Source organism: Bacillus rossius, chromosome 11, assembly GCF_032445375.1.
Source record: "Bacillus rossius redtenbacheri isolate Brsri chromosome 11, Brsri_v3, whole genome shotgun sequence".
Lineage (NCBI taxonomy): Eukaryota > Metazoa > Arthropoda > Insecta > Phasmatodea > Bacillidae > Bacillus > Bacillus rossius.
The window spans coordinates 34,329,919-34,402,007 of record NC_086338.1 but is presented as its reverse complement, the minus strand read 5'-3'; positions in this window follow the sequence as shown (position 1 = coordinate 34,402,007).

The following is a 72,089-nucleotide window of genomic DNA, read 5'->3' as shown; positions in this document are numbered from 1 at the left end:
GCACCCACCGCTGAAATTTTCTGTTGGTGCATCGGGCATGTGTCGTTTTTCCTAAAGGCGTTTTGCCTAATTTTAGGCAAAACGCCGTTAGGAAAAACGCCGTTAGGCATATCGCGGTTAGGCAAATCGCCGTTAGGAAAATCGCCGTCAGGAAAATCGCCGTTAGGCAAAACTCTGTTGGCCAAATAGGAGTTAGGCAAAACTCCGTTAGACAAAACGCTTTTAGGCAAAACACCGTTAGGCAAAACGCCGTTAGGTTAGGTTAGTTTTGGTTAGGTTAGGTTAGGTTAGGCAAAACGCCGTTAGGAAATTCGCCGTTTGGCAATTCGCCGTTAGGCAAAACGCCGTTAGGCAAATCGCCTTTAGGCAAATCGCCTTTAGGAAAATAGCCGTTAGGCAATTCGACGTTAGGCAAAACGCCTTTAGGCGAAATGACTTTAGGCAAATCGCCGTAACGAATTCATGTTTAGGCAAACCACCTTTAGGCAAATCGCCTGTTACTCTGTGCATCTACGTTGACTATTGAATCATTTGGTTAGCATACAGAAATTTCTAACTATGTAATGAAACGTCTCCGATAAAAGCAAAAATGGCTTGTAAAAATACTTAACCCCGGCTTTGGACATGATTTTCAACAAGTAATGTTTTTAAGATACTGCCCGTATTGTTAAAATTCCTTAAATAGTTAACATTATAAAGTCTACCTTTGTCTTTCTGAATTTTGTATCGCGCCATCCACCACAGATGGCAGCACAGTGATTGTTACACATTACCGTTCGATGAAACTTCCGTTACATTCACGAAATTACGTCCATGAGATACCGTATACCGAGAGCTAGGATGTTACACATCAACAACTCAAAAGAATGATTTTGGTATGCAAACATAACCTTAAAGAATCTTGCCAACTCCACCGCAAACAACATTATTCTTTATACTACGTGCTTGTTTACCTTGTTTTCAACGAAACACACAATTTAGAAGTAGAAATACGGCGTAGCTTTCACGTTGGTGTAGTTATCTCAAACTACAGAGAATCATTCGTTTATACAAAGTGATTTGTTCGTTTAGGAGTACGTAGGACTACATTTACTGTAATTTTCAGCAGTTTTGGATCTAAAAGATCATCCTGAGGCTGAATCGCTTTGGCCATATCCGTTTTACATTAAAAGAGAGGGGGAAAAAAACCTTAGTAAACAGTTTTCAATGTTCACAATTCTTAAAATATCTAATCCACAATTGACTTAACACTGTAAATACTAATTATTGGTTATTTTAAAACTGCATTTATATCACATCTGTCTCAATATACACATATTTAAGTGCATGCTAACATGAAACGTGTTTTCATTGTCACTCATCACCATATTTAAAAAAATTCGAGTGCACAGAAAAAATTTTTTTTTGTAATTTTACAAACGATTCGTTTGGAAGCCAATTGCCAAGAAATAGTTTGTAATACTACCACAAAGATATTATAACTTCGTACAAAACATGACTATGGTTATTTTTACATATATGAAATACATTTTTTTTCTCGAAATAATACTGAGAAAATTCTTACGATAATTGGCTCATGATTTTATATTTTAAATGATTTTTCATTAAGCATAATGTTCATTCATTCAAAAAATAATAAAATATTAAAAAATTTGACAATATAATTTTTTTAAGCATATTAATGGGCGCAAGATTTCTAGCCCAGTCAAAATACACAAAAAATTCGCTCTTACCCAAATTTGGCCCGATTATTTTTTTGTTACATTTTGCACATATTTATTTGTGCCCAGGAAAATTAATATCAAAAGATGGAGTGGCAGTGAGCTAGAGTCAGAAGCTAGAAAGAACTACAAAACTATGCATCTTGTTTTTGTGTTTTTTTTTAATATCTCGAAAACTGCCAACTCTAGGAAAGAAAGTTCTTTTCACAAAATAAAAATTAAAAAATTAAAAAAATACTATGAAGAGTTTTCTTTTTACTATTTTCATATCGCTAATAGTTTTGTTTAGATAATCTCACTTGAAAAGCTGCATATTTTTCCCGGTTCATTACCATCAAATTTTTCCCTCAAACCAAACGGTCTTATATTCGAGCAGCATGCCTCTCTTGCCCACAATACTGTCACCTGTATTTACCGGACATATTTCAGCTAGAGTTCATGATGACCGCAAGGGAATTGACGAAATTCTTGCGTTTTAGATTTCAGCGTGACAGCTAAATGGCTTTCTTTTCTAAAAGGTTTTTCACTAACGCACTTGTTGGCGTTGTTTTGTAAGGAGCTATTGAATCAATGTCCTTACAAAAAAACCGTCTCAGGTATTTAAGTACACAATGGACGACGCAGGGGCGAAATTATTATTTTTTTTTTTTTTTCGTCTCGGAAGTGTTTGCTCGATGTTATTCAGATACAGACGTTAACGCCGCCCTCGGTTTAACAGGATTGGCCGGACAGGCAAAACAAACGCCCGTTCAATCTCCCGCGCTCCGTCGTAACCGCAGAGTCATTCGCCCGTCGTTAACGCGCGCTGAACTCTCGTAGTAATCTGTTGAACCTTTTCCGCCCGTCGCGGCGTGATTGGAAACAAGGAGATATATCAACGGCCGTTAATTAGTGGGGGGGCGCGCGAGGTGGCGCGTTTAAAGCCGGCGGAAGCAAGCACGGGAGAAAATTAAATGATGCCCCATTCCTAGAAATGAAACTTTCATGGCGCTTCTGACAGGGTTATGAGCACCTCGAGATGCAAGCATGCTTACGTACCGGTTGATATTATTCAGAAGCGCAAGTTTTTTTTTTTTAGGAGTAAAACTTTTTTTTGACGTGACAACGTCTAATAATTCGATGAACGCCGGCTGCACGCACGGAAAAGTGTTCCGTTACGCGCATTGTCCCATTTCGCTGTGTCCCGTTACGCTCATTTTATATCGCTCTTTGCTAACCGGAACCTCCTATCATTGCGACCGAGTCCGTGGCGTAATTCTGTTTTCACGCATTTCAATGTAACATTTTCACTGCTCTTTGCTAACCCGTTCCTCCTAGCATTTCTGCAGAGTCCGTGGCGCAAATATATTATTTTTGACTCCATCTTGGTGTTGGGTAAGCTATTTTCCTTCACATCATCCTTGAAACACTCCCATTCGTTTCCTACTTTTCCTATCATCTTCCTATCCTTAACAGAATAACACAAATTGGAAGAAGTTAAATAGCAAACATGTATAAAAGTTATAGTTAAAATAATCTCTTCGTTAAAGTAATAAACATATGTGAATTAATGAATGCAAATAAAAGTAAATTTATCAATTAAATTGTAGATTTCATTTCACTCCTTCATTGTATCCATACAAAATAGTGATAATTCAATAAAAATGATTCAATTTTATTCATAAAAGTATGCAATAATTTCATCAATGTATTGTTATGACGTTGTCACGTTAAACTGTCGTCCGTAAACCGACTTTACAGATAACCAATTTTTTTTGACAGCCTGGAGAGTAACATCAGATACACATAATAAACTTACAGAAAAAAAAATTGTATGTACTTTTACAAAATATTCCTATGGAATCCCAGCTGCCAAAAAAAAAAAAATATTGTAACTTTGTACAACACATGTATGTATAACGTTATTTTGTGCATATATGAGATACGTTGTACGAAATAATTCTGATAATTTCTTAAGAAAATTGACTCATCATTTTGTATTTTATTTGCAGTTTTATTCAATCACGATTATTTTAAACCATAGAGTGGGTAATCAAAAATTCAATAATTGGGCCTTATTTTGTTTCACCGTGCTTATTAACGTTTGCAGTCGATACTAGAAAGCAATTCAGGGAACGGTTTACAAATTACTTTTACTATTTGGAGAAACTGGGACAACACAAAGCAAACATGCTCTGGTACGAATCCAAAACCAGTATTAGAGCAAACACTAGTTTGTAGTGATACAGCTGTTTTCATGGAAACGTAAAAATAATTTTCAAATGTATGTAACTCGATATGAATATTTCTGTTTCATTTACAAAACAAACAAAAAAGCAGCGCGGAAGTGAATTGGCAAAGGAGTTAATGTGTGTAACGTAAGTAAAGAATATTTCTCGATTGCGCGGGGTTTGAAAATATGGTTGTATACGGCATTAAAAAGGGGGGAGTGGGAAGGAAGCATGCACGGAGAAGGATAAAGACGAATGAAGTAGAGAGTAAGACCAATGTACAACTCTGCAGAATGTCCGACTCCATGTTGTTACAAATTTGAACCTTATAAATATACTTTATTAATTTCATCGTTCAAGTGATTTATTAAATATTTTAAAACAATTTTTTTTCATCGCTGGTAACGCAGAGGTTTTCCGTCGCGTTCGTTACAACTTATGAACCTCTATTGTGTACTTACTTTTGTTAATTTTTATCGTTCAAGTGAAGTATGTGATGGTTTTAAGAACCTCTTATTTACAGCCATAAACACAGATGTCTTGATGAAATTTGTATATATGGCAAATACTATTCCTAAATGGCTCTCCCGCGTGCCCAGTTAAATCGTGTGAACTGTAGGTAAAAATTTGGTTGTCTGTAAAGTCGGTTTACGGACGATAGTTTAACGTGACAACGTCATAACAAAACATTGATGAAATGATTGCATATTTTTATGAATAAAATAGAATCATTTTTATTGAATTATCACTATTTTGTATGGATACAAATGAGTGAAATTAAATCTACAATTTAATTGATCAATTTACTTTTATTTGCACTCCTTAATTCAAATATGTTTATTACTTTAACGAAGAGATTATTTTAACTATAACTTTTATACATGTTTGCTATTTAACTTCTTCCAATCTGTGTTATTCTGTTAAGGATAGGACAATGATAGGAAAAGTAGGAAACGAAAGAGAGTGTTTCACGTTTAATGTGCCTCGAAAAAGTAAAATCGATGGTTGTTCCAATCGAGTGGAAGAGAGATAGATGCGGCGCAAGCGTACAATGAGTGTAACGGGACACAGCGTAACGGGACAATGTGGGTAACGAGACAATGTGGGTAACGGGACAATGTGCGTAACGGGACACTTTTTCGTGCGTGCAGCCGGCTTTCATCGATTTATTAGACGTTGTAACGTCACAATTGTAAAATGTTGTGAGCGCATGATTAGGTTCGGTTAGGTTAGGTAAACATAATTATAAATACTGATACGAAAGTGAGGGGCAACGACAATGAAGTCACGCGTGCATCCTTCGGGGATTATTGTGGCCTGACCACCGCGCTCACCTTCCTCGGCGCTGTTATCTATCCCTTGACGGCCTGGGAATTCCGCGTGGAAAGGCGTGAATAAGTGTCTTTATTCTTGGTGCTTCGAGCGTCGGGTCGGCCCGGGATGACGCGACACGTCACAACCATTCCAGTCGGTTCCAGAATGACTGCCAAGGGTATAAAAGTGGAGACAACGGCCACCAGTGTTGAAATAAAAAATTTCGGAATTTCCTTACCATCAAATTCGTTCTAATTTATTTCATAACATTTCAATATTATATTAAACTTAGGTACGAAGCCTTTTGTTTATAATACCATGTATAGTAGTTATTCAATGCAGGATGCTTTGAATTAAAAACTTTTTGAAACATTTTCGCTGCATGGAATACGAGGAAACGTTTTATCAATGTTTTTAGGCATATTGGAGAAGTTATAGGATGAAATAATGTTCTTTAGTTGTTTCAGCTGTCCATAGAAGTTTCCAGAACATTTCCCGACTTAAAGGGGTCATCTTTAAAGGCCTTTTGAAATGTTTAGGGGGAGGAGGGGAGGGAAATGGTTGTCAAATATTCTCGCGGCGGCGAGAGGCAGTGTCTGGGGCGGGGGTTTCTGACCTGTTGGAGAGATTGGTTCGAAGAACGAGTTCTTTTTTTTTTTTTTTTAGTTAGAAGGTTGGTAGCGGGGGTGTGGGGCTGGACAGCTGCCGGCTGTGACCGTCACGCAACTCCAAAACCCGGCCACGGAAACTTCCTCTCTTATTATTTTATTTAAGCCATCCCGAAAAAATTCTCTCCCATACGCCCTTAACCTCCCACCCCCCTTCCCCCCCCGCCTCCACAAAGTCCCGGCATGAACCTCCAGCGCGCGTCGATAAAGCAGCAGCACCCCACAAACAACGCCGCCAGGTTTATTTTCCAGCCGATCACGGAGATCTCTTTACGCATGCATTATTAATGAGGATATAGGACGGCATCGCATCGGCCAGGGAGATTTCATGTAGGGGGGGGATGAGGTGGAAAGGGGGAGGGGGTATATGTAAACGGAGCGTCAGCCGTCAGAAGCGAAGCCGCTTTTATTACCGCCACTGTAAGGAAGATTTGAAGGAAGACTACAAATTCTAGTCGTTACTGTGGTCCGACTCCGGATAATTCTCTTCATAGTTTTTTTTTCATTTAATGGTCCTTTGACCCCAAAATTTTCTTCAACTATTATATACATAATGAAGTCACTATTCGCGTCTGGCCGTTTGGTCGCTTACATCTTCTGAACTACACAATGGAATTGGATGCGATTTGCACCATTATTTAGATAATTTCTTCCGGAAGGTTCACGTGTATAATGCATTCATGTTAAGTTTCTAGATAGTAGATAAATCACGATGTTTTGTGACCAAGTAGTAAAGAGACGCTTTCAGGGTGTTTACGTGGCTTGCATTGGCTTATACATGACCGATGAATAGAATTAATGATGAGCGTTGTGTGTTTTCAAACGTGGACAGATGTATGGAGCCCTTCTGGGTGTGACTTATAAACAAAATCTGTCTGCTTGTGTGTCTCATGGGGGAAAGAAAAATGCTGACAACATTGTTTACCAAAAATTATTTAGTTAATATCTATCTAATGTTATATGTATATAATTTTTAAGAACACCGGACATTTTTGAGAACTTGGTCTTAATATGTACTTACTTATTAAACCTAATGAACGTCACATTAGTAGATCGCATCCGTGCGAAGCCGAGGCGAGTCGCTAGTGTATCTATATCACTATTCTATGAACCTTAAACTGCTATAATTTTCCACAAATAACTTCCATATTATTACTTATTGTGGTTTGGAAGCTACAATGACATTAATGGAAACACTTCTTGTTAACATATCCTATTGTTATAATAAATTCTGTCGTAATATTAGTGACTTTAAAATTTTTGACATAGTGCATTTTATTTTCTACTGATACTCCGGGCACGAACAATTTCTTTGATTAATTTATTTGATGCTTAAAAACAGCAGTAGTTTTATAAAAAAAATAGCCTTAATTCATTTTATCTGCTATTTAGAAGTTGCTTGAAGTAAATGAAATATTTTTTAATATAGGGGAACTCGGGCAAATGTGAACATATTAAGGAACAAACCGAAAAAAAACTTTATTTTAAAGTCGTTAAAGAATAAAATTAATACACCAAATAATACTTAAAATTGTTAACTTTCTTTCACCAAAAGTATTTTGGACATACACATTCCACGTGGAAGTAGCAACATAAATTTTACAAATATAACAACCTGCTCATATTACCCAGTTGTAGGGGTAATATGAGCAAGTAGATAGGCAAATATGAGCAGTCATATTTAACTTGAAAGAGACCTATATGACACAAGGCATTATTAAGTTAATACTTTCAGTAATATCATAACCAAGTACTAAAAATATATAACTTGTTCTTTTTAATTATATTGTAACAGAATAATAAAAAAACTGAAGGTTGAAGCCAATTAGTGGTGTGTGGTGGCAAGCAAAGCATACAAAGACCATTTTCCACAGCAAAGTCAAAAGGTTCAGGGTTAGAACAATGCGAATCATGCCCATCCAAAATCAAAATGGTTGGCGATTCCTTGCTTATACGGAAATAATGTACGAACTTCTTAATTACAACAAAGAAAATTGGAGCATTAATGTATGCAGACTTTACATTGAGAAAAACTTCGCTTCCAGGAGACAAATTTTCCTTCACACCAACCACTGTACGCTTTCCTTTCATGCATTGAAGCAGGCTACCAAAGTTGTAGTTTCACCTTTCTCTTTCGGAGAAATTGCGTGAACGACTCTACATCCTTTGGGTGCTACAACAGTAGTTGGTCTAGTGTTAAGTTGGAACCCACTCTCATCAATGTTGAATACCTACTCTGTCAGTTCCATGTATCAAGTTCAACTCTTGCATCTTTTCCTCGAGAAGGTCAAAGAATACTCCAACTTCCGATTTTGTCATGGATAAAGCACGATTAATTGAAAGATTTTCTTCTTTCCGTATTGAAAGATCTGGATGACGCTTGAGAAAGCTCCACAGACAGTCCCAACCTGCCATACCTGCTTCCGTATTAAACCTATGCTGTAGTTGAAATTTTTCTGCTAAATTAAAAGCTAGTGCGCGTAACTGTATTCGGTTAAAGGAAAACCCATGTTCAGACAGGTATTTTACATGCTCAGTAAGGACTTCTTCAACTCGCTCCCCTAATTCAGGCTTGCGACCCAGTTTTCTTGGTTGAAGTCCCCAAGTTTCATCAGTAACGGAATTCAAATACCTGCGTAATGTTTGGCGTGGAACATCGTAAACAGCAGCAGCACGATTCTCAGATATATTTCCGGTTCTAACAGCATTAACAACTTTTTCCATATATTCTGCCGACCACTTCTGGTGGGAAGCACATTTCTTTTGAGGTCATAAGCCATTTGAAAGTAAAAAGAAATTAGGATTAATTAATTTAAGGCACATTTATTTTCAACAATGTTGTGATTTATAGGCTACTATGTGAATTTGCAGTAACACTTTGATGGTGTCGTGTTCTAAACGATTCCAGGTGTACATTCAAATTTAAGGAACATTTTATACAATGCAGCAATGTAGTAAAACATAAGTTTTAGTTTTTAAGTTCATCTGCATAGGCTTCCCTGAAAAAACACAATTTTTCAAAAAAAAAATTTTCTTCTCAAAATTTTCCTAGACTGGCGCCGACATGGTGTCGAATGGATGAAGCTGGCTAACGGTTTCTTTCTTGTCTCTCTACTATTAATTTACCATCGCTGCGCTATCTCTACATTTCAATGTTAACTAATTATTGTCACAGAACAAGACAATATTTTAACGTATTTTATAAGTCGTCATTGTTTCTTATTATGACTAGAAATTACAACATAAAGTATTAAAGGATAGTTTTACTGTTAGAAAGTTATGATTGACACATCAATACGTTTGGTATTTAGTATTTACCATGATTTCATTAGCTTGGCCATATTACCCATAGTGAAAAAAAGCTGACCATATTACCCTGATTAGGCCTGCTCATATTACACTTTTGACAGCTTATTCTTTTATTAGACCTCAGCAGACAACCGACAAAATAAACTACAAATCACATACGTGAAAAGAGAGAGCAAATACCATGGTTTCACGGACGTACCCTAGAATATTGTTGTGTTTAAGAGTAAGAAATATTTTTAACATTACTTTACACTTCATTTAACTACATAAGCCAAAAATAATCAAGTAACAAAACATACATACCTTTGAATGACAATAAAACTCATTTGAAGAATAGCTGGAGCCTTAAATGTTACTTACAAAGCTAAAGCATACTACAAAGCAGTTTTACCACCAGTCATTGATAGTAAAAAAAATCTCTTGCGATGTCGTGGCAAAAGAGGTTAAAGTTGCTCATATTACCCGACTGCTCATATTTGCCCGAGTTCCCCTATATTTTTTTAATATCTCGGAAAATCTTGACAAGCACGAGTGAATATCCGACTAACTGACCTGCTTTGAGTGTTTGTATTTTTGAGAGCAGCACAATCAGGGATAGGGGATGGCCTTCAATTCACGGGAATTAAATCTACAACCACAACAAGTACAGTTTCGAAGTTAACCGAAATGTAATAAATAATAGTGTTTTATTTTTTTCGGGAGGGTAGGTTAGGTTTGAAAACCATAACTAAAATTATAAGTTGTTTAGGTTAGCTTCATTTAAAATACTGACTTGATGTAAGCTTTTGGAAATACGCCATTGCTAAGCACATGCATGTCTGTAGAAGAAAACTATAAAAAACCCAAAAGATAAAAACACAAATTAAGCAAAAAAAATGCTGTTGTCAACATGATATAAACACCACATAATATTCCATAACAGGTATATGGTTAACAAACAAAGAAAAATGGACTAAGAGAACGAAAAAAAAAAAAAAAAACACAAATGATGACAGCACAAAAATATTGAACCCAAAAAAAATTCAGCACAACAGTTGAAACGAGACAAAAACACGACAAAACGTAAAGACGAAACTAACACAATAGTTTTCCAAAACAGAAACAAGCGACGTTTCGGGAACTGCTATCTGCTCCCGTCCTCAGGCAGAGACGCACATGGTACGAAAACACAGGTGCGACTGAGTAGGGGCTGGAAAAATGAGGGTATTTATCAGAGTCAATTCTCTGACATTTCTTCTACAGACATACATGTGCTTAGCAATGGCGTATGTCCAAAAGCTTACATCAAGTCATGCACTCCCATTGCACAAATCTTTCAAAGATAATATTTAAAATATTGTATGACCGTAAAATATATAAATCATTGCAATATGGAGATTATTTCCTTCACGAGCGATCGGCAAACTTCGGAGAACTTCGGAACTGTTCGAGCGTGGCTCTCATCCCTGTGAACTGTAGGCTTCCCGGCGCTCCAGTGGAGGAGCGAACACGGGAAGCCTAATTTTCACAGACGAGAGAGCCAAAACCCGAAGTTTCCCGAAGTTCATGCTTTTTTTCCGTATCTTTTATGTAGCTATCCTAACCAAATCAACCGTTCACAATGTTTTAAAGTATTTATAATGTATGACTAATGACCATTAGTATCCTTTTATCAACACCGCCATATTTATTTACAAGGAACCAAAAAAAACCGAAGATGAACGATCGGGCGTTTGGCTCTCTCGTCTGTGAAAAGAAGGATTCCCAGCGAACACGGCAGGCAAGCCCGCGCACAGGGGCTTGTGCGGAAGTCCACAGGGTCTCGGGATCAGCAACGACAGAAGCATCGTCTGGTGGGATGTAGAAGATTGATTTCCCTCGGTGGCAGCCATTTTGTAAGTGGGGGGAATGTGCTAAAAGTCCAATCAGAGCGACAGTTCGCTGAGACCGACATCGACGTCGCTTCTGTGTCGTCTGGCATGATAGCGAATTGGTATACTTTGGTAGCGGCCATTTTGTAAACGGAGAAACTTCTTTGGAAGGATTATTGTAATCCTTATCGGGCTACAATAATGTGTTTCCTCCCCATTTATAGCAAAACTTGCCTCGAACAACGAAACGACAGGAATTATTTTTCCAAGTAATTTTAATATTACTGTAAGCAGGTCATTCATACAAATTTGGCACACATACGTTTCCCGTAGTTAATAACATTAGTAAATATGTCTTTATGACTTGTTTTAACAAAATAATCAAGCAATTGCCAATATAAAATGTTCATTTTTTTTCTCAAGCAAAAACATATTTTAATTTCTATGTGCAATCGTTGGAGATCTAAATGTCTACCATTCCCTGTGATTTAAGTGTGACATTCCATTTCCTTTTAAAATTTTATTTGAAAGAAATATCACTTAATAAAAAAATTATAATAGTTATATTGGACCCTTTCCTTCACAAAATCCTGGCTACAGCCCTGCAATTGGCCTAGCACCGTCGCGACTCGGAAGAACAGCAAAGGTGAGAGACTAACTAAGTAGGTGTGATAGGAAGGCAGTCAGGTATTTAATTGTCAAATTGGGTGACGACTAACGATAGTTAGTGTGATGGATTGTAGACATTATTTGCTGAACCTGACTGGAATTCGCCAGTAACTGGCGCATGCGTCACTGGTATACCAATCTAGACGCGCGCAAACACCAATGCGGGCCGAAAAGGCCCAAGCTCCCGACTCCAGCATGATTGGAACTCTCTGCCCCTGACCAACTCTTCTTCCTGGACCATACTTCTTGTCCTGTACTGAACCTACCTGCTTAATGCTTGCAAACTGTTTTACCTCGCTAGAATGAGCCCAGGGTATTCCCTGTGTCCATGCAGGTTTTACCTGGGTCCCAACTTAACTAGTTATAGTCTAGAGTTTAAGGTAGGGGAGCTGGTCACGGCACCAATTGCTGCCATGGCTGGTCAATCCCCGAACAAAGCACGTGATGCATGCTACCCTCTCTGCATGGCTGAAACCCAGCATGATTAGGCGTAAAGGCTTCGGTCTGGGACGCACTAGAGTCTTCCCTAACCCAGAGACCTCCCGAACAAAAACAAAAATTATGTCAGGTTAGGAAAACATTAAAAAGTATTTCTGACAATGAAAGGTAATTAATTGGCTGTTTGAACAGTTCCCGGCCCTTTGATTCTTCCTAATACTCCCGGAAGGCGAAGGAATTGACAAAATGCTGTTCACTGAAGGTCAGCCCAAGGCAAACTTGTGAAGAAAACATAACTATAACATTGATCCAGGACATGCCTAGTTGGCCTACGAGAAATTCCTTATTGTAATGACATCTTTATGAAGAAATGTAGCTTATATAATTACCAAAAAAAATTTGTTTCGGAAACTAAAAACTCTTTAATAGTCGGGCGAGAATAGAGAAAAGAATGGAGCCAGATGTTTGACTGGAAGAATGTACTGCGGCGAAAGGATGTGAATAGGAGAAAAAAATGAGTGAAAGAGAGTTTCGCTGAAGGGGATTGATGCAAATGAAATAAAGGGGTAAAGGTAATAACAGACCAGCGAATAAACAGATATGTCGCCCGTGGCGTCAGTACACTCTGTTCCAGATAGGATGTCCCTTTCACCAACAGTGAAAATTCAGACTTCAACTACTGACTATTCTTAATGAAACAAACTTAATAATTATCAAGACATGATTAGCTGGTCTGGTGAAAACATGAATCTGTAGTTTGTTTTCTTTATTGTGTCAAAATATTCAGCTGGATATTTCAAAACGTTCGCTGAAACATCTTTAGAAAAAAGTACAACTTACCTGGAAGAGAGTGTACCTCATTTTGACACTTCGCTAGCACGCCAGAACACATCCATCGTGATCTTGGAAGTAACTAGAGGTAATCCAATGAGATTTATGATTCAATTCCTCCATTATGTTATTCTTTACGTCTGTAACTGGAATAGTAGTAATTACCAGACAACTAATACCGAGAACTACGGGGAAAAATATAGTTTTGTCAAAAATAATTTTTTTTTTCAGTTTCATTCTGTGAAAAATATTTGACAAGGTAAAGTGAAAATAATATTTTTAAAAAAATTTGTTTTGAATCTGGAAATCCTGAAAAACTTCACACGTTATCCGTAAAGGCAGAGAATACATTTCAGCTTTAGTTTTTCCCAAATTTTAAATTAATACTATACATCGATGACTTCATAGAATAAACTATTGATAGAACCAGTCATTATCTTCGGCCATTCAATCAAATTATAAATTAAGCTTTAAAGAAACATATTTTGTATCCTGAACACTAGAAAATATTTATGGCTAAAAACAGTTGAAACAAAATAGTGCCTTTGGGTTACTAAGTATCCCCCTAAACTAATATATATATATATATATATATATATATATATATATATAACAAGTTTACTATGTTACACAATAAAAAAAGTGCTTATATTTTGGCTTTAATCAGTGCATTATTGGGTAAAAAGCCAAAGGGAACGGTAAATCCTTCACGGAAAAAAAAGTTAATTGGCTGCCAAAATACATTTTGCAATAAAAAAATTTGTACTGACCAAGTTATTTTATTGTGTCCTCACAGCAGTTTATTAGTGACAGCAAATTATGCAGTCACTTGTAAATTAAACAGTTTCTTTAAGGGGCTCGCAAAAAAACACATGTTTAGTGGTAAGGCGTAAAGAAATGGTGGAAGGATTTTTAATATAGGCATACTTTCTATAAGTGGACGCATTTATGCAATAATAAACCAACTGTTATTTCTTAAATTTCAGATAATCGTTAAAAAATTAATACTGCCTAATTATTATGAAAAGGAGACAAATTGAACATAATGATGCCAGATTAGGCCAATGTTGTGTAAGTGTAAAATATTATTCCAAATGATTCCTGAAAATGGCTGTAGACCAAGAAAAATGTTTTTGTATTTATTTTATGATTGCATAATAGCGTTTAAACATCCACACTATAACATGGTAGTATTCTACATAATTTTGCTTCTATCATTTTGCTTTCATAAACACGAAATATTTAATGTTTTAATCAATTAATGTGTTTATTGAATGGTTTTTTGTATCTCAAAGGCGAAATTATTTTTCAATCCTAGCATGAATTGAGAGCATGGAGTCGCTTAGCACACAGTTTTACAATAACCGTTTCTATAAAGCCGTAGTCGTAAAAATAATTTTTTTCGTCTATAAATGATATCCTTGAAATAAAAATTTGAATGAAAGAAAACTACAAACAAATGTTTAATTATAAAAAATGCGTACCCCGCCACTATAAGGTTACAGTTCAAGCTAGTTTCAAAATATATATATTTTTTAATTATTGTCAATAAACATAATAAATATATCTTATACAATGTAATCGTTTATAATTTATTTACAATCATTTATTATTGATGTATTATAAAATCATGGACAAAACACAAAATTCAAAAAGCAATATTATATAGGATAGTACCTCCTTACTAACTCAATAATTCGTGTTTGTTTTTTTGTCAGCGCTCCAAGTGAATAAACAAATGAATCTGGAAGGGTACTGAACATACACCAATTCCCCTAGGTCAGACAGCAGCTTGACCCCTTCACAATGTCCACCAAGGGGTCGGAGGAGGGGGTGGTCCGTCCTTGTTTGAAGATGTCGGGGTCCCTGGGTTCATAGGCCCCGCAAAGACTGTTTAGGGGGGAATATGGCCCTTACGACCCCACTGCAGGAAAACACTATCGGGTTACCAGAAGAGCTCCAATTAGCCAGGGGTTTGGATGACAAGTCTTTTAGGCCACTTTATACGTCGAGGAACTTTTTTTTTTCTTCATTTCTTTATTACACTGTGAGAAAAAAAATCTGTACTATATATTTACGAAGTGCCTACGCCGGTTAGGCCCGTTCTACAATGACACAGAAACGCTTTAAGGGGTAAAAAAAGGGGATTTGGGAAGTTTTTTTCCTTATGCAGTTAATGATATTCCTCTGGTATTAACGGACATTTAGGCCAAAATTTTATCAAGTTCAGAATAAAATTTTAGATTTGTATGAAAACCAAACAAACATGCAAACTAATTTGCACTATTCTTTATATATATATATATATATATATATATATCCACATATTACCAGTCAATCAATTAATTGTGTATGTAAGATTAATTTTATATTAAGAAAAAATAAATAAACATTATATTGACAGCTATGTACATATTTAATGTTTTTATAACAATTGGTTAAAATAATAATAATTAATGATATAATTTTCTTTACTTAATCTTTATAAGCCAATAGGAAGTTTATGAAAAAGTAAAAATAAAACTTCCATTGATAGCATTTGATTTTATAGCGTTCAAAACAAATTATAAAGAGTATTAGAATTGGAATTTTAGGATTATAAAGAATATTATAAGGTAAAATAATTTGTTAAAAACATCTCCCCGGCGGGGAATCGAACCCCGGTCTCCCGCGTGACAGGCGGGGATACTGACTACTATACTACCGAGGAATGTGTTCAGATGATTAATAAATTTAAGGATTATCCTATACCAAAATTGTGGGTTATTAGTTCTAATTCTAGGATCATAACATGTTTATAAATTTGCTATTATTCTCTGTTAGTATTAATTAAAGTTAATAAAATGTACTCCAAGGTAGTTCTACTATCACAAGTTTGGTACGTTCCGCAGTGTTCACGCAAGCGAATATATACAGGCTAAAAGACGCCACACGTGACCGGCCTTCCGAACGACTTCGGCAGGAACTCGCATGCGCTTTAGCTCCTTTGGCTTTGCGAACTTTTGCTTTGGCAGCCACCGTGGTTACACATTTCCGTCCCATGCGATTTCAATTCCCATTCCGAAAATCACTTCCACCGCATGCCGCACACCGAGAGGTAACGTGCTATTTGGTGTTGGAAAGCCCTTCGAGGCTGGAGGGGTGTTACCCCGCGGCTGGAAGGATGAGGCTGGATGGGGTCTTTACCACAACGCCGAAATACCACAACGCCGAACGTACAATAACGCCGAATGCCAAATTGATTGCAACGCCGACGGCTAGAAAACTGCTGTGTACCACAACGCCGAAATACAGTAACGCCGAAAAATGTTGCTGCGGGGAGGAAAATAAAAAAAAACTGAATGAATTTGTGTGTTTCTTAAATGTATCTTAACGCCGAAATACCACAACCTAACCTAACCTAGGCTAGCCTAACCTAACCTAACCTAACCTAACCTAGCCTAACCTAACCTAACCTTTGTGGCAGTCCTGCAATGACATTTTTCGGCGTTACTGTATTTCGGCGTTGTGGTAGGTACACAGCAGTTTTCTAGCTGTCGGCGTTCTAGTCAATTTGGCATTCGGCGTTATTGTACGTTAGGCGTTGTGGTATTTCGGCGTTGTGGTGCGTCCCCCGCTGGATGCGGAGTGTCTGGAAAGTTCTCGATCAGCGGGCGGACCCGAGCACTAAGCGCGGTTGCGCGGGTGTCGGCGGCGAGCGCAAACAAGCGCCGCGGTCAAACACGAGGCCGGAGTGTTTGCGGACGAGACGAAGACGCGCGGCGACCGTCGTACGTCAGGAGTAGGAAGAGGCACTTAGCTGGGTACACACGGCGCGCGACCCGCCGTAATTGGTTAATGAGCAGGCTTGGGAGGGGCGAAGTGTGTTGTGTTGATCCGGTGTACTGCTACCCGCGGATCATGTTCTCTCTCTGGGGGCAGAGCGCACCTGCCCCCAGAGTCCTCGAGCAGGAAATTCCTCCCCCCCCCCTTCCCGATTATCAACCACCCCCCTTCAGGGGTGTACCGAGACCCCGAAAACACTCTACGCGAACACCTGCGCGGTCATGATTTCTTCGCGTACCATTTTTTTATGGCACGTGTACCACAATCGTGGCACGTTCACCAATAAAATGGCACGTGTACCAATATTATGGTACAAGTGCCATGTGTCTATTATAGAACTTCGTGCGCTACGTACCATGTTGAAGATGCTGCGTTACGCAAACTTGCTATCATTACTGTAGTTAATTAAACTGTTTCGAAAGATAATATATTCACCATTTGAACAAAAAAAACTGTTCTAAATAATAATGTTTTGGGTTAATTTTCGTTAAGCTTGTAGCTATTAAGTAATAAGTCTAACATGGTCATGACGCATAAAAGAAGTAATACTCGTATTTTTATTAACTTTATTTGTTTGCGATACCAATAATATAACATTTTAAAGTTCATGTAGTAATTAATGCATTATAAAAGAAAAAATTCAGATTTTTATGAAAAGCGACATCCTTTTGTACCAAGGTAACATTTTTTTTAATTTGTCGTGCCGTGATAAGACATCTACGAGTTGTCATCCCTGTTGTAGGCGAACGATGTCAGAGTGGTTTAGGTTGTAACTCTACTGTTCATTTATGCGAAGGCCAGCTCTGGCCAGCCAAGATTAGCTCAGACTAGTCCACACCAGTTCAGACCGTCTCAGACTAGCTGAGTTTAGCTCAGACCAGCTCATATCAGCCCATACCAGCCCAGACAATCTCTGACCAGCTCTGGCCATCTCTGAAGAGCTCAGACATGCTAATACTAGCTAAGACCAGCTAAGATCAGCCCATACCAGCTCAGACTAGCTCATATCAGCACAGACCAGTCCAGAACAACTCAACTACGGTAGTAGGTAATTTCATCAAAAATGGTTTCAGTCAAAGGTTTTACATAATTTTAGAATTTAACAATAAATTATACCAGATTTCATAGTTAACCTACTAAACAAGTTATGATTTTTTTTTCAGTCATTATTTACACCCCTTGCAGTAATGGTTGGTTACATTTAAAATTTACTCAAGACAAATATTGTAGAAAATATTTCAACAGTTTTAAATAAACACGAACGGATTAGCTAGTGTACATGGCATGGAAGTTTTATTTATTTATTACAAATTATTTTTTCAACCCCTTGTAGTAATGGTTTGTCGTATCAAAAATTGTTTCAGACTGAAGTTTCAGATAATTATTAGAATATTCTAAAATATTTGTTACAAATTTTACTGGTTACCTAAATAGGGAGTGACGTTTATTTTGTCCTTTAACCCCTATTTGTATCAATCATAGCAGTAATGATTGGTTATATCAAAAACTGTTTCAGACAAACGTTTTAGACAATATTTATAATATGTACAAACAATCTGAACGGATTTTCTAGTGTATTTACTAAGGGCAGACAGTTTTCAGGGTTCAAAGACGGCCTGGGCGCCAACGTCCGGAGAATTCTGGGATCGTCGCCTCGGGGGGGGGGGGGGGGGGGGGAGGGTGACGGGACGTCAAACAGGCTTCTGAATGTTTCCGCGTCCGACCAGGGCCGCTTACGCGCGGCTTCTGGGCGCTTCCATGCCTGGCCTCCGCGGGTATAAAAGGGGCGAAGAGCAGTAGTGGAGTGGAGAGTGTCTGTACCCACCGCTGAGTGGCACAAGCGATACCCACGTGGCGGCATCGGAGCGACTGTTCGACGGCTGGAGGCTTGGCCAACGGGGAAGAGTCTCTGGGGCGGCGATACCAGCCTCTTCGGAAGGAGTCGGGGCGACAGTAGCGACAGTTCGGGGCGGTGTTGTGGCGCGGTGTGAAGAAGTGAAGAGCGAAGAGCGGAGTAGCTGAGAGAGTCTCCCCCTCGGGGAGCGATACCGGCGATACCCGTGCGATCAGCGAGAGGTGAAGATCAAGTGAAGTGAAGATGAAGGTCAAGTGGTCCTTGCTGAGCGAACCAGACCTATCGGGAGGCGATACCTGCGAGTGAAGGCCTGGCGAGCCAGTCGGGTGCGACCAGCGATAGTTGAGGACAGAAGAGCGAGCCACTGTCGAGCCAAGCTCCAGTGGAAAGTGTTAATTGTTGTGGACAGAGATTTTGAGTGCAGTATTTAAGTTTATGGTTTAGACATTAGTAATAAATAAAACTGTACTAATAAATTGTGCTATACATTACGAACTCAGTTTTCTTCCCCACACTACTCGGAACAGTTTTATTTTATTTTTGTCACTTGAGACCTATATTCGGATTCGAGGGGTATGTTCGAGCTACTTTTTTTTTTTCTTGTATTATATTCGAGATTTACAGAAAATTGGAAATTGAAATCCATTTCATTTTTCAGGTAACTAATATAATGCCTTGTAACACTACTTATATTTTTAATTTTATTTAGAGTAATGATATAAACGTTTTGACTAAAAAAAACTCTATTATATAGTTAAGACAAATCCAAACCACAAATAGACAAACAATTTTTTTTCACTAATACTATATGTAAATTTGTTTTCAGTTATAACAATTGAACAAATTACTCAAATATTTAAGACCAGCTGTATTACAAGTAAGCATTTAAAAAAGATTTTGTAAATAAATATTTGGGAGAAAACCAATTAGATTGTGCATTGCATTAAAGTACACATCTTACGTGTTTCCGAAAGATATGGGCACACTAAGACAGTTATTGCCGACCATTTACATCGAGGAATCTGAGCCAATCAAAAACATTCAAAAAAGAAGTAGGCTATCGAATCACAGGCATCCCACCTGAAAGGTCTCACAATTCAGTAGCCAATGAGCATGTGGCATTTGCCTGAGTGTGTAGAGGATCGTGAAGTCTATCCGAGAGGTTATCGAATTCTCGAAATTTTCTGGTCGCAATTAAGAGTACTAATAAGTACAAGATCTTCATTAAAGTAAAAGAAGAATGGAGGCAGTGAATGTAGTACGCTTCGTAATTCATTAAAATCCGGGGTTTTTCTCCCCCTTTATTTGTAAAAAACATTTGTCTAATAGAATATGTTGCAAAACATCTAAACCTAGTCAACAAATAAATTCTCTTGGTGCATTTAAATTAATCTCAACTTTGTCGAGGTAAATGCGAACATTATATACAGAATGTTATCGACCTGTTAACACACTTAGCAATTTACCACGTTTGTATAAGCAATGATGGAAATTATATAAAAATAACAATAATATTTAATACGCGTATGTATATTCACTTATAAGTTCCTAACCAATTAATTTTCCGAATTCTCTCCGCCAAAGTCATTATAATCTGCAGTAAACAGTACGATCTTTTGTCAAGCACATTTTACTACAAACAAACTATTTTATCTCTAGTAAAATTGTTCAATACAATTTATTTACATGTTAGGGTTGGATGCCACGGTCATTAACTTTGTTTTCCTGCATTTTATGGGAGAGTATTTTTTTTTGTTAGTATGTTTACAGAGATTTGTTGCTCCACGACACTTATATTTCAAAATATCTTCAAATTAAATTTGTCGCCCTCTTCCTTCAGGAGTTTCTACTCCAAACTTTCCTTTTTTGAGTTAGGCTCTGGCTATCTTACTTCAATATTTTTATTTTCGGGTTAGTAATAACTGTTCTTAGTTTGTACAAATTTTTTATGAAACATGCTGCCATATATTTTCTTAGAAATACTAATAAAAATCTGGACTCAAACTGCTTAAGGTTTATTTCCCTAATACTCATTTAATATAGCCAAGCAATAACATAAGACATAGCTTGATTTACGGTACTATAAATCTCTTTGTGATGAAATACTAATAAATTAATTTTAATGGATGTTCTTCATAATTGCCGTTTCATTCATTAAGCTTCGTGTACGCAAATAATTACTCAGCTGTAGCTAATGTAACTGTACGAGACTACAGTTAACGACTCACGCTTAATAATTATGATCCTACAGAATAACTTTATGCAACGAGATCTCTTGAGATTTATGGGACAAAAAAGGCCGTGTTAGACTCTCCTTCGTTAAACACAGTCACGCATATTAAGTGGAGTTAAAGTCATTTAAAACTTTTTTCCACAATTCAAATGTTTTAGGCTCATAGCAAACATGGCGCAGGCCATGAGTTTAAAATAAACGGTTTTGCCCGGTTACCATGCATGTAATCATGCAGTTGTGGCCACCCCCTGATCTCTATAGACTTAATACCTCCATGACCGTATACATGGCCTGCTAGGGGCGACGGAAGACTAGGGCACTACCATATCGGAAGACTACCATAATGGCAGTATTCCGACTGGCCTCTTCGAAAAAGTCGGAAAAATACCATAACGGAAATCTGACATAAGTCCAAAGGACGAGACGTAATTCTGCCATATTTTCTTACACCCTCCATGGAATGAGTACAGCAATATTGTCCTCGAAGTAGAGTATAGAATACTCGGTAGGTAGCGCTGTCAACCCTCTAGCTGTTTCTCAGGTTAACTTAAAAGCGTACAGATAGCGCTTCACATGGTGATAGTTGCAATAACAAATCATATCCAGATCGCGGACGAGAAGAAAGAAATGTTTCCAAAAATGTTATATAGGTAGCAATGTATTCTTATTACGACGATTAAAAAAAATACGTGGTACCTAGTATTCCATTCTGCTAAAATTTCTTATACATTCTACGGAATGAGGAAAACGGCCTTACTCGTAAAATTGTAATGTCAGAGCCCGTCTACAATAGTCCGAACCTGTGCGTGGTCCGTGTCCTTATCCGAATGTGAGTGACGTCACATTGTCTCACCGAAAACTGCCCTGTCCACAATTGCGATGTCCGATATCCGAATGTATTGATTTCTAAAGTTGCTACCAGAGCGCAATAAATGTGCCAAACAATTTTTTTTTTATTGTTTTGATGCTTTGTAGTTTGAGATTGAACTTTTGAAAGTTGTGGGAGTTCAATTTTATATATATATTCAGAAAGGCAAAGTGGCAAATGTAAATGCTAAAAAATGAACTCATAGCACAGCAATCGAACAGCACTAATTTAAATGTCGTCTTGCTCTTCTTGAATAACACCACCTTCCATTTCCTTCAATAACAAAAACAAACACCACGTTTTCAAACGGGAACCGGAAATTCAAATATCGTGAGTGTTCTGTTCTTTTTCTGTGTCCGAAGTACACAGGTTGGGACAAAAAGTTCAAATTGACGAATGTCTTCGGACCAGGTAGGTTCGGACCTTCGCCCACTTGACGCATGACGTCAGAGGGTCACGTCGACCAATCAGCGACGAGTGTCCTTCGGACACAGTTTAGGACATTGCTATTGTAGACGGGCTTTAACTAGCTTCATAGAATTTACATTTTTGCACACTGGAATAATTGAAGATCATTATTTAATGAGTGCAAATCAAACGCAAATATTCAAGGATTTTCTTATGTAATGTTAAGGTTTTTAATGTCTATAATAAATTATTTTAAGTCTACAAAATGTGTTTTTAAGATGATGAAATGCGAGGGAAGAATTTTTGTGTAGTGTAGTTTGTTGGCACAGGGCAGCAGCACAGGCGCTCTAGGGGAGACATAGGCTCGTACATTTTGAATTTTAATGGGCTTTGCACAGGCTTGCAGTCTTTCAAAAATAAACTCTGCTGGAATTTAAGTTTTTTTTATATTAGAAAATAAAAAATATTACTATGCGTAGCATATTATCCTGCTAAATTAAAACAGTCACATCTAATTGAAATTCAGTTTTTGTGCCTTACAGCACCTATAAACGAATTATGACATAAAATAATAACAAAAACAAATTAACACAAGATATACACATCAATGTGACAAAACAAGAAACAACACAACACACAAATATATAAATAAAGATTGATAAAGTTCAGTTAACAAATTGGTTACTTTGGTTTTCACAAAAATCTTAAACCGAAACTAAAATGGTGTATACAAAATAAATATGTAGAATACAAAAGTTTTACCAATGAATATTTGTAGTTTATTCAAAAGAAGTTATAACTTTTTAGACATTTTACAGTTACTAATGGTTTTAAAAGTGTCACTAATTCTGTAATTGCAAGTTGGAATTCTTAATCCAAATCGAGTCTGAACCAACAAAAATTGTAATAAAATGTTTATAATAAAAAGTGCATCACTGGTCGAACGTCTAATAAATAGAAAATGTAAATAGGTTATATAAGAAAGTAGCATATTCAAAATAATTTAAAAGCCTGAAATTTTTATATATTAATTTAAGAACTTTTTCTGCATACTTTCAATTCTTTTCTAATTAAAATCTTTTGATGCAGAGAAAGTTTTAAATTTAATAAGACTTAAATATCTTCATGTGTTGCTAATAGTATTGGTAAAAAAAATCTTGGCATCCAATATAACTGGAAGGTCTTAAAAGAGGACACCATGTTTAATGTCATTACTTACTATGTGATAATTCTGATTAATTAAATTAGTTTTTTTGACTAAGGGTTATACAATAAATGCTATCGTAATTCAGAGACGTTTGTTACCTTGAAAATCAGATCCGGACAACTGAAATATCTTGCTGAATAGTTTCACAAATATATTTACAAATTTTTTTTTTCATCAGCATCTTGTCTTGATCAATTGTGATTACAGTTCGAATATCATTTATTAAATATTAAAGAGTAGTTGAGATAAACTACTACTTTCCGGAACACCTAATACCATGATATTGCATTTGCAAATTTGACTGCAAAGCGTCTATTTGTAAGATAATTAAAACATAGGCTATATACCACGCATAGCTTGTCGAGGCCTAGAATAATTGGCAATTTTTTAATCATAAGATTATGTTGAAATAAATAGAATATTTTATTTACATCTGGATTTATACTGATACACACACACACATATATATTCCTGATTGAAAACTATGTGGTTTTATAGGAATAATATATTTAGGAATAAAATTCATGTGCCTATAAATATCTTTTCGTCAATAATACTTCAAGAAAATATATGCCGATACATGGTTAAACACACAACCACTCATTGAGTGATGCACACTTAATTAAAATATTTTTGTACAAAAGCATAATTTTTAAAATGTTTTAAATGTTTGTTTGAGCTTTAGGTATTTATAACATGTTGGAACGATAATGCTACAGTTACTAAAAAAATAAAACGTACAAAACTAAAAAAAAAAAAATACTTTTGCAAAACTCCGTTCCCCCCGGAGAAACCCCCGGAATGGCCACCGCATGGGGAGCCCAAGTAAAGAAACGGGCTCCCCATTTGGAAGCCACCTGGAAGATTTTTTTTCTGTTCCACCCACCGTTTCTTTGGTAGCCTGACTTGTTACAAGGGATTTTATTCCTACCAGAGAAAATGCCACCATTTTGTCTGGGCAATCCGCCTTGGAGGAGCCGGGGCGCGAACCCGGGTCCTACAAGTCACAAGGCAGGCGCTCTACCCCAGAACCACAGTTGTAGAGCGGATACTTGCAGTCTTCTTAACACTGACATGATGTTATTCCACGAGTTTACTTATTTTCGTGTGTCATTAACAGGTGCAGTACGTGCAATAACATATAACCTCGGTAGCAAATTTATGTGTTTTATGTTGTTCGTTCAGCATGAATTATATAATTTCATAACAGTGAAATATAATTTATATAACTAGTCTGGCAATTTTTTAGTTACTTTCCTGGAAACAAACTTATAATCCCGCTGTACAATAATTATATAGAAATATAGATTAGTAAAAAAAAGATGTAAGATCTTGCACTGTTGATTGTAAAGTTATTTTTTAATAAGTGTTAGATATTAAAAGAGTGTGTTTAGTTAAAATATGTGTGTGCTTAGAAGCATGAATTTTTTGTATAAACAATTTATTTATTTGGTTTTAAAGCCACAGAAAAGTTATTTTTTATATTATTTTGACTTTCTTTTGATTTACCGTGCGTAACTTGCGCAGCTAATACTGGAAAGCGATTCAAACAACTGTTTGCAAATAACTAAATATTGGCGGCACTGGGGCAATACAAAGCATAAATGGTAACACTATTTTGCAGTGATATAGTTATTTTCATGTTAATGTACAAATTAACAAACATGTAAGTTTTCATTAATATTTCTGTTCCATTTACAAAGAAAATTCGCGTTGCACAACGGCAAACAGAATAACTCAACGATGAAACTTAACAGATAAAAATAGTCACAGGTGAACCCAGCGATGTGAATAAACAGTGATGACAGCAGAGACAAACAACGTAAGCAACAGTTGAGCGAAAAAACAGATATTTTGAAAACCACAACGATGATAGCGCAGACTAACACAGTATATGATTCCTAAGAGAACAGTTGCGACGTTTCGGGAACTTAAGGCACAAACAGACTGAGGTTTGTCATGACACACAGTTTAATGAGTAATGGCGTATTTTCGAAACTAAATCTTGAATTAATTTACCTATTATTTAAAATGTTGTTTGTCAGTAGAAATTGTATTTAATGAACTATACTGAATTTGTTTATATTCACATAGATACTGACTTTCTTTAAACATATTTGTATTTTGTTTGTTTTATGTGTGTATTTGTTTACACTTCTATTAACAAGGCACAGGTATTAGTGCAGAGAAGCACTTACTCAAAAGAGGAACCTGTTTCTGTAACAATAAGTGTCAGAAACTTAGGGATACCAGATTTGTTTAGACGAACAATTTTTATTAAAATAATAATTTCGCCAAATTTAAAATCTGTAGGAGCTATAAATTTAAAGTTAATTTCTTTTGAACGCCCCCGCACGGCCCTTTGTGGTGGAATTCCATAAAATTCGTTCTTGGTAAATTTTAACATGCCAAAAAGAATACACTGGCTAAGTTTTATACCTATAAGAGCTACAGTTTGAAAATGTGGATTTTTTAAATTAATGCCTCAGCAACCTCTCTTGCGGGTGGAATTTCGTAAAATCCGTTCTTAGCTGACCTCTACTCGGCGAAAGGAATATTCCTACTAAATTACCAGTCTCTAGGCCTTATTGTTCCAGAGATATCGTGATGAGTCAGTACATATGTGGAAATCTCTTTTATATATATATATGTATATAATGCAATGTTTTACTTACTTAACCGTCGGTTGTCAGGAATTGTGATTTTCGGTCACTAGATTGCATTTCATTTCAACTAGTGACCCGGAGTTAAAACATTAACTAGAATCACAAGACTTTGTATGCTGCTTTTTTATTCAAATTCTTTTTAAGATAATAGACACGATTTACTCATGTCGTTCAAGTATTAGGATTGTATGGTCGCGTTTTAACTTATGGTAGTTTTCCGTCGCCCCCAGATGGAATTCTTCGATTATGGTAGTCTTCCAGTATGGCAGTCTTCCGTCGCCCCACCTCCCCCATCAAAACAGGAGGAAAAGTACCAAATTTTATTTTTACATATCGCGGCTATAATAATACAGTGCTGCTTCCTATAACCCATTTTTGTTTCTATTTATGCGCGATCTGTTGAGTTGATTTATGACTGGAACTACAAAAAGTAACCGTCAGGAGCACTATCTGTAGCCTTTTAAGTTAAACTAAGAAACAACTAGGGGGTTAACAGTGCTACCTAGCGACGTATTATATACACTACCTCGAGAGCAAAGCAGCTGTACTCATTCCATGGAGTGTATAAGAAAATATAGTAGAATTCCGCCTCGTCCTTTGAACTTATGGCAGATTTCCGTTATGGTACTTTTCCGCCTTTTTCGAAGAGGCCAGGCGGAATACTGTTGTTATAGTATATTTCCGAAATGGCAGTCTTCCGCGCCTCCGGCCTGCTATGCACTTGCTTACTTTTTTTTATGTGCTTGGTATAAGGCCTTTGGTAGAAGTAATTTCGCGAATGGAACGGAAGGTAATTGTGTAACCACGGTGCTGCCACCTGTGGCGGATGGCGTGAACCAAAGTTCACAAAGCCAAAGATAAACTTTATAGTATCAACTGTTTAATGAATTTTAATAAAATGGACGTCAGGTCCAATGCCAGTGATCATTTTTTTTTTTTAATTTTTCTTGCTTTTATCAGACCCGTTTCATTGTATAGTTTAAGAAATCGCCCTGCAAATGGAATTGTTCGATAGTCGACGTAGCTGCTTCGGCAACGAATTCTAGCGGCGGATGAGGAAACTAAGTGTAGTTCGCGTCAAGAAATGTAGTTGAAAACACAATTTGCGTATATAGCCTATATATATATATATGTATGTATATATATATATATATATATATATATATATATATATATATATATATCAAAGCACTGCGTTATTTAAAAGAATTCCGAGTTACCGAGGTTAGAATTTGCACGTAAATGGCGAATACTGGAAGACTAGATCAAAAGTGTTTTCTTTCTTTTTCTTTCACTTGTGAGTCGCACTTAGAAGTTTAGTTCAAGTGACGGCCGCTGAGCGCTGACATCAAACGGCTCGCGCACGCCAGTCGCTGGAGAGAATATAACACGCGCTCGCTGGTGGTTATTCGGTTATTTACAGTCCACGAACGACGCTGCAAATCAGGGTTAGCGGCGACGACGGGGCTCGCGGCTTCCACTCCACGACCCTTCCGGCTTTGTGGCCGTCGGATCGCGCGGAGGATTACCCCCGGGGCGATGTTAATATGCGTGCAAAACACTGTCGGCCGGGCATCGCGTAAATTAAGGGACGACAAGCTATCATAACCCCCTTCCAACCCTCCAACCTCGTTTGGCAAACCGCACCATGCCAGAGAATTTATTACGACCGCGATGACGCGGTGGAACACGTTCGCATTCCTGTGTACTATCCTCAATGCGCACGGCAGCGCACGAAATGCTGTTCCGTTTCCCTCGGAATATTCCAAACGCGAATGTGCGTAGATACCAGGTTTGCCAGCCCCCCCTGCCCTTTCCCCCACCCCTTTTTCAATTATTTAAAATCCTCTCGCCGTTGGTGCCCACTTACGGCTGCTGAATCGTAACTGTGAAATGGAGCTGACGAACGTAAAAAAATAAAGACAAAAACTATGTTTCAAGGGAAAATCTTTTGAATATCACACAGTTCCCCGCTCATTGCATGCATAATACTTATGCCTAGGCCACAAAGTGATTTTGAGCTCGATGGTTTACAGTACACACATGTCAGATTAATATCTACCACGGTTTATTGCTTGAATTGGGGGGGGGGGGGGGGGGGGGGGTAAATCTACCGAGGACAGAAACTTGTTTTAGTTTGCCTTTTTGGTACATTCCCACTCAGGAGTTCTGTTAGTATTTTCCCCTGTCCCTTTTGAGCAGCCGTGATGCCTATTTTTCCCGTTTTTTTCTCTCTTTTAGAATCCTGCACAATTGTGCCCTTGCAGCAATTACTATTTTTTTTTGTATTGTCGTTTTTTTATTATTTTAGGAGGCAACGTTTCCGCACTATATCTATTCGGGAAGAAAAAATCGACTCACTCTAGTGAACTGAAAATTCTGTTTCTGGTGCAGGAGTTCCCTGCTGTTTCCTTATTTCAGGGCCGTGCGCCAGCACCCCAGAGCTGTTTCGATCACCCGGTGTGAAGTAACGGAACGCTTCGCCGATTCGCAGGCCGGTGCGCGCGCAGCGAATGGAACTTGGCTTCCGGCTCAGCTATTTAGAGAGAGAGAGATAGTGAAGGTGCATTCACTTTGTTCACCACTGAGAGTCTCTTTGAAGGTCCTCCGCGTCGCATCGCCGGACCACAGATGCTGTGGGGCTCATGAAGTAAAGGGTTGTTTTATTGCGTTTCTCTTTAAACAACCTTCCCCCCCCCCCTTTTTTTTCCCGTCAGCAACTCACTGATTCATCCTGTTACAAGCCGCTTGCAGTTTACAGCGCAATTGAGATACGTTCACGACTCGGCTGAGTGGCATCGCGGACTGCACGCGAGAATGTCCAGTTTTGTGTTCCCTCCCGGCCATTTGTCAAGCGGCCCGCAATGATTCACTTAGCATCGTAAACACGAGTCCCGGGAACGGGTTAAACTCTGCGGTAAATCAACGCCGTCAGCTGCGATGCGAGCCTCATATCTAACTGAGCCCTCTCGTCACTCTTGAGAACTATTTATATATCTCCTCCAACTTTGGTGTATTATCTATCTTACGTAAGTCACTTTTAATATAATATATGATGCTGAAATTTAATCTCGTTGTGGCATGAAGCGCACGGCATCAAACCGTTTGGTTTGCTGAAGCGTTACGGTTTTTTATGTCGTGCATATGGCTCGACTTCACACAAGTGTCCTCGTGCCGAATAATAAATTTATAAAATACAAGTGCAGCAAGAAAAGCTCGAAGTCAAAAAAAAAAAACCTCTCTCTTTTCGCTCAGCTTAAAGCCGCAAGTAGATTTCAAAGTCCATATTTATTTTCTATCATTCTGGTAACTTCTAAAAAAAATTTATAAACTTCTGATTTCAAATTTGTTTTCATTTTTGTGACATTCGTCATTGCTGGTTGAAGAGAATTTCTTAGAGAAACATAAATAACGGACAAAAATATGAATACAAAGAAACACAAAAAAAAAAACCTAGGCTAAAGTCAAAAGTCTGATACAATGAAGGCATGGAGAATTGATTTCTTTAGTCAGAAAAAATATCACAGCACAAACTAACACTGTGGGTTGACAACAATAGTCATCTGGAACGAGAAAGGTAAATAAAGACAGTTCACTTTTGAAATCAATTGGTTTTCTTTTTTGAATAATATTTTGTCTATCATTGAGGTTTCTCTATGACGTACAATGGCTTATGTCCAAAAAAATTACATCATTATTTCCCGTTTAAAAAATATCATTCAAAGAACGCACAGGGATTTCATAAATGAAGCATCCAATATATTATTGAATATTTTAAAAGGATGGATCAAAATGTTTTGTTGCATATTACATTCAACGAATTTTTCTTTTTCTTTATTCAATGCATAAAGAATTTTCGTAGGATTTCTATAATCCACACTAATATTTTAATGTATGACTGTTTTCCCTTCTTTCATGCAGCAACGGAGCAAAGGATCGACATGTTGTTTTGCATATACATAGAAAGTTTATGGACTAGAGAGTGACATAGACTACATATAAATATGAAATTCCATCCACAAGGCAGTAAAAAAGAGATAAATTCATTTTTATAATAGAAAATCATTGGAGGCAGGTCATAGACACACGAACAGTGAGCTTGTTGAACATTTTCTCATGTCCGCCACACGGTCATTTAGCAAGGCCTGGCAACTTCCTAGCCTTTTCCTTGGTTGAACCCATCCGCTTAGTGAAACTCGCGGCTACTAGCGAACTAAAGGCGCTAATAATAGTTTAGTTTAGAACTTTGTCAATAGATGGCGTTGCCTTGAATTTCTAACGTGCTATCGTTTGTCGCGTCCATTACGTCTTGACTAGGGGTTACCTGCCTTCCAGCAAAATTAATCTGAAGATTGGCTAATGCGTAGCCTTGATGCACGGAGACTGTGCAGTCAAATTAAATAAATTAACAACTTGTAAAAACATACCGTATGAATAGGTAGATAGATGTCTATACTTGAAAAAATATATAATTACGAAAATGTTTAACAAGTTGTATTATTAGCACGAAATCCACCGGCGAATTCCTCGAAAGTCCCGAGAACATAAAAGCAATTTATTAAAAGCCATATTTACGGAGGTAATCCTGTAGTTTAGGAGCGATTCCGTCACATAGCATCAGGAATAACAACTCGCTAAGATCCACGCTAAAAAAAGAGAAAAAGAAGATGAAGTGGGATGATAATATTTCAAGAACAGACTTACCTGACACGTCGACTCCGTTGCAACCTGTTTGCTAGCTTTTGAAATAAGCTACTGAACATATAGGCCTATTTAAAAAAAACTGATCTTCTTACAGAGATAATATTTCGGTGAATACGGGGCGTGCGATTAATTGTTTGCTTCACCCAGTGTCTCGCCTGAAGAAGAGGAGAGCGGGCGGATTACGGAAACTCGTTTTGCGATACAATACACGGTTAACAAATAATATCATTGAGATCACCACAGAAATATATATATATAGAGAGAGAGAGAGAGAGAGAGTTTCTAGTCGATTGTTTTGGGGTCTATGAACCATGAAATGAAAAACTATATACAAATGTTCCGAAATTCGCACCATGGTAACGAATTTATTTGAAATCTACCTAAAATTCTGTAAACTAACAAAAGATTCCTTTGGAAGCCAATAGTTTGTAACACAAGAAAGATATTGTAACTTTGTACAACACATGGCAATGGTTATTTCTGCATACATGAAATACGTTTTTCGAGATGAAACTGAGTATTTCTTACGGAAATTAGCGCATAATTTTATACTTTAATTTATGTTTCATCCGAGAATAATTTATTTTAAACCATGAATTAGATAAACAAATATTTAAAAACTTGACTTTATTTTGTTATATCATGCTTCATAAGTGTGTAGTTGATACTGGAAAGCTATTCAGGCAACGGTCTACAAATAACTTTAACTATTGGAGGTACTGGGACGACACGAAACATAAATTCCCGAGTAAGAATTAGAACCCGGTATAACTGCTAACACTTTTTTTTTATAGTGACACAGTTGTTTTCATGTAGATGTACAAGTTTACAAATATCTGTAAGTTTACATGATTAACTCTATTCCAGTTACAAAAAAAAATTACAGTGACGTCGTTGCGACTTTTGAGTACACACTTCAGATGGCATTTATCACACCGTTTCTACTTCATCCCACCTGTGAATCGGTTGAAGGTATTAATCCAATAAAAGGTTAACTTTTCACTGTACCCGTAATAAGTGGTAACAGGGAATACTTTTACAGTAAATTTTCCCATATTTTATTATCATAACTATTATTCTTAATTAATCTACGCTTTGATCTGATGATATATGTATGTAAGTGAACTAGAGCAACCTGGTAAACCCACATCTCGCTGCAGCTAGAGTCATTAATTTGGTTTACATTTTGATTTTTGTTTGGACTCTCATCTACATAAATTTCTTTGGTTGAATATTCCGTTTTAGTATTTTCATGCACCAAGCACAGTTTATTCGATTGTTTCATTCCTCCTCCAAGTTGTTATAAATTCAGTCTTCAGTTGGTTCTCTTAGCAGCCTTGTTCCTTGGTTGCCACAACAAACTGAACGATAGGAGTTAATTCTAGAACGAAACAGAGATAAGAGGTCCGCCATTGAAGAAGCGAAGACGTCGTTCGAATCTTCGGAGCCCTGCACGAGCGACAGGAAGATTCGTACCTACCGCGCCATAGATAGATATTTACAAGTATTTTTTTAAAAAAATCAGAGACATATGATTTTATTCATGTCAGATTCAGGGAGTCTGTTCGAACCCGGTTATTACTGCCGCGTGTTCTGGGTTCGATCCCCAGGTTTGTATATTTTAAAATGGTCATAGAATATTCGTCCGAGCCAAGATAACCTTCCAATTAAATTAATGAATGTCAATAAAATGTTTTATATCGTTGGCTTAGTTGGTGATGAATTTTACAGAGGAGCCAAACAATAAAATAAAAAAAATAAAAAAGAGAGAGAGATAGTGCAACGATTTATCGATTTTCCATGTTATTCTCTCAATCACTCCAGCCAAATGCCAAGATTTTTCCGTACTAAAGCTCATGGCTTATTCCTTTTGCTATTGCCGTGGGGAGTGTAGATTGTATTGTTACGATTTACCGCGGGTTCGTAAAGGATAGCCCAATTAAAGATTTTATTACACCCACAGTTTTATTGATGGCCACTACTTATGTCACTTACAATTAATCTTATAAAATTGCCAAATAATCAATTGCACTTAAAATTATTGCTGCTTCCTCCCGTCACTCGTTTCTTACAATCCACACACCTCGCTGGGCCGCACCTCTGGCGCAACTCTCGCCGCAGCACCCCTCGTGGTCCTCCGCCGCGGGACTCCGTCGCCGCCGCCGACGCACTTCCCCTTCGCCGAGGATCCGCCTGACGCCTCGCTCGGAACTTCGCCGCGCCCGCGACACTATCGCCCGGAACTAAACTTTTCGCCCTGGAACATCCGTCCAAGGACTTCGCCACTCTGCCACACCCGCGGCACTATCGCCCCGGAAACTCCGCCGCGGGAAAGCTCCCGCATGAACTCTGACTCTCAACTCTCTCTCTCTCTGAACTCTCGGCCGGCGTCCCGGGCACATATATATAGGCCCAGTCACCTTCCAGAACTCTCGAGCACGGCTGGGGCCAGTCGCGTCATTTCGCGCCGACCCGACGGCAGAAATCTCTCGAAACAGGTGTCGGCGGCTCGCGTAACTCCGCAGCTGTCCGGTGTCAGTTACAACTCAAAAGCAGGGCGCCGCGCGGGGAGTGGTGGGAAGGAAGGGGGAAAGCTACATCCATTGTAATCTTCCAGGCGCGCGGCGCATATCATGTTGCGGCAGCCGCCAGCCAGCTCTGCACCTGCACGTGTCCCGGCCTTGCTCACGTTCGTAACAGTATATTTGCGTCCGTCTCTAATGACCACATTGCCAACAAGATGTTGAAGCCCGTATTATATTTTTTAAAAATTCGTGGTCGTCACGTGCGTTAGAAGTGAAAATTGACATTTCAATGATCAACTTAAAAGATAAAACAAAGAATTCAATAGTTCACTGGAACGATAAAAAACTAAACAAAAAAATACACACTGGAGGTAAAAAAAAACATGTTGACGAGAAAACCTGCTAGCAGTAATGCAGTTATCCCGCACTTCTTTGCCCATACTTAATCATCATCGAATATCGAGCGAACCAATCCTGAACGTTTGCACTTTTCATTACTCTCCAATGAATCATTTCCTCGAATTACCGCACCTGCTTTATAGATGTTTGACTTCGAAAAAAGAAAAAAAAAACGGGTTTGAAATTGGCCGTGCAGTTGATTAACGCGAAGCCGTTCTTGCGATATTTCTCTTGGCACCGCTTTAAGGGGGCAGGACGAAGCTCGGCCAGACGCCGCCTGCACCGCCCCCGGGGGCCGCAGGGAAAACGCGCGCTACCGTCGACTTGGCAACACCGCTCCGCCAGGTGTGCCGGGACTGCGCTCGTGGGTGTAGCGGGGCGAGGCGTCATCCGTCAGCGAGACCGTTATCAACGACAAGCCTGTCGAGCGCAGCAAATTAAGTCTCCCCCCCCCTCCCTCCACCGGTGCGCTTCTTCGCAGCCCTGCCTCCCTCTCTAGCCTCCCACAGAAACACAGCGGGGCGCGCTGTTGCCACATCGCTTCTCTCCTACTCCTCCTCCTCCGGGAGCCTGAACTGGAGAGCAGCCAGCGCCCCTAGCGGACAATGGCTGCGTTAACGCCGTGCCAAGACGGCCCGGCTCTTAACCCTTCTAGACGACCCGAGTGTTCAGGTGTGTAGGCAGAGGGAGATAAGGCGTGCTCCGTTTTTTTATAAATTATGACGACCATTAAACAAACTAATGTGTCCATTCCCTCCCCCTTCTCTTTTTTTTTTATTTTCCTCCCCCTGCCCAAACTTCTCAAACCTCACTAACTCGCATATTTTCAACAACTTTAAGTTATGGACGTTGGATATCTTTCACATCGTTACTTTATATCCGTCTGAAATTCAGGTCATTTTGCAATTCAACTTTGTAAATACCGTATTTAGTTTTAGGTTTCTGCTGCACATTATTTTAGTATTATTTGCTGAATAAAAAAGTAGTTAAAACTACCTTCAATTATATTTCACTAGCAAAGTTTTCTGTAAAAAAAAGTTTTTTTTAAATTTAGAATCACAAAATTGTGTTGCTGAAAGCTCGAATAATCACAATGAATAAATATAATTGTTGAGTATGATAAGTTCAGTGTGTTCTACTGGTTTCTTAACGTTAATATTATTATTATTATTAATTTTAGTATTATTCAATTAAGTTTTGGTTTGCAGGTGCTCTACTTCTTCTCTCTGACAATCTAGTTGTTTCATAAATTATCATTAATGTAACGCAACTGTGTGACATATGATTTTACACTGTTTAATTTAGCTGTATCGTCATTTAATTTATATTGTAATGTTGGTTTAGTGTTATTTGCGGCTGAAATACTTAAAACGTTTCTACATGATAGTGTTCTCTATGCCTACGGGAAATACATTTATTGTTATTCGCGTTTATAATACTGTTACGAACGCGAGAGACCAGTCCGCGGTGCCAGGTTCAGAGCTGCCTGGCAACCTTGAACGACCTCGTGTGGCCCGCTGACGTAAGACATGTTACGCGCGCCTGGTCGGATCACAAGGGTCGTCGCTATACCCCTTCCCCCCACCGCACCCCGCGCAACCTCCTGCCTCGGCGCTTTTATCTATCGCTGAGCGGCCTTGGAAATTCCTCGGGCCCTTGGCTTGAGCGAGCCACGATATTCTCGAGTGTTCGAGCGTCGGGTCGGCGTGGGATGACGCGACTCGCCCCAGCTGCTCTCGTCAGTTCGATAAGGGCGCCACAGACTACCTAAGCAGCGACGCCGGTCTCGGCGAGAGTTTTTGGCGACAGGGTCCCGCGACGGAGTTCCGCGGTGAGTTCGGCGAGAGTTGCGCGAGGAGTGCGGCCCAGTGAGGAGTGCGAACTGCGGAACTTGACAGACACTGAGTGACTCGAGGACAAACATTTTTAACTGCCCGTGATTTGAGATCGGACATTTCAAAGTACAGTTATTTATTATTAATGTAAATATTAGCGTTCAATAAAACTGCAATAAAACTGAATGGGCTATCTCTTTCGAACCCAGTTTTCTCCCCACATAAATCGTAACAATACTTATGACAGTTCTACACGGTAGTGTACTCTATGCTTTCGAAACAAGCATTGTTAATAATACATAGAACCATATATGGATTAAATGAGTGTCTATTTTTTTTAAATCAGAATGTGCACAACAACAATGAAGATTTTTTTAGTATTCATATAGAGAAAAGGAATTTTTCTTTAAATAACGTTAGTTTTGAACAAGAAGTTTGTCATTTTAATATCCAGGAAGTGTTATCGTAATAAGTTTCTACATGTAATTATAATTACTAATCATATCACACTACTTACGAAAATTTAAGGGTTTACTAATTTCTGTCAAAGATATGATGAACTAAAGAAATTTTGTTATTCATGCCTGGAAATGTTGATTTAGTAATAAGCATATTTCATTAAAACTGACACTAAGAATAATTCTAGTACTTTCACTAAAACTGTGGTTCCTTTGACTAATAATTAAAGCACTATTGATCATTTAGCTGCCGAACTATTTTAAATTGGAATTCTTTTATAGGTATTTCTAAAGTTATAAATTACTTAAAAACCCAATAAATGAACTTAAGTACTGTTTTTATCGATGTGTCCTACATTGCTCCAGGGTATTAGCCATTTAGAGGATGCAATCTTGATTGTTTTATATCTAAATGCAATAGTTTTAATTTAGAATGTCATATTTATGTGCAATACATTAAAGTTTTAATTTATTAAGAGTCATATGGTATGTATGAATACGAGTATAAAATTGATGATAATTGTGTGCATATATATTGCTTTGAATATGCCGATATAAATCGTATTTATATTTGTAAAGTTAAAATAGTATGTTCTTCATTTCTACATTAATGTATTTATGTAACAGATTTAAATACAACTTGATGTGATGTTAAAAAGGAAGGGTGTAGCAGAACATTAATATAAAATAATATTTGTTTTAGAAATCAAAGTATTGCAATAACGAGACAAAATAGTGCCCAAATGAATTTAATATATCAAAATTAAATTAACCCATGTAATATGATAATTTAATAACATCTCTGATTTAAATAATTTCAGTTTTAACAAAAAGCTGTTGATTTTTTTCTATAAAGAATTATTTTTTTATTGTGGGTCAAGAGGATACATAACCTGCTCTGGTTAAAGGGGAAATTATCATAAGTGTTTTATTATTAATTTTATTTTTATTACCTTTAGTTGCGGCCTGTTTTCAATTTTACAGTAACTACGTGATATAGTTAAGAGAAAATAACTGTAATCATATGTATTAAGAAGAAGCTTATCTTCGGTTATCACTTCTCAATGAGTGCCTATACTTTTATTTTTCGTTTCATGTTCCAAGAAAAGTACCAGTCAGGGTTGTTATTACTGGACTTCAAAGAAAAGTACCGTAAAGGTTGTTATTACTGGACTTTTATTTTGTACGATACTAACACCTAAACATGTTTGTGGAAATATATCCCAAAAAATATCCAATATGCAAAACAAATTAGACAATCAGCTAAGTGTATATAAAATATTTATTATGTATGTGTTTTCATTTATTTTTATGAAGATTTAAGTGAAAAAATTGCACAATAGAAGAATGTTGTAAAGTGACATTAAACATAGTAGCATCACGTTGAATAAATCTTTCTTCCGTTTCGTCTGAGCAAACATCAAAAAATAATTTCTTGTTTGATGCAAAGCGAAAAAGTTATGGTATCTAAAACTCGTGTCTGCCATTGCGCATGACGTCACAGAAGGGACGCTTTACGTTACACCAACTGGAAGCTGCGCACATCTCGCTTATTTCAATTTCAACTTTCGATGATGCTAACCTTGCAGCCTTCAATATATATCTACTATATAAAAATAAGTCGGGTTTTCCTTCCTGACGCTATAACTCCAGAACGCACGAACCGATTTCCACGGTTTTGCAGTCGTTGGAAAGGTCTCGGGCTCCGTGAGGTTTATAGCAAAGAAAATTCAGGAAAAATTCAAGACAAACCAACACTTTAAGTAGATGGCGCCGGTGCGTGATACATTGTTTGACAGCTACTCATTGTTCTCTGCTCAGTTAATTTCATGTGACAAACCGGTATTGTGTTCACTGTGAAATTGTGGAAAAAAAGAAAAAAAAAAGTTATTCGTTTCTTAACATTTCAATTGGAAACCATCAAATCAACTACTCATTGTTCTCTGCTCAGTTAATTTCATGTGACAAACCGGTATTGTGTTTACTGTGAAATTGTGGAAAAAAAGTAAAAAAAAAAAAACATATAACGTATATTGTGCAAACAAACAGCAGGCATTTGTCTTTAAGGTCGTAAGTTTAACTGTGTAAATTATGTGGATCGTGCATTTGAGGTTAAATTCACCACTCTGTCCATAGCCCAAAATGCCTAGAGGACGACGTGCCAACATCGGCCGCCGCACAAGACATGCAAGCCAGCAACAAGTGTATTCACAGAACTTAAGCGAAGAAAGACAAAATATAATAAGAGAAAATGCCTGATTGAGACAACGCGTGAGCACACGAAGATCATTGGCATCATACAATCGCTTGGCATTCCAATATGATCCCACTGCGAACTACAGTGATGATGAAAATTTAGATATTGGACCAATGATTCATTGATTTTGGCCACTATTCGATCAAGATGTGACATAGCTTTGGCGTTAGCATCATCTGGAATTGCGGCGACTCTTCTAGATGGCGGTCGTACTGCACATTCTGCCACTCAATTTAAACACAATTGATACTCCAACATGCAATATTTCCCGATCCAGTGCAATGGGAAAATTGTTGATGCAATGCAAGCTCATTGTTTGGGATGAGTGCACAATGGCACATAAGAAATCACTTGAAGCACTTAACTTCACACTGAAGGATCTTCGGCGAAATAACAACATCTTTGGCGGCTTGATGATATTGTTGGCAGGCGATTTCAGGCAGACGTTGCCAGTAATTCCCCGTGGAACGCCTGCAGATGAATTGAATGCTTGCCTGAAGGCATCACCTTTATGGAATAACGTAAAAACATTATCGCTAACCACTAATATGAGAGTTCAACTTCAAAATGATCAAAGTGCTGCACAATTTTCCAAACAATTGTTAGATGTTGGAAATGGAAAAGTCCCAGTTGATGCGACATCTGGATTAATTACTCTTACCAACGACTTTTGCTTATTTGTAGACTCTCAATTAGCTCTTATTGAAAATGTTTTCCCAAACATTAGTGAGAATTATCAGAATTATGCTTGGTTAAGTCAACGAGCAATTCTTGCCGCAAAGAATAATGATGTACACGCACTGAATTTCACCATTCAATCAAAAATTTCTGGCGATTTGGTGACATACAAATCCGTTGATTCCATAACAAATCCCGATGATGTAGTAAATTATCCAACCGAGTTTTTTAACTCTCTGGAGTAACCAGGATTTCCACCACATAACTTGCTACTCAAAGTTGGTACAGTTATTATGATATTGCGTAATTTGAATCCACCGCGACTTTGCAACGGTACTCGACTTTCGGTAAAAAGACATATGCCGTATTTGATTGAGGCAACCATTATTAACGGAAAGTACGCAGGTGAAAATGTATGTATTCCTCGAATACCAATGATTCCAACTGATCTTCCGTTTGACTTCAAACGATTGCAATTTCCAGTTCGCCTTGCGTTCGCAATGACAATTAACAAGTCGCAAGGCCAATCGCTTAGTGCTTGCGGAATAAATTTAGAAAATCATTGTTTTTCACATGGGCAGTTATACGTTGCGTGTTCACGAGTTGGGAAACCATCCGCTTTGTTTGTGTTAACGTCAGACCAAAAAACAAAAAATGTGGTTTACCAAAGAGCACTTCAATGAAACGGATAATTTGCGGACACGATTCAGTATTTACTTTGGATTCACTTTTATTTACTTAGAGAAGTTCAACTAAATAACACTTCATTTTTGTAATCGAAATGAATTCATTACTGTTGTGAAATGAAATAAATTTTTTCCTTTTCAAATATAAAACAACAAAAAAAATTTTTTTCATCTTTTAATCACCAAACGAAATGTTACATAAAACGAAGCCCTTTGGTGGCGAAACGGAGTTCGCCGGGTTTGCTAGTATATATATATATATATATATATATATATATATATATATATATATATATATATATATATATATATATATATATAATCAACTTTTCCGAAACATTGAAAGGCAATCGCGGAAGTGCAAACAAACATCACAGTGAACCTATGGAGAAGAGATACTTAATTGTAATTCGAAAAACGCAGCAGGAAGAAATAAAGTAGCTATATGTTTTGCGGATTGTTAAGAAGGTGATTTAAAATTTACTTCAACAAAATGAATATTATGCATGTTCTGGATCTTTCTTTCAAACAAAGTTCTTCATTTAAAAATGAATAGTTGAATGTCATGGGTCGTGCTGCTGTTTTACTTATAAAAATCTAAAGTGACTGTTCCTTAATGTTCGTACATAACTTCAGATGACACATTGCAGATGATTATGACTGGACTACAACTGATTTTTATACAAACGACTGGGCAATACAACACAACATATAGTGTGAAAATATTTTAGAGGCATCAGATACGTATTAACACTGGTCAGCTAGTATTTTGACAGTGTCCGAATTCAAGTACGCAAAAAATTGTGTACTTTTGACCTTCTTTACTTCACTTGCCCTTGTCACAGGAAAACGGTACATTTAGAATGACCCTCGTAATAAAGGGCATTTTTTCTTCAGTGCTGAGTGAATTAGCAGACCACAAGGGAGAGGAATATAGCATCGGTGATAGTTCAGCGTAGTAAGACCTGATTGAAATCATTATATGGGACAAATACCATTGCTTGTTAACACTGTATGCCATACAAAAGAAAGTATAGCGAGCCTTTCAGTACCTACTCACCAGTGATGTGTAACATATAACCTCGGCGACGAGAAAATTATTTTCATGTTACAAGTACGCTTACAACACAAAAATCGGACACGAATATTTACGTAGAATTCTTAAAAATAATCCTTAGAGTGATAAATATATGCAAATTGTGTTTTCAACTACACTTCTAGACGCGAATCACACGAAGTTTCCGCACCCGCCGCTAGAATTCGCTGCCGGAGCAGTTTTCGTAACTTCAACTTCCGAATCATTCGATATTTAAAGCTTTTAATAAAATAGTTACGATGAAAGTGGAAAAGACTTTAAAAAATACAAAGCCCCGGCTTTGTAGGGGAGACCGGGGCACGTTGGCCATAGTTTTCAATTTTTAATTTTTGTAAATTTTTTAAACACATTTAAATTAATGAAATTATTATTAAATTTTAGAACAGTTCTCCTTAATTTGAATGTCAATCATTAAACTTAAAAATATAACTCTGAATTAATATATAAATATATTACTGGATATATGCCAAGTGGGCCAACCTGCCCCTACACCGGGGTAAGTTGGCCCAGGGACTGGGGCACGTTGACCCATATGTTATATTTTGAAAAGTTTAACTAGTTTAAATTTTGAAATTCTAAATAAAACAAATATTTATGAAGAAACACGCACTTTATTGTACATAAAAGCAAGTTTTAGGTTAATCACTGTCCAATTCCAAATGATCAGCACAATTGTAGCATTCATAAAAGAGTTCATGGATTTCCTTTTTTACACATGTCTGATGAGCCCAACGCTTACAGCTTGTGCACTGGATCCACTCTACCCCAGGTTGACTTTTTGAAAAAGGCTTCAGATAAGGCAAGCATAGTGAGTCTTCATCTTCTTCATCATCAGCGTCATCGACATCGTCATATTGCCTTGGTTTCTTCTTTCGTTTCAGGCCTGCTGCAGTTGATTTATTTGATTTCATTCTAGCTTTGCCCGTATCTTTGTCTCCAAAAAGTGCGGTGACTTCATTTTTCCTTCCAATGCTTTCTCCTTCTTTTCTTTTGCACGTTTTTGTTCTTCCTTTAGAGCCTTTATTACTGGGGTATCTGTCACTATGGCAGAAACTCTTTTCCTTTTCCCTGATGCATAAGGCCTACCTTTCAGGTCCCTGATTTTTCAAAGGGTCTGAACTCTTCAGGAGTTGGAAATGGTCTTAAATTTTCTGGCGCCTGGGACATTTCCTGTGATGGTACGCCTAATCGGTATTTGGTTTTGGCCTATCCGAAGTAGAGGAAAGCATAAAGTCACTTTCGGTAAAAAAAATTCTGTTCAAGGGATTGATCCCAGTGACTTTGAATCCACTAGTTCTCTTATTTGGAGTTGCAGCATGTGGTAGTGCAATTCTTACTACAGATAGGATGTCATAAATAGTCATAGGCCGTTTGTTATTGGTAACCCATGCATCACATGCTGAGTTCACGAACTTCTTGAAAGGCCCATGAACACTCCTGTCCAAGGGCTGTGGCTTATGGCTACAATGCGCCGGGGAAGAGAGAAAGGTGATGCCATTTTCTTTACAATAATCAAGAACTTCAGAGACCAGGTGTGAACTGTGTTTATCAACCAAAACTACGCAAGGCCGTTATATTGAGCACCGAACATGTAGGACAAACTGTTTTTATATACCTACTTAAGAAAGTTTGCCTCCGTCATCCATCCCGAAACATGAGCAGCTCCATCACAGCCAATTGGGCCGTCACGAATGAAATGAGGCTTGAAATGTACTCTTGGGAAAATGAAAAATGGAGGCACACTGTTTCCCAAAGCATCACTGCAAACGCCATCGTGACGAGTGACCCTCTCTCAGTCGATGTCACGCGCCCAATTTGGCGAAAACCTCTTCTAGCAACTACTCTATCGGGCCGCTGGACAGCAGAAACCCCAGTTTCATTAATATTCCAGATGTCTCCCGGGGTTACTTTCAGTCGTTTTAAAACGATGTCAAGATTGTTGAAAAACAATTCAACATTATGTTTATTGAAACGTACACCTGGCCAAACTGGTTGCTTGTGGAGTCCGAATGGAGAGTTGAGGATGCCTCTTCAAAAATCCAGTGAACCAATCACTTCCCGCCATTTCGGTCTCAGTCCATCTTTGAGGTAGGCATACTTTATTTTTGCAGGTAACGGCATACTTATAAGCGAACCGCCTTACTTCTTTTGGGGACAGGCCATAGTATATGTCGCTTTCCTTCATAAGGTACAATCAACAAACCTTTCATCGAATTTCAAAAAATAAATACGATGGGGCACGTTGGCCCGGGTGGTCAACTTGCGCCGTCGTCGCTGGGCCAACCTGCCACATCGCCATGTTTAAAATAAATTCTATCCGTTACCAAACCCAATGAAGAAATTTAGATTGTATACCATATAGAAATAATCCTGAAACTACGGCCTTTAATTATATTACTCACCTGTTGCGCCTGAAGAAAGCAGAAGTTAAATAATAAACTTTTAACTGACAAGTAGAATTTTACTTAAAAATGCACAAAAATGATTAATCACTAAAACTTTTCTAAAACTCCTCCGGCAGCCATATTGGTTCTGTGAAAGAAGGAGGACAGTGTTACCAACCCTACTTATTGACTCATAGCACGATCTAGCGTATATTTTATTAACTAACTCGACTGAGCCATCGTGCCCCTATGGCCCCTATGGTCTCCGCTACATGATTTTCAACAAGGAATTTAATTAAAATATTGCCCATCTTAAAAAAAAATTATTAAGAGTTTCTATTATAAAGTTTTCATTTTTATTTGTAAACTTTGGTTCGCGCCATCTGCCACAGATGGCAGCGTCATAGTTGTTACACGAAATTACTCATACTAAATGCTGTATACATTAAAAAAACCAGTCTCTTTGTGCCTGATGACGGGAACAGATTTTAGATCCCGAAACGTCACAACTCTTTTGTCTTGGAAAGCCTACTGTGTTCGTCTGTGCTGTCGTCATTGTATTGTCAGAACTTCTGGTTCCATGACATGCAATGGCGTATGTCAAAAAAATATTTAAATTAATCTTTTCCATTGCAAGAATCATTCTAAGAATGTAGTCAAATGTGTTATTTCATTCGTCAGTGCTTCTAGCCAGCGAGCCAGCTGTCTCTGTTCCGATTCCCCGGAAGGGTTACAGGGTATTCCTGTCGTTGTAAAATGTTTTCTTCGTGGGTTGAGGATTGGGTGTTGTTTTGCCAGCAATCACCTCCATAACTTGGAAGTCAATACAGACCACCACGCTCGACTATATCTGCATTCATTCCCTGAAACCAACACTCCGTCCAACTTGCTCTCTCCCTGGGTCATCCCATGTCACTTTACTCCGGCTCAATGTCCTATCCATTCTCCTGCACTGTTCCCCCATATGGGTACAACCTCAGCTACAGCCTTACACCCTGTCTTTGTTTCTTTTCTTCCACACCGCTTTCAGGACGCTGCTGGGGAAATCTCGCTGGACCCCCATTTTCCCCCTCCCTGCAAATCTCAACTGCCCCCTCCCCCTCTTCCAGACCTAACCGCCCGTGCAGACAGATTTTATAACTCCCTTCGGAAATCCAAACATATTGTTACGAGCGGAAGAAAACTGGCTTCGTAAAGGATAGCCCAATTAATTGGTACAGATTTATTTATTACTAATGTCTACACTATAAATTTAATTACTACACTCAAGACCTCTGTCCACAACAATTAGTCTTACACTGGCCATTGAAACATTAACACTTTCCACAACAGAGGCTCACTCTTCTGTCCGCTCCTGTACGCTTCCTTCGCACACTCACCCACGCCGTGCCGCAGTACAGTCCTCAACTATCGCTAGTCACACCCGACTGGCTCACCAGGCCTTCACTCGCAGGTATCGCCTCCCGATAGGTCTGGTTCGCTCAGCAAGAGCCACTTGCCATCTTCACCCCTCGCTGATCGCACGGGTATCGCCAGTATCACTCCCCGAGGGGGAGACACTCTCCCCTGCTCTCAGAACTCTCCGAACCATCGGATCTCCCAGGAGGCCGGCGTCGTCGCTTATATACCCGTGGCGTCCTTCCCGAACGGACGAAAGCATATGTGATGTGTCGCGTCATCACGGGGCATCCCGGGCTGGCCCGACACCCGAAACATCGAGAATGGCCCCAAGTCAGGTACTCCAAGCACGGCGGCATCGTCTGTAAGCCCGGCTTGAAGGGTCAGTGACAATAGCCCGTGGCGGGACAGCGGGCGGGGAGCTGAGGGGGGTTAGCGAGGACCCTTGTAATCCGGCCAGGCACGCGCGTCATGCCTGACGTCCCCGCTCGACCTGGATGGCACGCCCCGCTACGAGCGCAGCTCCTACCACGGGCGTAACACTATCACAGTCACCTCCACTGCCCGTTACGACCGCACTGTTCCATACCCACGGCGTGGCCTCCTGGGTTACAAACCCCGCCAACCTCCATGATATCCGTAGCTCCCGACCCTGCACAGTTCACAATGCTACGACCAAACTTTCAGTGCTACGAAACATAATGCAATGTGTAAAATAGTGTAAAAGAAGAAAACTTCAGAACATCACTGATCATATTGGGTAATTGCTTTTCACATTCAATCATCATATTGTAATCTATTAGCACCATAAATTACAAATTTTAATATTTTCTTTTTAAAGTCTTATATGAGATGTTTTTTTAAAAATAAATTTTCCTCTCGTTTGTTAAACCATATAAATATTAGGTGTTGGTTTTCAGAAAAGGCTGTGTATCACATCCAAATGCATTGGAAGAGGCCAAGTGGCTGGGACTGTGTACACGGCGTAGACCCACTGTTACACAAATGTAAAACTATTTTAAGTATTCCAATAAATGAAAGCAAATACAAAACAAAACCAAACCACCAAACACCCTGTCATTAAAACACCTCAGTTGTGCTGGGGGTTTCACCACCTCAGCGTTACCTGCGGTCACAATCCCCGGACAAGATATCAAGTACCTACTCATCATCATAGTTATGCGGCATCCGCGGAGCCTTTTGACGACAAGGAACTACAAGTATCGGTAGCTACAAGTATTGGCAAATACACGAATCATACTTTTAAATAAAGTAAAGAACTACCACCCTTATTAAGTAAGATATATTTTTCAATAGGTTCCCGGTCACGGTTTCGACTACAACTTTATGGAATTGCACAAATTTAGCAACACCTAGCCTGTTACCAAGGAAAGTTGCCTTAATACTTTGTGTGTAGCCATGTTCCACATATTACTTCCCAAATCTTTGCTTGTGTGGTACATTAACATAAGAATGGAAAGAAAATAAACCTTGAACAAAATTTCAATATTTCGTTTCGCCACATTTTTATTTTATGATTTCCGTTGTGATGATTGGATTGCAGCCAATTTCCTTAATCAAACCCCATTCCTCACGTGATCGTAAGCAGAATTTCATTTATAGAAGGGGTGGGAGAGGGTATAAACACTTTGCCCGCAGTTTTCTTTTAAATTATTTCCATTTGTTGGTGGCGATGATAAAATTCTTCAGGATTTCAGGTTTGGGGGATCCATCCCCCATCTCCTTCCCCCCCCCCCCCCCCCGGTCCTTCCTTGACCGGCATTCGCCGCGGTCATATTTCCCCACCTGTGTATCCATACAAGGTCCCGTCTCTCTAGCGACGTCCCTTTTCTGCTCCTGGCAAGGGTTTGGCCTTCTTCTTTCTCTCTCTCTCTTCCCCCCCCCCCCCACAAATTCCCTAACAATCAAGCAATTATAAGGTCGATGAAGTCACCTGGCGACACAAAGCGGCCACGCACACTCATTAGGCAGGGAGCCCTCCCGGGGACCGCCTGTAATTAGCCGATCCCGCGGCTGCAGACTCTGGTAGCGCGTGGCCCTATTCCCGCTTCTTGCTTGCGAGATCCCGCCTGTCCCCCCACTGCGGTGTCGGGGTGACCTTCGACCCCACCTGTTCATCCCTGGACAATGGTGCCCATGCCCAGTAGGCGAGGGGGGACGTGGTCCCCCCACCCCCTAAAAAAATCTTTCAGAGTAAGGAAAAATATTATATAGTTTAGTCAGATGTTTTCCTTCCAAGAAAATGATTTGAAAGTCGGTATCACGTAGAGTGTTTGTGTTGCTAAATATTTCGATAAAGTACCAGTTAAAATAACGTGTTCATTCTTTCTTATAGAGCACTAGCTGACCCGACAGATGTTGTCCCGCGCAAAATTTCAATTAAAAATGTTGGTGATATTTTTGTTAATTTATGAAAAGAAAAACTATCGATAATGTGTTAACAAAGTAAAAATGAGACGAAAAAAAGTTATACTGAGTGATTATTGTATTTATTACCTAACGATTGTGGCTATGGAGTACATTCAGAATTACGCCAATGTATAAATTTTACATGCGAGATGAATTATATCGGCATTACACCATTGAAATGCTGGACATTGCTTGTGATACGATACTTCTTTGGTTGATGAGTTCCCACTGGTTAAGAGTGACTTCGCGTGTGTTATGGGCCAATTGCAAAAGCATACCAAAGGTAAAAAAGTATTTGGAATTTAGCATGTCGCGAAATGAAGCCGCGAAATATTCCGGTCTCTATGTAGATGATAGTAAGTAGAGTTATTCAGGGGAGTTCACTTGCACTGTGTGCTATCGCGTTCACTCTACTCGTGTAATCGCCCCTTTAGGATGGAGTGAACTCCGTCAGAGTGACGGAGTACACCGAGTGAAAACCAACGGGTGAGAGTTCTCATGAGTAGATTCATTTCGAGATATTTTAGAATAAAAACACGTTTACGTCCACGCTGATTCCGTGATTGGAAAACACCTGGAAGATTCTGAGCCAGTGAAAAACATTCAACAAAAGATGTATCGAATCGCATGCAGCCCAGTTGACAGGTCTCGCAACTCAGTGGCCAATTAGCAGGTGGCATTCCCCCGAGTATGTAAAGGATCGTGGAGTCGATACTAGAGGACTCGGGGGGGGGGGGGGGGGGGGTTAGGGGGCCCGGAACACCCTTGGATTCTAGAATCCCCTAACTGCGAGGGTCCGCCTGCGCTTGCCAAAATTCGCGAGTGTGAAACTAGGTTGATATACGTAAACGTCAAAACTATGTTTTATGAAAAAAAAAATCTGTATATTTTATAGTTTTCTGCTTATTGCATGCATTTAGGACAAAATTAGGGCCAGTATAAAACATACAAGCACCCTATCCAGAGATAACTTGTGTCGTTCAGAACCCCCCCCCCCCCCCCAACCGGCCCACGAGAAATTTCCGCGTGCCCCCCTTGCGAATTTTCTCATAGACATATTTAACAATATATATATATATATATAATAGTGCCCGGAAAACTTCACGCATTCATTTCGCGATAGGCTAGACTCTAAACTCGTTCACCTTCATGCTACCGCAGTGATTGGACCAAAGTTTACATGGAGAACTTTGGGCCAGTGAAAAGAAGTATCAAATCGCAAGCGTCCCAGTTAACACGTGTCACGATTCAGTAGCCAATGAACAAGTGGCATTTTCCCGAGTGCATAGAGGATCGTGGAGTCTATACCAGAGGTACTTTAAATGTATTATGCAATGGGAAATTCTGATTAAGTACAATTTCTTGGACTTACGCCATGCAGTTTTACATTGTTTGTTATTGAAAAAAAAAATTCAAGAACGAAAATTAATAAATAAAAATGAAAACATACCCGCAGAGAACAAGCCCAAATCAGCTCTGTCAAACAGATAAACTCAACGGTTAACCTAAACAGATATTATAGAACAACAAAAAGAAGACAGCACAGACAAGTACATTTAAATTCAAATATAAGACAAAACAATTATTCCGTGGAAGGAATTTAGTCATAAAAAAATTAGAATTATTAGAGCACAGTGGGCTAACAACGACGATACAGTTGTTACGTTCCAACTATTTTGTCATAGAAAACCTGCTGTATTCGTCGGTGTTGTCGTCGTTGTGTGTTCCATAATATCTGGTTATCTTCATCATTGTGTTCGTATATTTGCTGCGTTGTCCAGATTTTGTTGTCTGCTCGCATTTACTGTTATTGTTGAAACTGTATCGTCGTTGTTAGCTCTCTGTGTTCATCTGTGCTGTTATATTTTTATTTTCGACGGAATTCTTGTGCTGTCCGATATTTAAGTTTGAATGTGTTTGCCCCTGATGTCTTCATTGTGTGGTCCATAATGCCGTTTGTTATGTTCGTAGTTGTTTTGACAGAAGCTGATTCAGGCTTGTTGTAGCCTCTCGTGTTAAACACTCGAGGGGAACAAGGAGTAGGAATGGAACAGAGTGTGGCGAAAAGTCATCTAAAGCTATTACAACTGTATGGTAACAACACATTTATTATTGATTATACATGAAATTATTCATTACAACATTAATGACAAAAACGTAAACAGTTTATATTTGCGGCGTGGCTCTGATTCAAAAGTCTGCGAACAGAAACGTTTACGAATTATTGCAACATGAGACACGTGAATGCAGCTTAACAAATCCACTTCACAATTGCCCGTGCTCTTATACTTGGCACGCCGCTTGGCGCTGGGTACACCGTCAAAAGAAAAGCTAAGTTACAAACAATTAACGTACATTAATTCCCAGAGTGCAAATGAAAATAACTAACAAAACCCCTCGACTTATGGAATATTATTGACCTCTGTCAATCAACAAGTTAGCAAACATCATTAACTAAAATACTACTATTTATACACAAGATGACTAATACATAAAGCATGTTTTACGAGGGTACGCAGACCTCCAATAATTAATATAACAGCTCGTCGACTTCCATTAGTCTTGTCGACACGTATTTCTGCGGGCAAGTTCTTATTCGTCGATGCAGGGGTTACCATTGACTATCTCCCCAAACTATCATAGTGGGAGAAATGCTCGTCGGTGTGGGCGCTGGCATTATTATTCGGGTGTCACTGCCGGGTTTCGCACCTAAGTGCAGTATGTTCAGTCGGTAGTCAAGTCTTTCCTCGGGACTCATGAGCTCACACCGCCGTCTCCAAGCCTTGCCTCCGTCACCACTGCCCCTATTCTCACTCTAAGTTTTCTACCCACTCGGTCTATAAGTGTCTACGACGAAACAGTACATTACCAAGTGGTAGCTTCTTCCGACGGGCAGCGTGACGGCAGGCCGGCGAGACGTGTTGACGGTGTAGCTTCCTTCGGCAGGGAAGGCCAGCAGGGCCTCCGGCTGTTGTCGCTGGCGGTCGCGACGAGTCTCCTGCTTCACCGCAATATGGACCCCCTTTTATACTCTGCAAACTGCTAGTATCAAACATGGCAGATTGTTCTCGGTCGGGGCAACCGGAACCGGCGCCTGCGGCGATGTCCGGTTGGCAGCCCGCCAAAACGAGCTTCCCCGAGGACTCCCGAGCGGCTCCGAACGTCATGCGCGCCGCGCGCGAACACTTGACTAGTGCTGGTTGCATCGGCGCGCGGTTAGGCGCCGCGCGACATATCTCGATGTGCGTATGCGGAGCACACGCAACATTGTTCTCTTTGAGTTTATGTTCTCGTTTATATTTCTCGATTCGCGTTCGTTGAATATTTTTTTTCCCCTTGACAAACAGTGCAAAGCTGCAATGGCGTACGTCCGAGAGATCCCATGAGGTCAACGAGACTGCGAAGAGTTTGCCAGTGCCTATAGTAGGCAGGGTTGTCCACAAGAAAAAAAAAATTCGTACCAACTTAGGCGAGAAAAAAGTACTAAATTTGAAGAAAAAAGTACTAAATTCTAATTTGTTATGGTTTTAACAATTTAGAAAGTTATTATTAGAGCCCCGGAAATTTCGCGGATTCCTCTGGCCTCAGGATATAATTCAAAGTTATAGGTGTGCTCGACCCATGTTTACTTTCCCATTGGTTGATTTCTTAGCGAGAAATTTTTATCCTTGTTATTTGGCACTACTTGATTCGCTTACTTCTCTCCTAGCTGGACATCGTTGATTCACGGTCGTAGAAGGGCGTGTCCAGATAACTGCGGTCCAATCATGAACACAGTGCGACAGTGTGGAGGTTTGCATTCTAGCTTGCGACTAAATGAATCCGCGAAATTTCCGTGGTTCTAGTTATTATTACACTGCAATGCTCGAACTTAAATATCTTACCACACGCACACATACATTCCATAGTTTTTAAATATAATTACGCTTTATAATAAAACATATATTGGAGTTACTGTAATATTATTATGTTAAAGAAAAAAAAGTACTAGATCTGAGCGTAAATGTACTAGACCACTAAAAAAAACTTACAAAAGTACTAGATCTAGTAGGAAAGTACTAACTGTGGACACCCTGATAGCAGGGCGTCCGACGGCGGGGGTTGTGTCTCTGTCTCTATGACATATAAGGGCTAAATAATAAAAACAAATTTTTTTTTATTACTTATTGGGCAGCCAATGGGAGCGTGTTCAAAATAGCCAATAAGAACAGTGACTTTCCAGTAGGGCGTACTAAGGGCGGGCACAACGGCTCGTGGAGGGAGTAGAAAGCAGTGCAGGGGGAAGCGGTCGAAGATCTGTCGAGGTGGAACATCCGTCCGCCGACCGTGTGTCTCTCTCGCTGGCGTCGACGGTCGCCGCGAACTGTCGCCGGCGAAACACGCGTTACCTCGGCCTGTTCGTGGCAGTGTACTCGGGTCGACGTCGTTGGAAGAAGAGCAGGCACGGGGTGTGGGTGCGCCGGTCGAACCAGTTCTCCGGCACCGACCACGTTCCCTTTCCTACCGCCTATACCCCCTCCCGCCCTGCACGGGGAATCTATTCATCTCGCGGCGCAGTGGAATCTTCCTCCGCAGGTGCAACGGCTTCTCCCGAGTCCCGACGCCACACTGACATTATTATCGATTTATTGACGTGACAACGTCTAATAAATCTGCGAACGCCGGCTGCACGTACGAAGAAGTGTCCCGTTACGCTCATTGTACGCTTGCGCCGCACCTATCTCTCTTTCCACTCGATTGGAACAACCGTCGATTTGACTTTTTTTCGAGGCGCATTAAACTCGGAACACTCCCATTCGTTTCCTACTTTTCCTATCATCGTCCTATCCTTAGCAGAATAACACAGATTGGAAGAAGTTAAATAGCAAACATGTATAAATATTATAGTTAAAAAAATCTCTTCGTTAAAGTAATAAACATATTTGAATTAATGACTGCAAATAAAAGTAAATTTATCAATTAAATTGTAGATTTCATATCACTCCTTCTTTGTATCCATACAAAATAGTGATAATTCAATAAAAATTATTCAATTTTATTCATAAAAGTATGCAATCATTTCATCAATGTTTTGTTATGACGTTGTCACGTTAAACTATCGTCCGTAAACCAACTTTACAGACAACCAATTTTTTTTTGTAAATGGAACAAAATATTAATGTAAAATATGAAAACAACTAACTGTTTCACTGCAAAAACAGTGTTCGCATTTATACGGGAATTTATGCTTTGTGTTGTCTCGGCATCTCGAATGGTTGGAGTTTTAGTTATTTAGAATAATGCTGTGCTCCAATGTGTACATCGGCCAGATATCGGGTTCGGCCGATATACACAGCAAAGGTCGTGTCACACTGTCGAATTTTTTGTAACTTGCGGTGATTTTGGACGGAAAACGGCTTTCCAATTTTTCTCCATCAAATAAAGTTTGACATATCGTATAACCTGTAACATTCTTTTTATCACCTCAAACTGACAAAGTTTAGTTTTTGTCTGAACTATCTCGAACTTTTCTAATTAAATCTCATTATGAAATTGAATAATTTATCACTGTGCTGAGTATAATTTTTGAATTTATTTAGGTTTATGTGTATTTTTAAACTTTTACAGCATCTTTAAATTAAACCCATATTAATAATTATTACATTATAAAATTAATATGTTGCGGTTGGTTTTCCACCCTCAACATAATCTTGACTGTGACGATGTTTTTAAAGTTAGCCCTTGAACGTGACACTACCATCAGAACAGCGAGGCATCTCTGGTGGCCTACCCCTCAGGCATGCTTCGACACCAGCTACTTCAAGGCTCGCCTGAGCCATGGAAGTGGAGGGGGGAACCACGTGATTCGTCACCTGACCTCACCACCCCTCCTTCCTTTCCTTCGAGGCGGGGAAGTAACTCCGTGCTTCTGGATGGTTCTACCACGAAGTCGATACAAGCCCAAGGAGTATATAAAGGCCAGGTTTGGCCTGCACCATCCTCTGTTTCCTGTAATCAACCTGCTTGCCAATAATGCATGAATTTTTGCATCCCGCATGTCAGAGCCCAGGGTTTCCCCCTGTGTCTATGCAGGTTTTACCTGGGCTCAACTTATCTAGTTTTAGTCTAGTATAGTCAGTGAGGGGAGTTAGTCATGGCGCCAATCGCTGCCATGGCTGGCCAATCCCCTCCTAGCACATGATGCATGCGACCCTCTCCCTGCATGGCTAACCCCTGCATGATTAGAGCGTATAGGCTTCGGCCTGAGACGCACCTAGGTCCCTCCCTAACCCGGACCCCTCCCAAATACACTTAGTTTTAGTTAGGTTAGGAAAAAAAAGAAAATCAGTCTTCAGAGTCTTCAGAGAGCCGGAAGAGGAAGCTCTCACACCAGACTACGTCACCGTGCCGTCACCCCGCTGTCACGCTGCCCGTCACCACGTCACCAAGGAATGTCACCCTACTGACGCCAACTGAGCTGCACGTTGGACTTAGCTTCAGAAGTGTGTAAGCTGGACTTAAAACAACATTTTCGCAACTGAGTTCGGACTTAGCCCGATCAGCGCCGAGGTGCCAACAGGAGATAGCCGCATAAGAGGTAGCTGGTCTCTCGTTCAGAGACTCGTCGACGCGACTCACGGAGCGAGTTGCTACTCGCTGAGCGAGTAATTTCTGGAAAAAAAAACACTCAGTTCCTCCAAGGTACAAAAATAATCTCGCCGACGACTTTGCCTTTTTCATCTACTCGTCGATCGAGTGCGAGTGGGCAAGTGAAAGAGAGTATTTGTGCTAGAAGGGCACATGTCGTCGAAGGACTTAGTGTGTGTGAGTGACTGCAGCAGTGGCTGACATAAGGGTAGTGCAATGATAACAGGACTTTTGCTTTTAAACACTACTGTGGATTTGGGTGTTCGACTGAGTTGAAAGTGCTGAGGTGTGACGAGTTTATGTCACTGTCAGAGCTTCGGAACTGGAACAATGTGGAGATGTTTTCAAGATGGTAATTCTCCGTTAAAAGTGTGACAGCTCACGATTTCCGACGAGCTCGCCCGGCTGTGGAAGTCATCTTCTGAACTTGGTGTTCCGCACTTGGTCCGTGCAAGCGAAGACCGTGTTTAGCGTCTTCAGGGAGGAGGGCGCTACCCGACAGGCATCACACCACGATACACTCGCTGCAGTGAGGCCCTGGGGTGAACCCGCACTTTCAACCATCTCTAAGGCGAGTGCCGACTGAGTCATTGCCCGCCTAACCGAAAGGGGTTTAACTTTGCTGTCAATATCGTTTACACAACGAAGAAACCTAATACGACTTGGTTTGATAAATGAAGTTTAGCAAGATGTTATGAACTTGCAGAATTTAAATATTTCCAGCAATATTTACGACAGTTAATTCTAGAGCTAGGATAAATTGCATTTGACTAGTGAAAACACTTTATTAACTCAGAGCCATATTTAGCAAGTTGCGTTTTAGGCTCCAATTATACTATTCGAGGTCACTTGTTATTTTTTATTATTCACTTTAGAATTGAAATAATAATTTTTTTTTTCGCTTTCATGATTAAAGGTTCAATAATTTATTTGTTTTCGTGATAAGATTACTTATTGTTAACTTTGACATTTCTTTGTTTATAGTTTGGATTTGTGAAGTACTCCCAGCAATAGCGCGCTGCTGTGCTTGTTTTCAAGAATACACGAGTGCTCCTTTATTTGACTTTGTGTCAGTGTTTCGCTCTAATCTACCCTTCCTCTTGTTATCCCCTTTGTGAGTTTTAAAAGTAACTGATATTTTCTTTTTACATACAAAATATTGTTGTACACGATATCTATATAAATATTTTTTTTAGTTATTTCAGCAAAGGCGCATTACCCAACAAATGCAAGAATACTACAGTATGTTTAAACACTTAATTCACATGACAACAACGCGTTTACAACTTGAAACTGTAAAACTATTGAAAAAAACAATTTCTTCTTTCTTTCTTATTTTCATAAAAAACTTTTTCCGAAGAAAATGTACGAATTCCTTAATTTTTTTATTTACAATAATCATTTATTTTATTGTGCGATAAAAGAGTTCATTTAGAAAATAAAATCGATGGGCGAGAAATTTCGTTCGATTGGTGGTGGCGGAACAGGGAAAGAGGAGACGGCAGGGCAGAGGCAGAAATGATGCAGGATACTTGCCTACTTGCCAACTTGCATATTTGCATACTTGCACACTTGCATACCTGCAAACTCGCATACTTGCACACTTGATTACTTGCACACTTACATATTTGCCTACTTGCACATTCGCATACTTAAATACTAACAAATTTGCACACTTGCATTAGTGCATTCTTGCACAATTGCATACTTGTATCCTTGCATACTTGAACACTTGTATACTTGTTAAGTTGCACAATTGCAAACTTGCACACTTTACACTTGCCAACTTGTTTACTCGCATACTTGCATACATGTACACTTTCCAAGCTTGCATACTTGCGCAATAGCATAATTTAGCGCTCAAATACTTTTTGTTTTACCTGTGAACTCAGCCAAAGAGAATTATGTTTCCTTTATCAAATAATATAATAAGCAAGAAGATTCCCTTATATCGCACGTGGACTCGACGCACACGATTTTTTTTGCGTGTTGTTTAATTTATGAACGGGAATTAAAATTCTCATTACATAACTTTTTTGTGTCTTGCGCTTCTTATGTCTCTTACGTGTAGTTTATGAATCCGGCCTTAAGGGGCCCGCCTCGTCAGGTGTGTGTGTGTGTGTGTATAGGTTGGTGAGGCGGGATGATAAGCGTGACATCCGCTGGTATTTCTAGCGCGGTATCGCCTCTAAGCGCAAGGCTCTGAACCGGCGCGGAAGTCTTCTCGTCGTGCATAGGACAACTATGAAATTTGAGCTGTGACCGTAACATTGTATGGTGGAGAAATGAAGATAAAGGTGTAATGTTTTCGAGAATCTGTGCCTAAAAAAAATTACACTGTAAATTATAGCCATTTGAACTCTTATAAAAAATAGAGTTTAAAAACGTAATCCAGAATCAAAACTACTTATCGGCGTTTAGAGATTTTTTTAGTAAACAGACCCCAGTCTGACATCTTGAGTAGTTTTCAAATCGCGTTGTTTTTCTTAAGGCTCTGCGCACCGCGTGTGTGCGTTCGAGTGGACGGGGGCCTTAAACATATCCGCGAGGAATAGCGGCGCTTCTAGCCGGGACGGAAATAAAGAGCAGGACCGCTGCTGCTAGCGTCTCCCCGATATTTTCGCCACTGTGCGTCCCTCTTATTCTTCTACCACCCCCCCCCCCCACCACCCTCCTCCTAGCAGGCCGCGGAGGTGGCGCCCTCTGTCCGGGCGTCGCGTGGCGTGGAGCTTAATTACCCGCGTCGCGCCGGCAATTAGCAATTAGCGCTGGCGACCCCCGGGGCGGGCGAAGCGTGCTATTCAACGGGCGGTGGTGTTTAGGAGGTACTACTCGGGCGGGGGAGGGGCGGGGGGGGGGGGAGAACAAGAAGAAGTGGGATTAATTATAGCCGCAGCGGTGCGAACAATTGCCGTCTGTTTCGGCGGCGGCGTCGGCGGCAGCGGTGACGGGGGGAAAACGGTTTGAATATCCATCTTTATATAGCTCCGAGAGTCGGAGACCATCAGGGCTTTTCGTGTTCGTCCTCGGGGTTGGTCTGCGCTATGCTGAAATATTTTCAATATCCCTGCTATAAATGCTATAAAATTGACGTGCAACATCTTAGGAGTACGGAAGTCGCATGGAACGAATGGCCGATGGCACAAACCAACAATTGACAAAAGCCAAGGGGGAAACTTTAAAGTATTGTTACGAGTTTAACGTGGGGAGAAAGCTGGGTTCGTTAAGCATAGCCCAATTAATTGGTACAGTTTCATTTATTACTAATGTCTACAACATAAAATTTAATTAATGCACTCAAGATCTCTGTCCACAACAATTGTTAGTCTTGAAATGACGATTGAAACCTTAACAATTTCCACTGGAGCTTGGATCGACAGTGGCTCGCTCTTCTGTCCGCTTCCTTCGCACACTCACCCACGCCGCGCCGCGGTAGTCACCAACTATCGCTCGTTGCACCCGACTGGCTCGCCAGGCCTTCACTCGCAGGTATCACCTCCCGATAGATCCCGTTTGAAAATGATGGGGAACCCGAAACCGGAGAGAGAGATAGAGAGAGAAAGAGAGAGAAAGTGATAAAGAGAGAGAAGGGACTCAGTATAATAGAAGCACTAAATGGCTAGGAACCTGAAAAATTCGCGGTTTCGATGACCTCCAGGATAGTCTACGCAGTCCTCTGTACGCTCGGGCAAATAACGCCAGTTCGTTGGCTGCTGACTTGTGAGTCGTCTCAACTTGTTTTCCCCGAGATACGTCACTTCTTTGGTTGAAGGTTTTCTCATTGGCCCAGAGTCGCCCAGACGAACAGTGAGCGAATAGCAAGAGCAGCTTAAAGGTGTACGTGTATGAATTTCAGACTTTCGCGAAATGTATCTGCGAATTTTTCCGGTCTCTATAAATGGCATGTTTGCATCATAACACACTTGCATATTTGCGCAGTCGCACATACTTGATCACTTGAATACCTTCACACATTATTTTAAATTCCATGCCAAAGTCTCAGAAGTTTCACTACTAACGCACAGGATGTCCATACATCCATGCCGGATTAACAGTTAAAACATAAAATATTATTATAATTAATTCGTTGTTTTCTTGGACCCCAAGTTATAATAATTTCTGAATAGGAAAGTGTGTGTTTAACCCCTACAAGGGAGAAGTAGCTGCGCAAGTAAGCTATGTCTCCGATCAAGATATAGTGATACCAGCTAAACATACAGAAAAAGTGTTAATATCGCAAGTGATTAAAGTAGTAGTTGCGTTATCAGAAATCGGGTACCACTGCAGTTCCTTGAAGAAAATTTAGCTATAATTTTACTTATTTGAAAATATGGGATTATGTACTATTTAAATATAGCTAACATTCAAATGTTATACTATTTTAGTAGTGAAATTGATGAGACAATTACCAATACAATAGTTTTGAAATATTTTTGTTAAATATCAGTTAGAGTCTACAAAATATTCTACTTCGAACACTTGAACATCAAAATTTCAAAAGTTACTCGGCTTAGCAAAATCTATAAAGACGTTATTTAATGATAAAGTTAGAAGAATATTTATCTCTAATATCCTCTCAGTATATGGGAAATTATACAAGGTTGAATCAAATACTTTAATAGTCTGTAAAACACAAATGAGAATATACTATGAAGAATTAAAACAGAAGTTAAAATGATACTTCATTTGAATGCGAATTAATGATATTATATCCCTACTCAAAATTACATACAACACGTCATAACCCTACACAAATAGCAATATAACAAAATTTACTTTATTTACATACCACATTTACAATCGGGGTTCATCGTATTTCCTACATTAGGTAATGATAGTTATCGTCTAGCGTTGATGACTGTGACATGGGTCCTTCTCCACACCACCACGGAGACAGTGCTTGAATACGCCGAAGTTTCGAAACAGGACACAATGACTCTCGGAGTGCCGGAATCCTTCTACAGCAGCGGTAGACCACTCCGGCTCCGGATCTCTGTTCTGAGGTTGTCGAAGATTCACTGAAGTAACACCGTCCTCCAATTGTTCACTTGTGAAGTCAGTTCTTAAATCTTATAGAAAAACACGTAGCAGCTGGATTTCGACGTGGTCCGTATTGATCTTGATAGTTGAAATATTACATGAAATCAGTTAAAACATATATTTTTGCAAATATAGTTCATGTAACTGGTTTCCACTTCCAATGCAGTTAACGGTGAACACTCACCACGGTTCTGATCGACGTCAGTTAAAATAGTTCATTTATTGTGACTCGAAGTTCATTTCCCCACATATATTCTTGCGCACACACAAAATAAATATATCTTACAGCCACACATAATGCCATATTACAATTCCTGTCGTTTCATGGACAGCTTCTTAGTAGTTCAATTGAATGCATTGTAGTAGTGAAGCTCATACGAGACAAAACGCTTCCCCTTACGCCAAATGCTAATGCAAGACCCTCTGTTCAAAACGAAAATCTTTCAGTCCATCGTCTTTTTTCACACGCTACACCTATATGTATGAATGGACTATGTAAAATAATCTTTCCATTCGTTTTTAACAAACACTTTTTGACGTCCGAATTTGTTGAAATTTCGCATACCTATAAAGAACCTCTGGTAATTAAAAATATTTTGACAACTTTAGACCTTAGTGTTAAGAGGAAAATGGGGTTCAGAGGGTCAACAAATCACTAATTTTGGACTACCTATGTGTAATAAAAAGGCTTTTTGTGTATCCATGACGTTGGAGCATGGTGGGAATGGTCTCTGGGGTCGATTTGGAGTGTTTCCGATCCAAAAGGTCGGGTTATGGTGGATAATGTGCCCTGGAAAAAAATAGGGGGTAATGTTATTAAATTTAAAAAAAATTAAACTATATCCTTTTTGATTTAGAGTGTTTCCGAGGTCGGGTTATGGTAGAAAATGTGCGCGGGGTTCGTTAATGGTAATATGGGTACCATATATGAAACTATTTGGCCACTTTTCCGGTGTGATCAAGTGTATGATACGGACATTCCATTAGTCCGTGTTGATTTCAGCACAGATGGTGTTCATATAATTATACCATTAGCCATTCAGTTTCCAGCGAAATACAATTATGGTACTGCTGAAAGGCAAATGTTGCCATTAATACTGAGTTGGACATCTATCGTGCATAAAATCCAAGTTTGCACTGTAGATTATGCAGTTGTTTATTTGGGATCGCGTCTCTTTGCTGCCGGACAGGCTTATGTAGCTCAAAGTCACTGGATGGTCTCCAAGTACTGAACTTGATTGCTCTAAGATAAGAAAAGTTCCATATCATGTTGGCGCGTTAGGTCAAATGACTAGATTATTTGAACATTAATGACTAATTTTCAGCTCATTGTAACAAATAAATACTTAAATCACTCATATTTTTTTTTATTTGTTTCAAATACCAATTTTCAATATTTTTTTAATTTTATTTTGAAACTAAATGGAAAAAAATAAATTTATAGTTTAAAAAAAAACACCCAGACGTTCACGAACCTAAATGCGCGGAATTTGCACAAGTTATCAGCGACGAATGGGACACCGAAATTCGTTCTCTAGAAACAAGGGACCGGCCCGTGTCCTAGCGTGCACTGGGAATACGGTTAGCGTGCAGATGCAGCATATTCTACACTTAACACTTTTTTTTTTACGTCTTAAGATACCGACCTGAGGTAATTTTTTTTTTTTTGTGCATTCTCTGCGAACTAATCAAGAGCGTGTGCGCGCGAACTGATTTACTGGCCAGGCAGAGGCGAGCCAGAGCTGAGGCGAGGCGAAGCCAATCCGCCTGTCAGCTGGGCCGGTCGCTGCCCACGCCTTAAAGGAATTGGTTTAATGGGGTCGGTGTGAGGGGGAGTGAGGGAGGGACCGCTCTTGTAATAACCGCCGTGATGCGCGGGGGCCTGTTTGAAAAGAGAGAAACACACACACACACACACACACAAAATAAAAATAAAAATAAAAAAAGGCTGCATCTTGCGCTGGCGGAATTGTTGTATATCTATCATTCTCTCCTCCCGAATGTTCCGGAACGAATAAATTTATGGCGGCTTCAGGGCGCGCGTGGGGCTTCCAACTTTTACTCCCGTGCTTCTGTTTGACGTCCACCCTTCTTTCTACCCACCCCCCACCCTCTTTACATCTTGAAATATTATCCCATCCATAGGAGCATTCATTACAACAATAACAATAATTCTACTTATTATAATTATTTAATAAATACTATCACCTATGTGACAAACAAATTTCAGACCTCACATAACGAGTTCATTAGAATGAAATCATAACTTCACCTACCGAACATACATGTACAGAATTACCTGTACTAATTAAATTATAATAAAGAAAAGATTCAGAGTCCAGCTGAAAGTTGAAACACTGTAGCATCATCTTATGTTTCGTGATTGGGTAGGATTTTTTTTTTGACGTGACGTCTAATAAATCGATGAACGCCGGCTGCACGCACGAAAAAGTGTACCGTAACGCACATTGTCCCACTACGGATGAGCCCCGTTACGCTCATTGTACGCATGCGCCGTATCTCTCTTCCACTTGATTGGAACAACAATCGATTTGACTTTTCAATCATGTTTTCATCGTTTTAATTATTAATATTATATAATTTAACGATCGTCCACCGATTTTCAGCACAATCGGTACGGTTATTTAAAAGTAATGTTGAATTTTCAAATACGTTTTTAACGAACAATGGTGTTTTACAGTTACACATAATAATTCCACTTACAACCGGGATCTTTAACACAATGTTTTAAAAAATATTGTAACACATTATAAATAAGTTTGGTGTATTAGGGATGCGTATTTGTTATAAAATCGTATTATAAAAACTAAATAATATTATTTCCCTACGGTGCTTCTATCTACGGTGACGGACGCGAACCGAACGAATCGTGCTCTCTATCAGCTGCCGCGGGAACCAGGCACTCGTTAATACATATTTTCCTTTGTTTATCGCGATGGGTGTTAATATTAATGAATTATAAATATAATTTCGTGCCCGGGGCCACAATTACATATCATTTTGAGAACTAGAAGACATAAAAATGTAAAATATTCTCGACGAATTTTAATCTGTGGTTTTGATTGCTTATTACAGCAACAATTTCGGCAATAAAGGTTAATTATTCTTGCATTTTAAAAATCTAATTACTAGTATAATTTCAAGTATTTATTCTTTTATTATTAAAATAAAAATGGTTCAATTTTATCCATAAAAGTATGCAATCATTTCATCAATGTTTTGTTATGGCGTTGTCACGTTAAACTAACCTCCGTAAACCGACTTTACAGACAACCAATTTTTTTTTGTATATACATGTCGATTGTTATAACACTGATCACGGTAATTCAGTACGGAAGCAAACGCGTCCTGAGTGGCAATGACCTCTCGCAGACCGCTGGTGCGCGTACTGTGTTGCAGACTTAACAGGCGTTCAGATTTGTTCGCGAAAAATGCCTGCTCCAGGAAATAACTGTTTGACCAAGAAATTAGTTACAAGATAGAAATTCACCTTTGGTAGAATAATTAATTTTCTTTCGTGATCACATTATAATCATTCTAATGGTATTTGTAACCACTGTATCACATATTATAATCATATTCATTTTCAATATTAATATAGATCAAAACCTATTTGGAGGTCAAATATTTGAATTAATTTGACATAACATAATTTATATTGCAACTCCATCATTACAACTATTATAATTAATATATGAAATTAATAATTCAAAAATAAATAATAAAGCAATTTGGCATCAATGATATTGAACCTGTATGTGAACACTGATTTTAATAGTATACAATTTGATTAATCTATGATTAATCAAGAAAATAATATCCTTCAACTATTAGATGTTGATAATCGAATAGTCTTACCATAAAATACTCTTTTTAGGCTCCAAGATTTCCGCTGTTCGCTGCAGTTGTTCCCGTAACTGCTCCACTGGAACTTGGATCCATATATACATCCCTCGCTATATCTCTCTATATCTCTATATATTTGTATATCTCTCTATATATCTATATACCTCTCTATACCTATCTATATCTTTCTATTTCAGTGTGTGTACAATGTTTTCGTAATTTGTCTGCAATGCTCATAGACTGGCATCATCATCACGCAAGTAAGCTCTCAATTGCCTAAATGGGCTTCGCTATGTATTGTATTACCTTATGCGCACTGTAGGGTCCATAAACTGGTAATAAAACCATGACGCCTCTCACGCGTCTGGTAGCTATTAGTTCTTTATTGTTATCTTAAGCTCTCTGCAGGGTCCACACAGACTTACAATAACACCAGGTAGTAAGGATCTCTTCGCTTCTTTTGTTACCTTATGTGCACTGCAGGGCCCACAGACAGGCAATAACACCAGGAAGCCTCTAACGCGTCTGGTAGCGATTAGTTCTTAATTGTTATCTTAAGCTCTCTGCAGGGTCCACACAGACTGACAATAACACCAGGTAGTAAGGATCTCTTCGCTTCTTTTGTTACCTTATGCGCACTGCAGGGCCCACAGACAGGCAATAACACCAGGCAGCCTCTCGCGCGTCTGGTAGCGATTAGTTCTTAATTGTTATCTTAAGCTCTCTGCAGGGTCCACACAGACTGACAATAACACCAGGTAGTAAGGATCTCTTCGCTTCTTTTGTTACCTTATGCGCACTGCAGGGCCCACAGACAGGCAATAACACCAGGCAGCCTCTCGCGCGTCTGGTAGCGATTAGTTCTTAATTGTTATCTTAAGCTCTCTGCAGGGTCCACACAGACTGACAATAACACCAGGTAGTAAGGATCTCTTCGCTTCTTTTGTTACCTTATGCGCACTGCAGGGCCCACAGACGGGCAATAACACCAGGAAGCCTCTAACGCGTCTGGTAGGGCTTATTTCTTTATTGTTACCTTGAGCGCTCTGCAGGGCCCACACAGACTGGCAATAACACCAGATGGGTAGGCTCCTCAAGCCCCTTCCAGGGCTTCTCTAGGTATCAGGTCGCCCTATGCGCTCTGCAGGGCCCACACAGACTGGGTAGGCTCCTCAAGCCCCTTCCAGGGCTTCTCTAGGTATCAGGTCGCCCTATGCGCTCTGCAGGGCCCACACAGACTGGGTAGGCTCCTCAAGCCCCTTCCAGGGCTTCTCTAGGTATCAGGTCGCCCTATGCGCTCTGCAGGGCCCACACAGACTGGGTAGGCTCCTCAAGCCCCTTCCAGGGCTTCTCTAGGTATCAGGTCGCCCTATGCGCTCTGCAAGGCCCACACAGACTGGGTAGGCTCCTCAAGCCCCTTCCAGGGCTTCTCTAGGTATCAGGTCGCCCTATGCGCTCTGCAGGGCCCACACAGACTGGGTAGGCTCCTCAAGCCCCTTCCAGGGCTTCTCTAGGTATCAGGTCGCCCTATGCGCTCTGCAGGGCCCACACAGACTGGGTAGGCTCCTCAAGCCCCTTCCAGGGCTTCTCTAGGTATCAGGTCGCCCTATGCGCTCTGCAGGGCCCACACAGACTGGGTAGGCTCCTCAAGCCCCTTCCAGGGCTTCTCTAGGTATCAGGTCGCCCTATGCGCTCTGCAAGGCCCGCACAGACTGGGTAGGCTCCTCAAGCCCCTTCCAGGGCTTCGCTAGGTATCAGGTCGCCCTATGCGCTCTGCAGGGCCCACACAAGCGGGGTAGGCTCCTCAAGCCCCTTCCAGGGCTGCGCTAGGTATCAGGTCGCCCTATGCGCTCTGCAGGGCCCCTCGCAGACGCCGGAGCGGCGGGGCAAAGACCCGGTCAGGTGGGCACGGCAGCGCTCCAACACCACCTCCAGTAATACACCTCCCTGTTCTTTTCTCTCCAGAGATTTATGTTAACAGGAGGGAGAGCGAGCGAGAGAGAGAGACAGATTAAAGAGTGAACTTCGGTGTTGGTCTGGAAGGGGGGGGGGGGGGGCCGTAGTCGGCGCTGGCCCGAGGCGGCTTGGAACCGCCGTCTTCGCCGCGACTCATTTATAAATTCCTCCCGAAGAGCCGGTAGCTGTGAACTCCTTGTCTTCCTCGCCGGCCGTCGTCGTGGGCGTTTGGGCGAAGAAGAACTTCTACTCTTCCTCTTCATCGGTCTTCCTTCTTCTCCGTCCGCTCTTTGTTCTTCTTCGAGGCGCGACCTGTTTCCTCGCCCTCCCCCCCACTATAACTCCGCAGGTCTCATCCGGACGCCGCTGGGCAGGCAGGGCGGTATTTGGTTCTTCTTCTCCGTTGACAACGAAGTATCAGGGAGCGGACATTCCAAGGTCGCTGCGGGCCAGTTTTTCCAGTTGCTGTACGCCCGATCGAAACTTGTAAAAAAAAAATTGGTTATCTGTAAAGTTGGTTTACGGACAATAGTTTAACGTGACAACGTCATGACAAAACATTGATGAAATGATTGCATACTTTTATGAATAAAATTGAATCATTTTTATTGAATTATCACTATTTTGTATGGATAAAAAGAAGGAGTGAAATTAAATCTACAATTTAATTGATAAATTTACTTTTATTTCCACTCATTAATTCAAGTATGTTTATTACTTTAACGAAGAGATTATTTTAACTATAACTTTTATACATGTTTGCTATCTGTGCAATCTGTGTTATTCTTTTAAGGATAGGATGATGATAGGAAAAGTAGGAAACGAATGGGAGTGTTTCAAGTTTAATGTGCCTCGAAAACGTCAAATCGACGGTTGTTCCAATCGAGTGTAAAGAGAGATAGATGCGGCGCAAGCGTAAAATGAGCGTAACGGGACACAGCGCAACGGGACGATGTGCGTAACGGGACACTTTTTAGTGCGTGCAGCCGGCGTTCATCGATTTATTAGACGTTATTACGTCAAGAAAAATACCTTCACCTCTTTTTCTTAACTTCTAATTTTTAAATTGTTATTAAATTTTGTTAAATCACGTTTGGCGTAGGCCGAGTCTGAGCAAAATTAAGACAGAAAGCAGGGCGTGGCTTTAGTTACAGGCGTGCTTATTGCAAGTAATTTCATTCAGTCGTCAATATTTTTTTTAATAGTTGTGAATTTGATATTTACTGCGTGTAATACCTCAAGGACAGGAGACCAAACAAAATTAATGTGATATTCTTTGATCTCGCATCGGGATACTATCTAATAAAATCTAATACAAAATAATACAGTTTGTTTCTCTACAAGCTAACAAAAAAAACTGGTTTATACAAACTTAAATAAATATTCAATTATATTATTTATTTATAACCTACCGTATTTAATGACCTGCGATGCGTTTACCGCATTTTAAAAGCATGATAGTGCTACTTCAGTGTTTTCCAATTTTGTTATTTAGTATGGTGATTAAATGTAGGGAAAAAATGTTTAGTAGCATTGAGTATCCACTCTGTAGTAATATCTCAATTCCTCTATAGAGATCGGTACAGATAGACCCATAGGTAGAGATCGGAAAAATTCGCGGATTCATTTTACGACAGCCTGAAATTCAAATAGTTATACCTCAGTGCTGCCTCTGCTATTGGCTCACAACTCACCTGGACGACTCCGGGCCCAGTGAGAAACACTCAACCGAAGCTGTATCGAATCACAGGCCGCTACGTTGGGACACCTCCACAAGACAGCAGCCAATGAGAGGGTGACATTTGACCGAGTGTACGTAGAACTATAAAGTTCATCCTAGAGGTCATTGAACCCGCGATTTTTTCCGGTCCCTACTGATAGGTAGAGACCGGAAAAATTCGTGGGTTCAATGACCTCCAGGATAGACTCCACTATCCTCTACAAACTCGGGCAAATGCCAACTGTTCATTGGCTGTTGACTTGTGAGTCGTCTCGAATGGGTACCCTGTGATTCGACACTTCTATGAGTGAGGGTCTCTAATTGGCCCTCATAACTCCAGATTAACAAAGAACCAATGGCAGACGCAGCACTAAGGTATAATTATTTCAATTGTAGCATTTCACGAAATGAATCCGCGAATTTTTCAGGTCTCTACTCATAGGTCACGAAAGTCATCGGTGGACGAAATCGCTACGGCACTGAGCTCGTGGGGCAAAGGATCGTGGGTTGGAAACCAACAACCCAGCATGACTAAAATGTTCTGCTCACTGAGTGCTGCGCAAGTGTCTATAAGCTCGCAAAGTTATTGGAGGTACCGTCGCATTAAACTTCTGAGCATGACCGTGCGATGCAAAAACAAAACAAAAAAAAACGTAAGCGAGTCTTTAAATACTCGTCAGTGATGTGTAACATAAATAACCTCGATGACGAGCAAATGTGTGTGTGTTCTCATGTTGCAAATACACTTAAAATACGAAACTCCGACACGAAATTTAACGTAGACTTCTTTAAAATAATGCCGAGCGTGGTAAATATACGAAAATCTTTTTTTCAACTACATTTCTGAACGCAAATTACACGTAATTTCCGCACCCGCCACTAGATTTCGCTGCTGGAGCAGCTACATTGACTAACGAATCATTAGATTTGCTGAAAAAAATGTTAAACTATATAACTAAACGACTTCGATAAAAGCGAAGAAGACTTGGAAACAAGCCTAAACTCCGGGTTTGGACCTGATTTTCTACAAGAAATTTTACTAAAATATCACCCATCTTCTTAAAATTCATTAACTGTTAATATTATAAAGTTTTCTATTGGCTTTGGCAACTTTAGTTCGCGCCATCCGCCACATATGGCAGCACCGTGGTTACACACTTCCGTTCCATTCACGAAATTACTCCTACCAAATGCCATATGCATATGTTACGTGTACAGAAAAAAACTTTCTGTACTTTTACAAACCAGTTGCCAAGAAATAGTTTGGAACACTACAATAAAGATATAATAACTTAGTACAGCACATGGCTGTGGTTATGATTGCATATATGAGCTATGTTTTTCGAGATATTACTGAGTATTTCTTAAAAAACTATGCACGTAATTTTTAACCACGGAAAAGATAATCGAATATTCAACATCTGACTTTATTTTGTTTTATCGTGCCTATTAAGTCCGCGGTTGATACTGAAAAGTTATTCAGAAAAAGGTTTACAAATAACTTTAACTATTGGAGGTAGCTACTGGGACAACACAAAGCGGTAAATGCCCGGGTAAGGATTCGAACCCAGTATATTACCGCGAACAATATTTTGTATTGTGATACAGTTATTTCCATGTACATGTACAAACAAACAAAAAAAAATCGGCTATTCTGCATGAATATTTCCGTTCCAGTTACAAAAAAAAATACAGTTGTTAGGTCCCCAAAACTGTGAATGGCACGTCATCAAGTTCTTTTCCCTTTAAATTTCAAAGGAAATAAATTCACAGTTTGATTTACAGATTTTTTGAGTAGTTTTATTTTCGACCTCGGCGTTGGCAGGCGGATATTTCCATTCATTAGTGACGCCACGGATTATTTACCGCCTTCTCACCTGGCCGAACCCGAGTCTCGCTTCCGTGAAATTAAAATGGACACGGGCCAGAAGCCTAACGACGTCTCAATTCACGGAAATAAAACATTTATATTTTTCCGTTGCGTCGGAGGAGCCGAAAACCCGTAACGGCGCGACGTGTGCAACACCGGAAATACTTCAAATAGCTGACAATCCTACGCGACCCGCTGTGTTGGAGTGTGCTGAAATGATAATTCCGTGCTGACTTCAACACGCGTCTATACTGACGCACAGAAAAAAAAAATTGGTTGTCTGTAAAGTCTGTTTACGGATGATAGTTTAACGTGACAACGTCATAACAAAACATTGATGAAATGATTTCATACTTTTATGAATAAAATTGAATCATTTTTATTTTAGTAATAAAAGAATAAATACTTGAAATTATACTAGTAATCAGATTTTTAAAATGCAAGAATAATTAACCTTTATTGCCGAAATTGCTGTTGTAATAAGCAATGAAAACCACATTAACTTTTCACTTCACTGTATAACCAGTCGACGAAACAGTTCACGTGTAGACGTAAGTTGTGTGCTGCCGCTGTCTTTATTTTCCTCGGACGCATAGGCCAATCGAGTGGAAGAGGGATAAATGCGGCGCAAGCGTACAATGAGCGTAACGGGACACAGCGTAACGGGACAATGTGCGCAACGGGACACTTTTTCGTGCGTGCAGCCGGCGTTCATCGATTTATTAGACGTTGTCACGTCAATAATTTCTGTACTTTTACGAAAGATTCCTTTGGAAACCAGTTGCCAATAAATAGTTTGTAATGATAAGTACAAGAAAGATATCGTAACTTTGTAAAACAATTGACTACGGTTATTTTTTGCATATATGAAATACTTTTTTTCTTCCAGATAAAACTCAGTATATCCTACGAAAATCAGCGCATTATTTTAAATTTTAATTGGAGTTTCATTCGAGCTTAACTTTTATAACCGGTGAAAAAGTAGTATAATTTTTAATAATTTGACTTTATTTGGTTTTTGAAGTAAAACTTGTTTGCTGAGAGGGCTACAATTTTCGAGCGTTACGAAAATTCCGATCTCATGAGGGGAATAGTTAGGTACGTGGTGGGGGAACCGGTATAGGAGGGGAGTGTGTCAGCGGCAACGCCACTACAACGCATGCGTAGAGACCCGTGAATTTCGCGGGTTCATTTCGTGTTATGCTAAAATTCAAATAATTATACCTTAGTGCTGCTTCTGTCATTGGTTCTCTGTTCATCTGGAGGACTGAGGGCCAATTAGAGACCCTCACTCATATAAATGTCAAATCACAGGCCACCCAGTCGAGACGACTCACAAGTCAACAGCCAATGAACAGTTGGCATTTGCCCGAGTGTGTAGAGGATATTGGAGTCTATCCTGGAGGTCATTGAACCCGCGAAATTCACGGGTCTCTACGCATGCGCTAGCGGTCGAATGGGATGACGGTAAAAGGAGGGGGGATATGTACGTAGCGGAGCATGCTATTTAAATAACTTTTAATTATTGCAGGTAGGTACCTACTGGGACAACACAAAGCATAAATACCTGGGTAAGAATCCGAACCCAGTGGGACCACTATTTTGTAGTGATACAGATGTTTTCACGTAAATGTAAAAATTTACAAATAATTATATGTAACTTTACATGAATATTTATTTTCCATTTACATAAAAAAATTATAGTGAGTAAAATAGTGCAAAAGATTATATGCACACTTGCACAATATAAGAGTATGAAACTATGCGACTGTGCAAGTGCACGGGTGAGTGAGTATACAAGTGCACAAATATGCAACTTTGCGTAATTTCAACGTGCCATCTATTTCTCCACTCCAAGCCCTTTTCCCCTCTCCACCTTAAAGCTTCCCACTCCAGTCGTTGCACTTTAAGTTACACTCTGAACTTTACACTTTCGTGATGCTCTTACGACTTTATCGCGTCGACCTACCCTATCGGCTTTAAGTAATTTTCATTTTAAAAAAAATAAATTATCGTGAACAGTGATAAGCAATATTGATAAAATATAAGGTCTGCACAAGGCATACCTATTGAAATCAATTAAAATAATACATTAATAGCTATTCACAATTCGCGAAACCAAAATACAAAAAACAAGTACACGCCAGAGATGTGTAACATCTAACCTCGGTAACGAGAGAAGCCATGTGTTCCCGTGTTGCAAATACACTTGTAACATGAAACTCGGACCCGAAATTTAAATTAGAATTCTTTATAGCAATGCCTAGCATGCTAAATATACGTAAAAAAAAATTTTCAACTACATTTCTTAACGAGAATTACACGTAGTTTCCGGAGTTTTTTTTTTCAGATCTCGTTTACAGTTATGCCCACAGTAACTTTCAGTCTTTGGATGTTTTTAGGTGTGGGCATTGATAAATGTTTGCATGAAATAATGGGGAGAGAATCTGAAAAAAAAAAAATGTTCTGCCCCTAGGCTATTTATTCCCTTGGCAGCCCTGCATTTTTTGGAACATCGTGTTTTCTTTGTACTGCGTCCTCGCCTTCCTTTATCGAGACTTCGCACCGCAGACGATTACCGAGCTGTACATCTTATGTAAATCATGTACCATTACAGATATGTGTACACTTGTACATTTACACGAAAGAATCTGCGTCGTTTCAAAAAAAAACTCATGTACGCAGTAATACTGGGTTTTGATTTTGCTTTTGTGCCTAGATAATTTTTAACCTGTCAAGTTGGCAATTTAAGTTGTAAATTTTATAACAGCGTTTATGTGTGAACCAGGAAAGGTTGAAGCTTTATTGTATGAAGTCATCCAACAGAATATTCTATTCAAAAGTTGATTCAGAAAAGCTTTAGAGTATTTGCGAGTCGACAATAGGCCACGACAGACATCTATTTGTTATTCGGACTAAAGTGATAAAAGATATGTTTTCCTTCTTCTTTGTTGTCTTGACTCCAGAACGACTACTGTATGATGAACTTGTATTTTTTTTTCTTCTTTAAAATTTAATTACAACGGCGATGCCTTAGTGTCATTTAAAGTTCATGCATGTTTTCCATAACCTTACATGACTAGAAAAAAAAGACCGAACGACAGCAAACAACACGAGTGAATAAAAAACCACAGGAGAAAAAAAATGCGTAGACCTAAGAATCAACTATATTTACCTTTCCTCTACAATCCCATGACTCGTGATACTTCCCCCCCCCCCCCTTCCCCCAACCTTTTTTTTAACCACTTGCCAGGCACGTGGGCGGAGGAGTATTTTCGTCACAAACCTCTTGTCCCACATTTTGAGACGAAGCAAAAAAAAATATAGGGGGGAGGGGGAAGGCTGTCTACAAGCCATTAAATGTAACCACCGAACCGTGGAATAGAATTTAACATCTCTGTTCGGATAATGACCGTTTGGTGAGATTGTGGGCGGCGGAAGTAGGGTCGAGTGAAATGGGGGGGGGGATGTGATTCACTTTGACGTGTGAATTATTGCTTATTTCCATTCCCATGTCTCGGGACTAATGCGCATTATCCGGGTTCCTTTCAAGCGCAAATGATTGTTGAAAACGCATCCACGGGGATTTCTTATCCTTAAATCTCACGGAACACATTCTTCGTGTCTCAGACTCAAGAGTTTAATGTAGCTGAAGTGGGCTTTAAATATCTAAGAGTTATTATGTAATACATTTATTAGCAAGTATTGTTTGCTTTCAAATTATAAAAGGTTGATTTATTCCCCCACGAGTTATAAATGTGACTTTTAAGATTAATATAAAAAAAATACAATTATTAAGTTTTTATTTTAAAAAGTTACTTATAAGCGTAAATTTTATATTGTATAACAAAAAAACTAGTCAAACTAGGCCAGCTTTCTGCAGAAAATACTCAATTTAAAATATCAAAAATACGCATAAAAATAGTAAAACAATATAATTAACTTGGACACAAAAAACTTGTGAAACTCAAAATTATTATTTTTTTCTTGGCAGTGAACAATTAGCTTGAGCTTATGAACCGATGTTGATTATTGATAAAAAAAATTAATTTACACGTTTTCGGGTAGACAAATATTTAGATTTAAT